This window comes from Lethenteron reissneri, chromosome 65, assembly GCF_015708825.2.
Source record: "Lethenteron reissneri isolate LAM-NWPU_2019-01 chromosome 65, ASM1570882v1, whole genome shotgun sequence".
NCBI lineage: Eukaryota > Metazoa > Chordata > Hyperoartia > Petromyzontiformes > Petromyzontidae > Lethenteron > Lethenteron reissneri.
This window is the reverse complement of record NC_083843.1, coordinates 1,620,067-1,692,155: the sequence shown is the minus strand read 5'-3', so window position 1 is coordinate 1,692,155 and position 72,089 is coordinate 1,620,067. Positions and strand designations below refer to the sequence as shown.

The 72,089-nt window shown below is 49.0% G+C and overlaps 1 protein-coding gene and 2 pseudogenes across 1 annotated transcript; 2 read left to right on the top strand and 1 right to left on the bottom strand.

Moving 5' to 3' along the window:
• The first annotated feature begins 9,527 nt into the window (after positions 1 to 9,527).
• Positions 9,528 to 10,186, top strand: LOC133359435 (cytochrome c oxidase subunit 2-like; annotated as a pseudogene).
• Positions 10,187 to 10,202: 16 nt separating this feature from the next.
• On the top strand, positions 10,203 to 11,105 carry LOC133359434 (ATP synthase subunit a-like; annotated as a pseudogene).
• A 17,621-nt stretch (positions 11,106 to 28,726) lies between these two features.
• LOC133359408 (tripartite motif-containing protein 14-like) lies at positions 28,727 to 55,676 on the bottom strand. The gene is made up of 6 exons (XM_061577822.1): positions 54,530 to 55,676; positions 53,886 to 53,981; positions 31,310 to 31,543; positions 31,167 to 31,189; positions 30,794 to 30,897; positions 28,727 to 29,546 (listed from the first exon to the last, which is right to left on the bottom strand). Exons 1-6 carry the CDS (start codon positions 54,836 to 54,838, stop codon positions 28,984 to 28,986), a joined length of 1,329 nt encoding a protein of 442 aa, XP_061433806.1. The 5' UTR covers positions 54,839 to 55,676; the 3' UTR covers positions 28,727 to 28,983.
• Between the last annotated feature and the right edge of the window lie 16,413 nt (positions 55,677 to 72,089).

Below are 72,089 nucleotides of genomic sequence, written 5' to 3'. Positions count from 1 at the left end.
AAAGAGAATTATGGCCACATCGCTCAGAGGTTTGAGTGCTGACCTGATTTCGAATCCAGGACCTTAGCAGTGCCAGCTCATCAATCAAACCTCTGAGACACCTCCACACCTCCTCGACAAAATAATAATCAGAAGACATGGAACAATCCACTGCTGGATGGTCTCTGCATGGTGCCATCATTTAATGTAAGTACTTTTGCGGTTCTTTGGCGAATCTGTTGAGCCTGCACTAAATCCGTGCCTAAGAATAAACGATAGTGAACTTAGTAGTAGGTTTTTACCCTTTAAACTGGTACAAAACTGACACCTTTATACAAGGCATCATGTTTGCAATAACCACAACACAAGCAGTAAAAATGCAAACAAAAAGAAACAACTCTGATAATGGTAATGATATGTACTGCCCTTGAAGTTGATTGGTCCACACCCGAGACAGCTTTTCTTAGAGCCTAGTCTCCATTGGTGTTGGACCAGATGACGCCAAAAGGCGTACAACTCATAAACAGCGCACTATCAGAGTATTTAGAGCTCGGGGTAAGCATGTACACAATGAGACCTCCTTTACCAGTGGCAAAATATAGTAGTAGGTTTTTACCCTTTAAACTGGTACAAAACTGACACCTTTATACAAGGCATCATGTTTGCAATAACCACAACACAAGCAGTCAAAATGCAAGCAAAAAGAAACAACAAATTTCACCTATCTGTTAGAGTTTTTAACAGACAACGAGACAAGAAGTCACAGCTTCTCGAGACGATGGCCTTCCTCAAGAGATGCCGTGATAACAAGGTAAAACCCATTGCTTTCACACTCACATCTGCTGTTGTGTCCTGACCGAACTCTAAACAGATTTTATTTAAAGCTAGCCTATCACTAATCTCGGAGAGAATAAGGTTACTCCGATTTAGACAAGACTCTCTTAAAAACACATTTAATGTTAACACAAAAAATGTCCCCTTCTGATTGGAACCACGTTGACAACATGACTTCTGCTTCTGCTGACTCAATGTCAGCCAAATGCAAAGCTAACCTGATTTCTAAATTAAACCTCTTATCTAAGAAGAAACCAGAGCCACACATCACAAACCTGGATGTCAACAAGACCGTTATGAATCAGAGTAACATCCCAATTTCTGACAATCTGAAAACGGTACTGGCCAAAGGACAAAATTTTGCTGTCACACCTAAATATATAGCAGTAGATAATGTGATTTCTCAGGTTGATGTAGCCCTCAGAGACATAGGACACATCCATGCGGATGTAGCATGAGCTGAAATAGCCACTATTCTTAAGAATGCTAAGAAACCCACTAGCAACATTAGCAAAAACGAATGCTCTGAACTCGCGAACCTAAAAAAGAGAGATGATATAGTCATCCTCTCGGTAGACAAGGGCAATGCCACGGTCATCGTGGATAATGAATCATACAACAACAAAATCCTGGACCTACACAATGATGGGAGTTACTCCAAAATTAAATGCGATCCTACTAACAGCCTAACGACAAAAACTAACAAGATCATCACGAGTTCGACGTCCCTAATCGAACCAACCAAACGTCCCTCTCTAAAACCCTCGGCGGCAAGACCTCCCAGACTCTATGGTCTTCCCAAGATCCATAAAGAAGGCACCCCGCTACGACCCATCATGTCGACGATCAACTCTCCTACCTACAAACTAGCAACATTTTCTATCAGACACTCTGCTTCCCTTCACAGGCAAGACCTCTTCGGCAGTACTCAACTCAACCCAATTGGTTTCTACGGTCAAGGACATGGTACTATCTCCTGATGATATCCTCGTCAGTTTTGATGTAGTATCTCTGTTTACCAAAGTCCCAGTGCCTGACACCCTAACACTAATTGAGGACTTGGTCCAACATGGATTGAATTCGGATGTACCTGTGCTGGTTAGGCATTGCCTCACCAACACTTATTTTACCTAGAATGGAACCTTCTACAAACAGAATGAGGGTACCCCTATGGGCTCCCCCTTGTCACCAGTGATAGCCAATATGTTCATGGAAAAGTTTGAATCAGACGCCATCCAGACATCCACCCTGCGTCCTACCCTGTGGAAGACGTATGTGGATGACACTTTCGTCATTTGGCCACATGGCCTCCCAGCATTGAACCACTTCTTGGACCACATCAATTCCAGACACCCATCCATCAGATTCATCATGGAAGTGGAGAAAGAGTCTATAAACTACCATTCTTAGATATTCTGTTTGAGAGGAGACCTGACGGATCCTTGGGACATTCTGTCTACAGAAAAGCCACCCACACAGATTCCTACTTGAAACCTGATTCCCACCACCACCCATCTCAAAATATGTATCTCATCAAAACGCTATACCACAGAGCTCATGGCATTTCTGACCAACACCACCTGGCCAGTGAATTAAGACATGTACATCGGGCTCTCAGGATGAACGGATACTCTGACCTACCATCCGCCAAGCTGTTTCTCCCACCATACAGAAACAGCCACTTGAAACTCCGATCAAAACTATCACGTTGCCATACATAGCAGGCGTGACCAAAACGATCTCCAAAATTCTAAACAAACATAAGATCCAAGTCCGATTCAGTACAGTACATAAAATCTGTGATCTAATTCCATCTGTGAAGGATGTCATCCCTGCCTTGCAATACCCTGGAGTCTATAAACTGAGTTGCAGCTGTGGTGATTGTTACATTGGTGAAACGAAACGTCATGTCTCTGATCGTGCCCGCGAGCACAAGTCAGATCTGAAACATGGCAAAATTGAGTCTTCCGCCGTTGCCGATCATTGCTACAACGCTGTGGGCTCTCATGATATTGTTTTCTCTGAGACCAAGGTGATCTGCAAACCCTCTGGCTACCATCAAAGGCTTGTACACGAAGCCATTCAGATATACAAACATAGACATAACTTCAACCGTGATGATGGGTACAAACTGAGTAATCATTGGAAAGATGTTATTAACCATGTAAAAAAGATTTAACTACACATATTTGTACCATCTTATTTGACAGGTACTTTTCTACTTTACTGAGTGTTGACATCCCCAGCGTTTAACAGTACTGCTTTTTTGTATTTGGGTTCTCAACCAACACCGGTTTAGGTCGAGGTACACCGATTGTTTTCTTGCACAGGTCGACGTTGACCAATTTCTCTTGGAGCTCCGTTTTCTTGCACAGGTCGACGTTGACCAATTTCTCTTGTAGCCCCGCCCACCACCTCCACGTTCCATTCCCTGATTACCACATTCAGATAAGCCCCTGCCCCCTTAACTTGTATTTTAGGGCTGGTCTTTTGGAATTTTCCTCACTTGATGCAGTAATTGTAGCTGTGACAGTCCCACCTGATGACGGAGACTTGTGTTGCCTCCGAAACGTCGTGATTTATTATTTTATTTTATTTTCATTATTACTTTTATTAACTTTTAATTGTATTTTTTACCTACGTGACTTTACCGGAAAAAAAAAAACTAAGAGTATCTACGTATCTCTTCCACAGGGAAGGACGTAGGGTGGATGTCAGGATGGCATCTGTTTCAAATTTCTCCATGAAAACATTTGCTTCCACCGGCGATAAGGGAGAATCCATAGGGGTACCTTCATTTTGTTTGTAGAATGTACCAATCCAGATGAAGTAAGTGTTGGTAAGGCAGTGCCTCACCAACAGTTGGTACATCAGGATTCAGTCCCTGTTGGACCAAGTCTTGAATGATTGCTATGGTGTCAGGTACAGGTACCTTGGTGAACAGAGAGACTACATCGAAGCTGACAAGCAAATCATCTGGAGACAGTGAAATGTCCTTGATTAGAGAAACCAAGTGAGCTGAGTTAAGTACTGCTGAGGTGGTCTTGCCCGTGAATGGAAGCAGGGTCTTAGACAAAAATCGGGCCAGATTGTAGGTAGGTGAGTGGATGGTAGAACCGATCGGACAGAGTGGAGTACCGTGTTTATGGATTTTTGGAAGGCCATAAAATATGGGTGGTCTCGTAGCTGAAGGTTTTAGAGAGAGCAGCTTGGTCGGTCCGATTAGAGAAGTCTAATTAGTGATAATATTGTTTTTTTTTTTAGCCAGGCGGTTGGTAGGATCTTTGTTGATTTTGGTATAACTGCCATAATTAAGAAGGTCCTGGATTTTGTTGTTGTATGTGGTTTTATCCCTGATGACCGTGGTATTGCCCTTGTCGGCTGAAAGGATGACAATGTCATCTCTTTTTTTCAATTGAGCGAGTTCAGAGCGCTCGTCCCTGCTGATGTTACTAATGGGTTTCTTAGCGTTTTTGAGGATGGCGGCGATTTCAGATTTTGCCACGTCTGCTGGAATGTGACCTAAACCTTTGAGGGCTACGTCAACCTGGGCAATGATATCATCCACTGGGATGTGTTTGGGGGTGACTGCAAAGTTCAGCCCTCTAGCTCGTACCGATTTTAGTCTATCAGAAATTGGGCTGTTACTCTGATTGATGACAATCTTGTTAACATCTAACTTTTTAATGTGTGGATCTGGCTTCTTTGTTGACAGGATGTTGAACTTAGCAATCATGTTAACTTTACATTTACTCTTTGGTTCTTTCGGTCAAGTCACGTAGAAATAACATAAATTAAATAATAGAATACGACGTTTTGATTGCAACACAAGCATTCGTCATCAGGTAGACCTAAATTTGAGCGAGAGACAAAACACAGACAGTGAGACACACAGACAGACACACAAGCAGAACGTGACAACACAGAGACACAAAGAGAGAGAGAGACACACAACATAGACACACATAGACCCAATGCCTCTGTGTCATCGCCTTAAATAGAGAGAGGGGGGGATAGAGAGAGAGGTGGGTCTGCTGGAGCAGATACATTAGCATGTCAATGAGAGAGCTGTGCGAAAATCCACCCCGCGGCGGCAGGGGGACAGAAAGACCCAGCAAGTATGGTAAAAACATTTTTTTAGAGAGAGTTGTATGGAAATACACCCCATAGCGGCTGGGGGAGAGAAAGAGCCAATGGACCTATGAGAGCCTGGTAAATTTTAGATAGAGAAATCGGCAGTTTGAGAAAACATGCTTCGCAAATTTTTGGAAATGTAATGCAATGCAACGCAGAGTCGACTAACACACAAACTGCCCATCACTCTCCCCATCCTTCAAGAGAAAAGTCGTAACATGATAAGCGTACCGGAAGGTGCGCTTGGAAAAAGAATACAGCTTAAGAGTTAAGCATTTCCCTTACACGAAAATCGTATTGTGCGATTCAATATCTTCTGACTACTGATCTAAATATAGTTATCTAACAACTCTTAATCTCTGATTATTAAACAATCAAATCTTATCGCAAACCATTACCCCATTTCTAGTATAAGTGATAGGATTAAAAAAAAAACATAATAGTACCGCAAGGGAATATTGAAAAATACATGAAATAGCTCGATCAAGCAAAACCTAAGTAAATATAAAAAAATATTGTACCTTTTGCATCATGGCTTAGAAAATAGACCCGAATATATTGCTGCCATCCAGAAACTAGACGAACTACCCCGGGATTACCTATGAGGGTTAATCTGTATCTGTGGCAAAATATTGGAAAGAATCCTGGTCAGAGGTAAAAAGCCTACCGAGCCTAGTGATAGCTGGTTACTTAAGAAATAAGTTTAAGCTTAATCTTAATTTATAGATGAGCAGCAAAACTACTGGATAATTTAAACACCCTACCCCTCTATATTTAAAGTTGTATTCACTAGAGGTACAGCCCCAGTGAACAGAGATATACCTCCTATTAATTGAATAATATCCCAATTTATAAACTTTAGTAGGCCTAAAAGCAGCCATCAAAAAGAAAAGCGTTACAGCTTAAGTTTATTAGATTACAAATACCATAATATATAAAGACACCATAACCACTATTAACTAACCACGGAACAAAAGTAACATCCACGACGACAAAAATACAAATTTCTTAGCCTAGAGTAACAGCTCTAAGCACTAGTTAAACTAATGTTAATAGACCCAACATCACTTGCTGCTTAACGAAAGAAGTTACCCCAGGGATAACAGCGCAATCCTTTCCACGAGCCCGAATCAACTGAAGAGTTTACGACCTCGATGTTGGATCGGGGCACCCCAATGGCACAACAGCTATTTTGTTTGTTCAACAATTAAAGCCCCACGTGATCTGAGTTCAGACCGGAGTAATCCAGGTCAGTTTCTATCTATGTTTGCTGCTTCCTCAGTACGAAAGGACCAGTGAAGCAAGGGTCTATGCACTTGGAATGGGTTCAACTGAGTCGCAGCCGTAGACTTGGAGGCAACACATTTATTAAGTTCCAACACACGGGGCAACTTTCCCGTTAACAGAATAACAACCTCTGGTGGTGACCACCATGCTTACTACACTAGTTACAACGTAACTGCTATTATGAACCAGGACCAACAGCTTCGGCCCAGGTCCATGTGTTGGAGACTCATTGAACGGAGAATGTAGACGAAGGGGTTCTTCCAGGATGAACAACAACCCTGGTTCCTCTCGGGACCCAACTTATATTCTCTGTGGCGTGGCCGGCTCTGCCCTTGGCCATGTCCACCTTCCAGAATCCTCGGGAAGGATATGGGTCCTAATCACGTGACCCCCCCTAGCCCCCTCTTGGGCCCCCTTTGTCAACTTAACCGGTCACATGTCCTCCTGGGTCAACCCGAGTGCCATGGCATCACATAACTTCATCCTTCGGCCGGCACCCACACATCCTGTCCTGTAGGGTCGGCACTGCACGTAAAGCATGGTGCCATCTAGAGTTATTATTTAGCACTTACATGGTCCCACTAGGGCCGGTACTACACCCACACCATTGTGGTATCCGCGATGTCGCTACACCGCAAGCCATGCCCCTCTAGGGCCGGCACTGCACCCAGCATGTTTACATCCAGCGATGTCACTACAGCACCTGCCCTCCCCCTTCGTAAACCTCGGCCATTCCGGCTGTCAACTCCCCCTCAACAAAACAAACAAAATCCCCTTAGTGTGCCTCAACAAATAAATACCCCATCCCATATGTATAATATTTACGATATATGTAGTGACGAATGGGGAAAGGGCACAAAGGTACAGAATCAACAGTAGGCAAAACACAACGGAAGAGAGAAGAGAAGAGAGAGAAGAGAGGATAAGGAGAAAATATAAAACACGCGGTATCACACTAAACCTCGAGACTCCCTCCAGCACCAGCATCTCCCACCCTCACCGTGTAACAACACCCGCAAGCAAAATAAAGGCCAGGTTCAGCCAATGTCCAATACGACATGTTGAGTGCGACAACCAACTGACGGTGTGGGAGTGTGTGTGTGTGTATAGGGCTCACGAAAACTGAACAGGCTTGGATCGATTCCTTGTGGTCGGGCCCCCAGGCGAGGTGGGTGTAATCTCCCTGGGGGTCCCGGAGGGAATTTGAAAATGTCCCATCGAAGAGCAGTCGGCCGGGCAGATGGGCCCTCCACTCCCGAAGCTTCCGGAGACGGCGCAGGCGGCTCGGGGAAAGTTAAACGCGCAGAACCTGAGGATGGGATCACATAACTTCCCTGAGGACCAACCTCAGTGGGAACACTCCTCAGCTTGCCTGACACACCCGACACTCGGCCCCTGTGTAGTGGAGATGGGATGAATTCACGTGGCGCGATGAAAGATTTTAGGTGAGAGGGATGTACACACCAACTCTGTCGACCCCAGCGAATTTGAACACACTGGGGCCGAATGGCCCGAATCTGAAAACTGGCCCCCTCCAAGGTTTACACAATTTGGGTGATGAACCCACCGGTACCTCGGGACAGTGCAGCCAGGCTTTGTCACCTGGAGCCCACTTATGTGTGCAAAGACGGAGACCCCTCAGCCGCTCATTTGCCAATTGTCCTGACTTGGAATTTCCCCTGAAAGCCTCGCATGCCTCCGAAAGCCTCTGAAGGCGCATGGACTCCTAAATTTTTGATTTAGCCTTGTTTGGCTCGGCTCATAATTGGACATCAATTGGGGGGTCATTGTTCTCTCCCGTACATAAAAAAATGGCGAGTAGCTGGGGCTTGAGCAAGAATAGTAGGAACCGCTTTAAGCATCCTAATTCGAACAGAATTAAGCCAACCAGGTACTTTACTCGGGGACAATCAAATTATAATGTTATCGTAACTGCCCATGCTTTTGTCGTAATTTTTTTAATAGTTATACCAATTATAATCGGATGTTTTGGTAACTGACTTGTACCACTAATACTCGGTGCCCCTGACATAGCCTTCCCTCGCATAAACAATATAAGCTTTTGACTACTTCCACCTTCACTACTTCTACGTTTAGCCTCCGTAGGAATTGAAGCAGGGGTAGGAAGAGGATGAACCGTCTACCCCCTCTAGTGGGGAACTTAGCTTACACAGGGGCTTCTGTTAACTTAACAATCTTCTCCCTACATCTCGCCGGAGTTTCATCAATTCTTGGGGCAGTCAACTTTATTACAACTATCTTCAACATAAAGCCCCCAACCATGACACAGTATCAAACTATTTTATTTGTCTGATTTGTTTTAATTACTGCGGTTCTCCTTCTCTCTCTACCTATACTTGCAGCTGCTATCACAGTAATTTAATTTCGGCCTTCTTCGACCTTGCAGGGGGAGGAGACCCAATTTTCTACCAACACCTCTTTTGATTCTTTGGACACCCTGAAGCTGCTTATTACGCTGGAACAAAAATAACGATTAGGATATATAGGAATAGTCTGAGCAATAATGGCCATCGGACTACTAGGGTTTATTGTCTGAGCCCACTATATATTCACAGTAGGAATATTCACGTTGACACCCGAGCTTATTTTACATCAGCCACGATAATCATCGCTATCCCAACAGGGGTCAAGTCTTTAGCTGACTAGCCACTCTTCATGGAGGTAAAATCAAATGACAAACTTCTACATTATGAGCCTTTGGCTATATTTTCTTATTCACCGTCGGAGCGCTGATAAGAATTATGTTATCTACTTCACCACTAGACATTAATCTACGTGATACTTATTATGTAGTAGCCCACTTACATTGTGTTCTATCCATAGGAGCTGTTTTCGCAATTATAGCCAGTTTCATTCACTGGAAACTTGAGCAAAAGCACACTTTGGGATTAAATTCCTTGGTGTTAATGTTACATTTGTCCCTCAATATTTCCTAGGCTTAGCTGGCATACCACAACGTTATTCAGATGACCCATATGCCTACACTACATGAAACATCGTATCTACAATCGAGTCAACAATCTCACTCTCTCTGCTAAACGTAAAGCTAACACTACAAATCTTCACACCAACCTTGAATGACTTCATGGCTGCCCGCCCCCTTATGACACTTACAAAGAACCATCTTTTGTTTAAGCCCACTACAAGAAACGAGGGATTCGAACCCCCCCTATGCTGGTTTCAAGCCAGGTGCATAACCATATCTGCCACTTTCTTAAGATACTAGTCAAAAAATTACACTACCTTGTCAAGGATCCTCAAGTATCTTGCTTATGGCACAACAAGCTCAAATAGGACTTCAAGATGCAGCCTCCGCAATTATAGAGGAACGTATTAACTTCCACGACCACACTCTAACAATTGTTGTATTAATTAGTACCCTGATTCTCTACCTCATTGTCGCAATAGTCGCTACCAAATTCACAAATTAACACACTCTTGACTCTCAAGAAGTAGAAATAGTATGAACAGTGATACAAGCCATTATTCTCATCATAATTGCCTTCCTTACGCATTCTTTACCTTACTGACGAAATTAATAACCCTCATTTAACTATTAAAGCAGTAGGACACCAATGATACTGAATCTATGAATATACTGACAACTACCAAATAGAATTTGACTCTAACATACCCAACAAATGAACTTGAACCTGGTGGAATCCGACTCTTAGACATTGACCATCGTATTGTAGTACCCATAGAATCTCCGATTCGCATGTTAATTACATCAGAAGATGTTATTCATTCTCGAACTATTCCAGCTTTAGGTACTAAAGTAGATGTGGTCCCAGGGCGTCTAAATCAATCGACATTTATTACAACTCGACCAGGACTATTTTTTGGCCAATGCTCAGACATCTGTGGTGCAAATCACAGTTTTATGCCAATTGCACTAGAAGCCATCCTTCTTTCAAATTTAGAAAGTTGAGCCTTTTAAGCTGAAGATGGGTGGATCTCTCCTCCCTTAGTGATATGCCACAACTCAATCTTACCCCTTGATTCTATATACTCACAGTATCATGACTAATTATACTATTTTTTATTATGACAACTATCTTGTCTTATCAAACACAAAACACTATCTCTGCTCAACAGGCAACTAAACCTAAACAACCCACCTGAATTTGACCATAACATTAACAATTGTTTACCAATTTACTTCCCTGACATACTCAGGCTACCCTTAGCTTGACTAGCTGTTTTAGTTCTTAGTTTAGAGCTAATCACATAAACATCAAAATGTATTAAACCTCGTTATAGCACACTACTTATACCTCTCCTAGCAACTACTACCAAACAGCTATTTCTTCCAATCAGCCCACAAGGCCATACATTAGCCTTAATCTGTTTAGCCTTTATGATATTTATTCTAATAATTAATCATGTAATTATTACCATACACCTATACACCCACTACCCAACTATCAATAAATATAGGATTAGCAGGCACCCCATGACTAGCCACTGTCCGTCTTGGCATACAAAAAAAAACACAAGACCTGGCTCACTTATTACCGGAAGGCACCCTAATTGCACTTATTCCTATACTAATCATCATTGAAACTATTAGCCTTTTTATCCGACCCATTGCACTTGGTGTCCGACTAACTGCTAATTTAACAGCAGGGCATCTACTCCAACTTATTTCTACTGAAACCTTTGTAATAACCTCTTATATTTCAATTACAGTAATTACCTCATTACTCCTCCTCCTACTAACTGTTCTGGAATTATCTCTTGCTATGATTCAGGCATATGTCTTTATTCTTATTCTAACCCTCTACCTCCAAAAAAAGTATATGTCCCACCAAGTGCATGCATACCACATGGTAGACCCAAACCCCTGACCCCTAACCAGTGCTGGTGCCATACTATTAATAACCTCCGGCCTGGCCATATGATTTCATAAGAAATATTCTACCCTGATAACATTTCACCTAATCCTAATATTCCTTACAATATACCAATGATGACGAGACATTGTTCGGGAAGGTACCTTTCTTGGTCATCATACTTTCCCAGTTCAACAAGGCCTCCGCTATGGAATAATCTTATTTATTATTTAATAAGTTTTCTTTTTCGCAGACTTCTTCTGGGCTTTCTATCATGCCAGCTTCGCACCAACCCTAGAACTTGGCATAACATGACCTCCCACAGGAATTAACCCACTAAACCCGTTTGAAGTTCCACTATTAAATATTACTGTTTTACTTTCCTCAGGAGTCTCAGTAACCTGGGCCCACCACAGTATTACTGAAAAAATCGAACAGAAGCAACTCAAGCTTTAGCTCTAACTGTTTTACTTGGACTTTATTTTACTGCTCTTCAAGCTATAGAGTACTATGAAGCCCCATTCACACTAGCAGATGTTGTATACGACTCAACCTTATTTGTCGCAACAGGCTTCCATGGACTCCATGTAATTATTGGTTCCTTATTCTTACTCACCTGCTTAGTATGACAAATACAACATTTTACCTCCAAACATCACTTCGGCTTCGAAGACACTGCTTGATATTGGCACTTTGTCGACGTTGTCTGACTGTTCTTATATATCTCAATCTACTGATGATGATCTTAATCCAACCTGCCTTTTTAATACACTTAATCTAGTTAGTTTCCAACCAACCAAACCTGGTACAAACCCAAGAAAATGCAAATGAACTCCCTCATAATTATAATAATTCTAGCTTTAACTCTCTTGTCTATCTTAACTACCCTAGCATTTTGACTACCAGTCATAAAACCTGACAGTGAAAAACTCTCCCCTTATGAATGTGGCTTTGTCCCACAAGGATCTGCCCGCTTACCATTCTCTCTTCGATTCTTATTAGTAGCCATTCTATTCTTACTTTTCGACTTAGAAATTGCCCACCTTCTCCCATCCCCATAAGCAACTAACGTTACCAACCCAGAATTATCCCTTATTTGAGCTTCTTTGTTTATTGTCCTTCTTACACTAGGCCTAATTTATGAATGACTTCAATGAGGCCTTGACTGAGCAGAATAATTCATTGGGGTTTAGTCTAACTAAGACAATTTATTTCGGCTCAATAAATCTCAAACTTTCAGGAACACCTTCTCTCACATGCCTCTAACATTAATGTTTGCCTCTTTCTTCCTAGCCTTATTAGGGCTATCCTACAACGAAAACACATTCTTTCAGTTCTGCTTATCTTAGAAAGTATAGCCCTAGCTCTATATCTCGACAGCCCTATGAGCCTTCAACCTTTTCAGCCTGCGAAGCAGGCATACGATTCAAACTTAATTTGAAGCTTTCGTGACTGCAGGAATTACTTTTTGGGGTGGATTTCTACACAACTCTCTCTAAAATTTACCAGTTTTGACCAGACTTGCTGGGTCTTTCTCTCCCCCTCCCGCCGCGGGGTGGATTTCCACACAGCTCTCTCATTGACACGCTAATTTCTCTGCTCCAGCAGACCCACCTCTCTCTCTGCCCCCCCCCCTCTCTCTCTATTTAAGGTCACGACACAGAGGCATTGGGTCTCTGCGTGTCTATGTTGTGTCTATCTCTATGTGTCTCTGTGTTGTCTCTCTCTGCTTGTGTGTCTGTCTGTGTGTCTCCGTGTCTGTGTTTTGTCTCTCTCTCAAATTTAGTTCTACCTGATGACGATTGCTTGTGTTGCAATCGAAATGTCATATTTAATTTAATTTATTTTCTTTCTGCGTGGCTTTACCGAAAGAACCAAAGAGGCATAGGATTCATACTTTTTGGTCTTTTCGGTAAAGTCATGTAGGTAAAAATTATAAAATAAATTCAAAATAAAAACAAATAAATTAAATCACAACGTTTCGGGCGCAACACAAGCGTCCTTCTTCAGGTGGGGACAACGTAGCGAAAGCACAAACGATTAAGTGTGTCTCAGAGGTGGCTGTGACGAGGGATTATATAGTCGCGGGGCATGGAGGGAGGGGCGGGGCCATGGTGAGTGTGGGGGCGGGGTGTGGGCTGGGAGGCAAAGTTGTGAACATTGGGGGTGCGCTGGGAGGCAAACGATTGGAGCCAAAACTGAGGCTTTGTGATGTAGATGGCAGAAGTAGATAAGCAAGCTAGGATTAAGCCGTCTTTTGTTATGCTGCCGGGTGGGTAAAATAATTACGTGGAAATGAAATTACAGGACATTGTTAGACAACTATAGCTATTTTACCAGGTAAAGCCCACCGAGCTATGTATCGCTTTTTCAGAAGTAACCTGGTCACAAATGATAGCTCAATGAAGTGGCTCATCACGTGGAAATATATTGCAGCCAAATGCTTTAAACACACGTTGATTCTAAAGGAAATATATTGCAGCCAAATGCTTTAAAGACACGTTGATTCTAAAGGTGGAGAGAAAAACCGATGGACCAGAGGTCGCAAACGGTTTTGATTTCTTACCCACACCCGTACCCGCCCAGCCATTGCCTCCAGCAGGTACCCGTACCCGGTTACCTTCATGAAATCCTGTACCCGGCCAACTACCTGGCACACGATCGAGCTTAAGCAGTGTCTGGCAGTCAATAATGGCCAGAGTCCTTTTATTATCGACTATTTTGGGACGAATAGCTCTAGTACAGGTCCGGGTTGGACTGAATGACCATGAGATTGTCCAATGCCGACGGCGAAAGCATTGTGCGTCGCTTGGAGAAGGTGTTGCTGGCCGCGGAAAAGTTGCACTCAGCTATGGAGCTGGAAGCAGGAATGCAGAGCACCGACCATGCCACGCGAGCCATGATCGGTAGCTTAGCAGCAATCGTCGCGCGCAGAGACATACCGCGCGTTCGCCACCATGTCAAAATGCCGTCGTTCGTGTCGAGCCACTTCTTCTCCGCCTTGGACAGTTTGATTTCGCGGTAGGCAGCCAGCTCTCGATCGACCTCATCCTCCAGACGCAACGCAGCATCATGGGCTTGAGAGCCCCGGTCCTCTTCGTCAGACTCTGACGAAGAGGACCGGGGCACTCAGACTCTGACGAAGAGGAGTAACGACTAGAGCTCGCCGCTTGGGTCAGGTCGATAGTGCGTGAGGACCTAGGACGCTTTGCCGGACGCTCGTCCTCGTCGTCCGCGCGGTCAGCTTGTGATTTCCCGATAAAAATCATCATGGCTTTCAGCTGTTTGATCGCTGCTTGTTCTTGGGCAGGGGTGACGCCGAACTTGGCCAGGCGCTTTTGCAGGCCGGGGTCCAGGAGGACGGCGACAATGACCATGGGCTCCACAAAGTCCACTTGGCGTCCTGCGTCTGATTTAACAGCATATTGATGGCCGCAATGTCGTCCGAGTCGCTCTGCCGGACGACAAGATGCTGCGACAACACGTGCCTCTCGTAGACGACTGTGTGGATCGTGGGCGACTTGAACACCTCCAGCCTGAGCGTAACGGTTCTAGGAACTCCACCAGGTCCCTCAGGTTTTGCTTGTTGATGCAGCCAATCTTATAAAGCTGTTTTCGCTCACACAGCGTCGTCATTACCTCGTCGTACGACTCCAGGACGCTGTTCAGACAGGTCAGCAGTGAATTCCAACGCGTGGCGTTCTCCTGCTTCAAAAGTCTTGGTCAGCTTACACTGCAGGTTTGCCTGCTTGAAGTAGGCGACCAACGCCTTGCAGTCGTCGATGAGGTCGAATAGGTCCTTGGCACAGTCGTAGTTCCGGTAGAACGGCAGTGATTTAACCCCGTTGACGGTCTCCATGGTCTTAGACAGAACGGTGGTCAGCACGGTGGCCAGCTTATGGTCGGCGCACGGCCCCCAGCCGTAATACGAGCGAATGCCGTTCTCGGCGGACATGTTGGAGCCATTGTCTGAAATGACAAAACATTTCGCTGGGTCCAGGATCTGGTAGGATTCGAGACATTGAATCAGCGCTGCCTTGATCGCCACCACCGTGTGCCGTTCCGCATAGAACACTTTGCATTGCAGCGTCCGGGCGTGCAGCAGGAACGAGTCGTCGATGTAGTGGACAGTGACGGACATGAAGCATCGCTTCTTCAGCATGTCCATCCACAGGTTGGTCGTGGCCGCCACGTGCAGGCCGTTGTCGACATGGGTCTGAACGATCTGGCGAATCGCAGCACGAACGCGCTCAGCTCCTTGCTCCACATGATTCTTGACTGTGTTCGGAACAGGCAGCAGGTCATCCAAATCCGGAGGGCGCATCAGGCTGACGCCAATGTCGATCAGGTCGGCAACGAGTTCGCGGAAGCCAGCATCCTCGACAACGCTGAATGGTTGAGTGTCCTTGGCGCAGAAGAACGCGAGGGACCTCTTGAATTTGTCCTTGTCTCCTAGGCGGGCATGTGTCTTGTGCAGGAAGGGACGGAGAGAACCCGCTTGACCGACTGCACTTGATGACGTTTCCGACTTGCACGTGTGCTTCTTGAGTGTTGTTGTTCCACTGCTTGTCTGGTACGCGTAGACCACCAGACAATCAAGACAGGCAGTGGAGCTGTTGTGTTCGCGTCGGTCAGCCGAATGAAAGTTAACTTCTTCCAAACATCCGACGACGACTTGCCCGAGGTTGTCTCAAGGCGGAACCTGCATAGACTGGAGTCGATGCCCTACGCCTTCTTCTTCCTGATGGCCTTCTGGAGACTGTTCTTGACCAACTCCAACGACGTCCAGTCAATTGGATCGGCAATAGGGTCGATCAGCGAACGCGAAGAGGAGGATGAAGCCATGTTGCAGGCGCAGGTGGAAAAAAGACGTTGGGAAATGAGTGACAAACGGTTACTCACCAGTGACTCACGGCCTTCTCACTCATTGGTTGGGGTAAGTCACGTGCGGCTACCCGTACCCGGCCGCACCAGGGTCGCAAATGGGAACCCATACCCGGCCGGGTACGGGTAGCCGGGTATAGGGTAGGGTATGGGTATCGGGTACCCGGTTGCGACCTCTGCGGTGGACCCAGAGAGAGAGAGACGCAGACTCCACATATACAGTGTGTATCTCGGCCTCGCTGTGCGCTGCGTTGCACCGCTAGTCGAGTAGATAACCTTGCGTTCAATAAACCCTCGGAGCCAGGATGAACGTCCAACTCCAATCGTCATTTATTGATTGTTACAAGGTAAAACTGGTGAGAAAACACAGATACAGCATCTGTTATAATCCGAAAACACCAACACAATGAACACCACAGCATCAGAACATTGTCTTAGATAACAATAGATTCTGGACAGACCAGGCCCCTACATTACCACTGAACAGCTAGACAAGAGCACAAGCCAGTGCGTTGCATACAGGCACATTGTGTATTCATCCCACTGCACCCCAAATGTACAGCATTACACATAACACTAAACTGTGGATGAGATACGTCGTCATCTTTACTCTCAGGATCGCAACATAGGCACAAGTCTGACTCGACCTACTAAATCACAAGTAACATCCACAATAAGGAAAGTCGCAGGCTTCGTTACTAACTAGGCCTCGTATTTACGACAACAACTTAACGGCACCATAAAGGCATTTACATCACTATAACGGTCATTCCAACATTACAACAGCATTGCGAATATTATAGGAATATAAACAAACTTACAGACAATGCTTCTTTAGCTCCCACAATAGACAAGTGCGGCTGTGGTCTCACTAAGATGCGATACGTGCCGCCATCTTGAATTATCAGTAAGATGGCAGATGCCTGCGTGGTTTACTGAAAATCTAACATTGTCACTTCCTGGTCACGTGACCAAAATTAGCATAAAAAACAGGAACTTCCTGTGAACGTATGCTCCACATCTGCCGTGAGGCAAGACAGTGTGCATCAGGGTGGGGATCGAACACGCAATTTCCTTTATACAAGGCGAGGGAGATAACATCGTGCCACGTGATATCCAATCCATTGCTCTATCTTACGATAGACACTAACTGGTGCCCTTAGCTGTGGAAGGATGAGTTTATCTCTCGATGCTCATCTCCTGTGTAGTGACATAAGAAGGGAGGGGCTGCTGGGGGCTCTGGGACCCTGGGCGGGCCAGGCGCTTGGGCCCCTTGGCGCCAGGCGCTGAGTTCCCAGGCGGGTCAGACGCTGAAGCCTCTTGGCACCAGGCATTGGGTTCTCGGGCGGCCCAGGCGCTTAAGCCGCTTGGCGCCACCAACGGGGGGAGGGGGGGGGGGCTGTGTGTGCTCTGTGGGATATCTGGGGGTGCACACGGCCCCACCCCTCGTTGGGGACGAGGCATGAAAGGGGAGCTCCTTGGACGATCAGGGGCAGTTGTAGCTCAAGACCCAAGACCCAAGACCAGCCATCTCAGGACCCTGGGATGTTGTGAGAGCCAGTGGTGGGACTCTGGAACTCCCGGCTCTACGTCCTTGTGAGGGCGAGTTCCAGAGCGTAGCCAGAGTAGAGTATCTAGGCTGTGTACCTAGGCTGTGTACCTAGGCGGTAACAGAGTATCAGGACTGTTGGAGAGTTGGACTGTTGGAGAGTTGGACTGTTGGAGAGTTGGAGAGTTGGAGTGTTGGAGTGTTGGATTGTAATAAAGAAGTTACCTCTACAAGTGTCTCCGGAACCCGTTACACCTGTATGAGCCATGGTGGCTGAGCCTCACTATTGTATATTAACAACTAATTTCTTTATATGTTATTTAAAGAGTACATTTCTTCAGTACATTTTGTTCAATTTAAGTAAAATCCAAAGAGGTATGTTCATTAGCCGTGTACACTTTGAGGCTGCTGTTGGGCACCTAGAGCGCATGTTCACATTCCAGATAGTGTTTCGTGATGCCAATAACCATAGTGAAAGTATTTAAAGTTTCAATTTTATTTTATTCTTCACCCTTGCCCGAGATATGTTCTGACCCAGCGTCTCTCTGAGCCATACAGCGAGCAATCCGAACGAAGCCCATGGGACATGGCGAGCGCAACTCCCAGTGAGAGAGTGTGAATAGTGAGCTGAGCTGCTACATATGCCTGGGCACGTTCGTCTGTCCCTCCACGCTGAGATCATTCTGCCCTTCACAACTTGACGGGTTTTCCCTGCACATTGAGAATCAACAAAGATTTAGATGATTTAGCTTATTTTGGCTGCTATACATTTCCATGTGATGAGCCACTTTGTTGAGCTCTCATTTGTGGCCAGGTCGCTTCTAAAAAATAATCTACTATCTCAGTGGGGCTTTAACTGGTAGTATAAAAATGTGTTTGTTTTTTGTATATAAAAAAAAATGTTACCTGTCTTGGACTTTGCACTTCTGTCGTGTTTTGTATCGTGTTTGTTGTTGTAACGTTCTGACCCCGTGCCACCTACTGGACATCTGTAACAAAAGAGCTTAATAGCTCATCGGATTCCTCCTGCAATATAAATACAATATTTTGATTCTGAGGCACAGTGGTTCCAGGCGAAGCAGGCAACGTGACTCACGGCGGGTTTTGCAGCCAACAAATCTTCGCCGCCTTCCTCACAGAGGCGGAATCTGCTGCACCACACCGCGCACCAAACCACGAAAGCAAGTATAATTTTAACACATAGGCTTTTGCGACCAATATCATCCATAAGAGGATTTTGGGGTTATATCGTGTAAATATATGCCTCGTTAAAACCCACCACCACCCGACACAGCCAACTAGTAAGGGTTGTGCTGTACTAGTGACGAATTGGCATGTTCTGTTTACGTTGGCTGTGTCGGGTAGTGGCGAGTTTTAACGATACATTTATATATTTACGCGATCTAACCCAAAAAACTCTTATGGAAATATCGTTTTCTTCCCGCCGGTTGAGTGGTGACGTCATCGGCGCCTGAGTCTCTGGTCACGACGTCATCGGCACAGAGCACTGTGGTGCGTTGACGTCACTGCTGGTAATTCTAGCGCCCAAGCAATGAGTTTTTTTCTTTTCGCAGAAAACTTTTGGGTTACCCAGAATACTCTGCCCCCATTGGGTATGGGAGTTCGAAGGGAGCAGGTAAAGAGGACGTATTTGCCGTTGACCCAGAGGGCGGCTTTTTCTGCTTACGTTAATGGAGACAACGCTTGCAACTGCCTGATTTCCACAATTGGCGCTGTAATAGTGGTGAAAGCTGGCATAAAAAAAGCGAACATTTGGAAGTGGGCGTGTCTTTATCCATAAATGGTGTCATCCTTTCGGCGTTTAGGATAGCTAATTTGACAAACTTTAACATATAAACGGACATGATATTAACCCAAAAGCAAGTACTGAAATAAATAAATTAAACGTTTAAGAGCAAGCATGATTTAAACGTTAAAAATATATTTCAGTTTAAGAGCAAGAGAAGGGCATGGATCATTATTGGCTAAGACACCATTTTTTACTCCATATATGGGCAAAGATACGCCCACTTCCAAGTGTCTGCTTTTATTTCACGTCAGCTTTTACCACTCTATTACAGCACGGTTGACATTCGAAGTGGACTGCGACCTTCAAGAGAACGGCCGTCCCTGTGGTCGCCCCCTCCCCGTGATCAGACAAATGACTTGAGACGCTGGTGTATGGCAGCAAGAGCGATTCATTGGAATGTTGTCGCAAGCGTTCACGTAATTGGCACAGCGGTCCTTCGCTGAGAACACGTGGTTTTGTGATTGAATTAAACAATGAGGGGTGGGTGGGTGAGCGGGGAGGAGGGGTATGGGTGGGGGACTGGGCGAGAGGGTTTAGATTGCCTCGACCGAGCCATTGAGGTGTGATGTGGTGAAGTCACCGCGCCGAGAACATGCCGTGGTGACGTCGCTGCGCCGATAATACAGCAGCAGATAATTAGACAAACTCGGACAGTGTTAGATTGTTGTTTGTGCCTTTAGTTTTGTGCCTTTTGTAAATGTTTATTTTAAATCTGCATAGTAGTGGCTGTGTAGAAGATTTGGTCCTCATATTTAATTAACGAACAGCATTGTGGGATGTAAATAGCATGAATGACGCGATGTACAACTACGTTATTATGTACATTCTAAATCTTTATTTTATAATCAACAATACGAGCGTTATATTTATATATGCTTACGCGTACATTTGTACTTTTTAAAATAAATATTTTATTTCTCCCACATTTATTATGCCATCTTCTCGTATATATAAAAGTATCCGCACGCTCGCGCTTGTGGGAGATTTTACTCGGACGGTGGGCTTCACATAGAAACAAATTTGACAGGCAGCACGCCCTAAGCCCCGCGGTGGGAATAGGCTATTCCGTTTTCCCATCCGTAAACTTTAAAGTAGTATAATTAACACATTTGTGCCGTTTATAGTATTCATTATTTACTTATTGCGCGACATCAACCGTACCAAGTGACGACAATTGCGTGGGGGGGGGGGGGGCGGACCCTGCCAAGTGCTGCGCGTTCGCTCGACCTCACGGGGGACATTTCCTTTTACGCGTTTTACAGACAACACATTGACACATAATGCTGCGGATATTTCTTCACAGTGTAATGTCCTCTTCGCCCCCCCCCTAACACGATGCGTCCAGTTTATAGTACAGACTCCGTAGATAACCATATTTTAGTGCTTATGTAAAGGAGAGCCGACACAAGATTGCAGGGGGTTCGTCTTTTAATCATTTTCTCCCATCCACACCTGTCCCCAGCCGTCCCAATCTCGTTCCCGCCAAAAGACCCCTTCTTCCCGCCCGTTCTCCCCTTATATCTCCTCGATTACCCCTCCCAATAACCCGCCTATTGGTGGGAATCCATCCCCTGACACCCCTACACTTACATAGCATTATTCTTGCACGCGCGGGGGATGCTGGGGGGAGTAGCGGCCCAGCCCCTAGCCTGGCAATGTGCCAACTCCACCGCCTCGCCAATGTAGGCCAGGACGGGGGCTACGCATGGCACAAGACCTCAACATGGTTATGGTAAGCACAAAGTTCCTTGCTTCATACGCTAACAACTCAAGTCCATTGTTTACTCTTGTTCTGCCTCACGGCAGGAGTTTTGCCTCACGGCAGATGGGGGGGGGGGCGTATGTACACAGGAATTTCCTGTTTTTGATGCTGGTTTTGGTCACGTGACCAGGAAGTTGCGAATTAAGATTCCCGCTTAACCACGTGGGCGTCGGCCATTACGCACATAATTCAAGATGGCGGCACACATCGCGTCCCAGTGAAGCCAGACGCAGTTGTCCATCGTGGGACTTTGAGAAGCATTGTCTGTAAGTTTGTTTATGTTCTTATAATATTGGCAATGCTGTTGTAATGTTGGAATGACCGTTATAGTGATGTAAATGCATTTATGGTGCTGTTAAGTTGGTGTGGTAAATACGAGGCCTAGTTAACAACGAAGCCTGCAACTTTCCTTATTGTGGATGTTACTTGTGATTTAGTAGGTCGAGTCAGACTTGTGCCCAGGTGGCTATGTTGTGATCCTGAGAGCAAGGATGACGAAGTATCTCATCCACAGTTTAGTGTTATGTGTAATGCTGTACATTTGGGGTGCAGTGTGATGAATATACGATGTGCCTTTATGCCACGCAGCGGCTTGTGCTCTTGTGTAGTTGTACAGTGGTAGTGTGGTGGCCTGGTCCATCCAGGGTCTATTGCTGGGAAACATGTTATCTGAGACAATGTTCTGATGCTGTGGTGTTCATTGTGTTGGTGTTTCCGGGTTATAACAGATGCTGTATCTGTGTTTTCTCACCAGTTTTACCTCGTTAAACTCAATAAATGGCGTTTGGAGTCGGACGTTCATCCTGGCTCCGAGGGTTTATTAAACGCGAGGTTAACTAATCAGCTAGCGGTGCAACGCAGCGCACAGCGAGGCCGAGACAACTATTGTTAAACACATTAGTTCACAAACATTACAGTAATGTTTGTGTGCAGATCATTAATCACGTTCATTGCTTATTATTATTATTATTAAACAAATACGTTGCCAGATATTGTGTGCAGATAACAACTCAGGTTCATTGTTTACCATTATGAAACAAGTTGACAGATGTTACAATAATTATGTTTGTGTGCACAAAGTCTTTTTGGATTTTTACGTTGCTCAATTTTCTATTTTTTTGCTGCGCTTTTATGACGCTGCCACGGTCTACTGCCAGTCTGTGGTTTTTGATTATTTCTTCAATACATTTCTATTGTTTCCATCGCTCACGTCACGCTATTTCCTCATACGTAGTACTGCCATACTGATAGCTGTGCCATCATCGGGGATTGCTGTGCCCGTCGATGTGTGTGTCTTTGAGTCCATATGTGTGTGCGTGTAGAGCCATGCGTGTCTTTAACTCCATGTGTGTGTCTGTCTTTTTCGAATGGACCACGCCCCATGTGTGTGTGTACGTCAAAGTGTTTATGTGTGTGTGTCAGTCCAAGTGTGCGTGTCAATCCATTTGTGTGCATATCGGTCGCTGTTTGTGTGTGTAAGTCCATGTGTGTGTGTCTTCGTTCATATGTGTGTGTGTAGGTACATATGTGAGTTTACGTCAATGTGTGTGTGAGTCGGTGTGTGTGTGTGAGTCGCTGTATGTGTGTACCAGGGGCGGTTTCTTCATTAGGGCGATTGGGCGATGCACCACCAATGTCATTCAACCACAGAGTCACGCTAGCCGTCACTGCAGCCTCTGGTTATAGTCCAATCAGCGTCATGTCACGTTCTGTGGAGTACCGCCTCTTTTTGGGCGATTTCACTCCGGCTGAGAATCGCCCCGAGTGGCCCCATAGACTTACATTCAAAGATGTTTTTTTTCAACCGGGGGGCGCTGCAATGCATTCTCTATGGCTTCCGGGAGGGCTCGCCCTAACGTGCTTACGTCATCATACGTAAGCACGTTTCATCCAACAATATAATTTGTGGCCACCTAGTGGAATCTTTAATAAAAGAAACTTGAGTGGTTTGTTTTAATAGTGAGTATAGAAACAAACAAGATGTATTGTAAGAGTCACTTTATTTTTCATTAATATTAAAGAAGTAAAGTTGCCTTTACATGCTTAAGCTGTTAATTTATCCATTGCATGGGTGGACCTTATCCTTATCAATCATCCAGACATTTGCCCCCCCTGAGAGATTTTGCAGGAGCCGCCACTGGTGTATACATCCATATATGTGCGTGTAACTCCATGTGTGTATATCTCAAGTCGATGTCTATGTGTGATAGGCCACGTGTGTATGTGTGTGTATGGCAATGTGTGTGTCACTATGTATGTATGTATGTAAGTCCCTGTATGTGTGTACGTCGATATGTGTGTGTAACTCCATGTATGTGTATCTCAAGTGCATGTCTATGTATGTGTGTGTGAGTCCATGTGTGTGTGTGTTTGTAAGTCTATGTGTTTGTGTGTGTGAGTCGATATGTGTGTGTGTCTCAGTCCATGTGCTTGTGTGTTAGTCGCTGTGTGTGCATGCCTCCATGTTAGTCAGTGTAACTCCATTTCTTTGCGTGTCTGTAGGTCCATGTGTGCATCTTAGTCCATGCATGTGCTTTATTGACCTGCTCAAGGCCTATGATACCATCAGTAGGCCTGGCCTCTGGATTGCTCTTCGTGCTTTCCGAGTCCCTGACCCACTGATCATCATCCTTAAGGACCTTCATTATGGTGAGCGGCGCCGCGTCTAACTACGTGGCTGTGAGTCAGAGCCATTCTCTTTACACCTTGGGGTGCAACAGGGATGTCCTCTGGTTCCCACATTATTTTACATATATTTGGACCACGTAGTTCATCAAGCTTTCAATGCCTGTACCGGAAGAATTCCCATCTGCTACAGATACAATGGGAGGCTGAACGATGCCTGGGTGCGGTCAAGGGATGGCTCCATATTGCTCAACCACGTTATGTATGCCGATTATCTGCTAATTGCTGCTCACTCGGAGGAGGAGTTCGAGGTGCTGTTGCTGAACCTGGAGCTTGCCACCAACAGGTGGGGCCTTACCATCAGCCCCACCAAAACTACGCACCTGCCTGGCTATTTTGTACCATCGAACACTCCACCCCCACAACTCCCAATTGGTGATGGGGCAGTTGTGGGGACAGTGGAGAGTTTCTCATACCTTGCCAGTGTGCTAATGACCGGCTCCGGTTTAACAGCAAAGGTCTCACTCCGAATAAGTCGAGCTGCATTATCTTTTCATTGGCTGCATAACGCTGTGTGGAAGCTACCTGGTCTATCACTCTGTACGAAGCTTCAGGTCTTCTCAGCCACGGTCATTCCCTCCTTTCTCTACGCTTGTGAAACTTGGACCCCCCTAATGGAACATTTTCGCCGGTTAGAAACATTTAGGATGGCCTGCCTACGATCCATCCTGGGTTTAACCTGGCTGCATTGTGTGAGGAGCTCACAAATCCTTGAAAGATGTGGACAAAGTCCAATCGGTGACCTCCAGCAGGCAAGGCTGCGTTGCCTGAGTCATGTAGCCTGCATGGCCAGCCACCGCATGCCTAAACAACTTTTGTTCGGCCGGATCGAGGGGGCTAAACAGGCGTTGCACGGGCTGGAGAAGACATGGATTGATGTGGTACAGGAGGACTTGGAGCTGAGTCCACTTGCGGATGACTGCTACCAAGCCGTGTCAAGATCAGACTCTGTGGAGGAGGCTCCTGAAGGACGCTACTGGGCAGTTGGAGGCAGTCACCCTCCAACAACAACGGAGGGCGGAGGAGCGACGCTCACAACAATGAGCGGAGCGCCGGGTGGCTAAAGCACAGAAAGTTGCCACAGTAAGGGCCACAGGTGGTGCATCAGCCATTTGTCTCAGTCAGTCGACCTGTGCCATCTGGGTTTGCCCCGTGAACTCCTGTCTGCGGGCGTTCGACACTTCACGTGGCCTTAAGGTGCACATAGCCTGGCACAAGCATTGTCGTGATGTCACCACCACTTAGTGGCGAATGGCGGTTGTTGTTGTTCAGTCTATGTATGTATGTGTGAGTCCATTAGTGCGTGTAACTCTATGTGTGTGTCAGTCGATTTGCGTGTGCAACTACATGTGTGTCTGCCTTTTTCGCCCGGGCAACGCCGGGTACTAAACGCTAGTCAGTGTATAAAACATTCCAGTTCACCATTGCAAATCACTGCACCCCTACACTGTAATCACACTCCTCGGGCAGGGTGACCACATCCATGTTGGATTCACACACACACACACAGAGCAGTACCTATTTTTAGGTGTTTTCGGTAAAGTCACGTAGGTGTAATGCGGGCGCGGGCGACCTCCCGGTTGTGACGTCACGGAGAGGTGGAGTTAGGTGACGTGGGAGCAAGGTTAAGGTTCTTAAGGGATGAGACCGGAAGAGGAGGGGAGAGAGTGAGAGACTGGACAAGAGTAAGGCCACGTTGGGCGAAGCCAGGAAGAGTGGCACCGGCGGCCAGCGGTGGCCAGCTAAGGGAGCAGCCAGCGGAGCTGCGAGAGAAGACAGCAGTGTGGCTGCTGGAGAGAGGGTGGTTGAGGAGCTGCGGTGAACACAGCCGGCGAGGCTGTGTGTGAGAGGCTACGAGAGCGACGAGAAGAGAAACAGCAGCGAGTGCAGCCAGTGGGGGCTGCGTGAGGGTAACAGCGGCGAGGCTGCTGGAAGGTTACAAGAACAACGGGAGACCAACAGAGGAGCTGTTGGCGTGACGGGGTAAACAGCAGTATCAGTATCAGTGCGGAAGGCGTATAGAAGGACAGCCGTGTGGGTTGCGAGGAAGAACCGAATAAAGGACACCAAGCCAGATTTCGTGGTCGAGTCCTTTATTACATTGGTGTCGGAAGTGCAACGGCATGTCGAAACAAGTGAGAAAGAAAAATGTTCCAGCGCCAGCATCGGCTTCTTCGTCCGAAGACGACGACTTCCCTCCAAACATGGATCCTGCCGGGGTGGTGGAGGAGAGCCCTGCTGAAACGAGTGCGGGGACTGGGGTTGAAGATGTAGCCGCAGTGTCGGGGCCGCCGACAACATCAGACGCTGATCTGCGATGGCTGCAGGTGGCGGAGCAACTGGAGACGCTCAAGGACGTCCTGGGCCAATTGTGTCATCTCGTCACCCCAAGGACGGCGACGGAGAGGGCGGAGGGTGCTCCACAGGCCGCCACGGTATCTTCGCTCCCGGCGCCATTGGCCACGCGGCAGGAGGCCGCCATCTTGCGCGTTCCGCGGCGGGAAACCGCCATCTTGACCACGCCGCGGTTCGACGCCATTTTGAATTTGCCACCGGAGGAGCCATCGGCGGAGGGCGGAGTAAAGAGAAGTCGGAGTCGCCATCTCACCACGGTCAAAGAATTCGCCATTGGGGGCGACTGGAGCGCTTTCGCCTGCAGATTTTTGGCGGCGGTCCGTTCTGCGAGATGGACCGATGCTGAGGCCTTAGAAGTGTTGCCGACTCTTCTGGACGACGAATCTGTTCGATTTTTTCGTTCCATTAAGGCCGAAAAGAAGAAGACATTATTTGGAGTTTTTCAAGAAATGGCCGACGCCTACGAGCCTCCTGACGACGCGCATCGGCGATTTGCTCAACGACAACGAGCGCCCGAGGAATCGCCCGTGGCATACAGGGGTGCGGTGCTTGATTTGGCTATGGCCGCGTATCCAGAAACAACACCTGACCTGCTCGAGCCTCTCATCTTGGGCAAGATGCTCGAGCTGTCGCGGGATCTTGGGATTCCCATGCCGGTGTGTGGGCATGAGAAGCTCACTTCCCGGGCGGCGGCAAAATGTCTGGATGCACAATTCAACCTCCGACGGTGGAAACAAGTCGCGGCGTGGACAGGGGGGCCCGTCGCAGAGGGTGGCGCTCTGGGTTGGGACCCTACGAAGTCGGTATACGTGCCGGATGGGGGGGGCCCTCAGGAGCTGACGGCCGCCTCTGGGCCATGGTCAGGCCGCGGTGGGCCGGCCTCTCGCGTTGCACCACCGGTACGGGGCCGGCGGGATGCAAGGCCTGCGCTTCGGCGCAACGACGCCGATTGTTTCCGCTGCGGACGGAAGGGCCACTACGCGAAGGACTGCTGGGCCCGCATCCCGGGTCCGCCGCAACAGGAGGCCTCATCAACGGCCAAGCCGACCAAGGAACCACCGAACCAGGCAGGCCGGCCTTGACACCAGAGGGGACGAGGCGCCCTGCTCGGAGGGTGCCTGCCAGATCTGCGGGAACTTCGAGCCCTGCAGCCCTTCCGACCCCGCTGCAGACACATCCGCGGGACACGCCCGAGACTGATCCTTCAGGGACACGGGACGTTGGTGGACTTCCAACAGCGACAGGGGGATTTCACCCTGTCACTCCTCAAACTCCATCACGTTCCCGTTCCGCGGATGGGCCGCCGACCGTCCGGGATGGGCCGGCGACCCGCACACGTTCTAAATCCCTTGTGTTTCGTTGATTGTTACGTTGCGTTATTGCTCTTACTGTGTATTTATTGCCTGCTTCTGCTACGTTACTTGCTTATTGAGTTGTGTTGATTGTTCTTACTGTTATATTGCATGCTTGGTGTCCTTTGGTGTGTTAGGGTCGGTTTCGCCCGCATTACTGTTGGTGTTGTTCAGCCGAGGTCGGCTGGGTTTTTTTCCACGGGGGAGGGTGGTGTAATGCGGGCGCGGGCGACCTCCCGGATGTGACGTCACGGAGAGGTGGAGTTAGGTGACGTGGGAGCAAGGTTAAGGTTCTTAAGGGATGAGACCGGAAGAGGAGGGGAGAGAGTGAGAGACTGGACAAGAGTAAGGCCACGTTGGGCGAAGCCAGGAAGAGTGGCACCGGCGGCCAGCGGTGGCCAGCTAAGGGAGCAGCCAGCGGAGCTGCGAGAGAAGACAGCAGTGTGGCTGCTGGAGAGAGGGTGGTTGAGGAGCTGCGGTGAACACAGCCGGCGAGGCTGTGTGTGAGAGGCTACGAGAGCGACGAGAAGAGAAACAGCAGCGAGTGCAGCCAGTGGGGGCTGCGTGAGGGTAACAGCGGCGAGGCTGCTGGAAGGTTACGAGAACAACGGGAGACCAACAGAGGAGCTGTTGGCGTGACGGGGTAAACAGCAGTATCAGTATCAGTGCGGAAGGCGTATAGAAGGACAGCCGTGTGGGTTGCGAGGAAGAACCGAATAAAGGACACCAAGCCAGATTTCGTGGTCGAGTCCTTTATTACATAGGTAAAACATCAAAATTAATAAAAATAATAAAATAAAATAAAGATCACGACGTTTCGGAGGCAACACAAGTCTCCGTCATCAGGTGGGACAGTCACAGCCAGATCAGCTGCATCAAGTGAGGCAATGATTCAAGATGTAATCCCTTAAAAGCGAGTTGAGGGGGGAGGAGAGGGGGGGGGGGGGCTCATCAGAATGTGGTAGCCAATGAATGGAAAGTATCGGGAGAGAGGGGCCAAAAAAAGGGTGGGCCCCTCTCTCCCGATACTTTCCATTCATTGGCTACCACATTCTGATGAGCCCCCCCCCTCTCCTCCCCCCTCAACTCGCTTTTAAGGGATTACATCTTGAATCATTGCCTCACTTGATGCAGCTGATCTGGCTGTGACTGTCCCACCTGATGACGGAGACTTGTGTTGCCTCCGAAACGTCGTGATCTTTATTTTATTTTATTATTTTTATTAATTTTGATGTTTTACCTACGTGACTTTACCGAAAACACCTAAGAATATGATTCCTTGCAGTCACGAAAGCTTCAAGTCTAGAAGTACCTATTTTATCACCCCCCTAGAAAGGATGTGAGGATTTTTTACGCTCAGCCCCCATTCTAATGGAGAGCCGCGCACTCATAACCACCAACTAGTAACAGGCGTAACACTGCACGTAACGGTGACGACAGTGGCGAGTGCCGTGCATTCTGGTGTCTGCTCTCTACGATGTTCACGTTCACCTCTCTCAGGAAGCACCACTCAGATCCACAATCCTCACCGAGTCACCAACGTTACCGTACAACAACCCATCCACGTACAGCCCAGGATATAGGGGCTGAGCGAAGGTTTGGTGAAAAGAGTGCAAGAGCACCATGGAGTTGGCGCTGTAAAAAGACAGGAGCCCCACGTCCCAGTCCAGATGAACCCCGACTCTCCGTAGAGGCTCTGGCACCGACAGTGAGGTCTCTACCCCGCCATGCAGCACTGAGAAGCTGTTGCCATATTTCTGTAGACACCAGGAGACGTCACTCCCTCCCAGGCGGCACTCAGCACCACGCCCTCTCCGTGGGATCGTCGCATACGCGACTCCAATCCTACACAACCACCCCGAATTCCCCACGTCCACCTCCCAATAGTGCTGACCCGACGAGAAGCTCTCAGAGCACAGGGCTTGGTCCCAGTAATTAAACCGGTGTGGGTGATGGAGGCGACCCTGGGGGACATCGTTCAGCGTCACCGTCCTGAGATCTGAGGAAATCTGGAGGAGGTCGTAGGCTGAGTTTGTGTCCAGAGTCGGTGAGCATCCATCTGTGGTGACAACAGCAACGACGCTCGCACCGTGGTTACAGCAACGTGTGCGCAGTGGCAGTCCAAGCATTACAGGTAGCGTGTACACACACACACTGCGTGTTGTGTTATCATTCATGTTATTGTAGTGATACTACAATACATAATACATTGACGCGTAACAAACGCACAATGATTATAATGTGTATGACATGATACCAGTATGTGTATACAAATACTAACGAATACTAGTATATGTACACAAATACTCACGAATACTAGTAGGCATACACAGATACTAACGAATGCTCGTACATATTTACAAACACTAACACTCGTATGTGTTCACAAATACTAACAAATACTAGAATATGTATACAAATACTAAAGCATATTAGTGCGTGTATATACATACTAATGGATACTAGTATGTGTACACAAAAACTAACGAATACTAATATGTATACACAATACTAAGGAATGCTAGTATGTGTACTAATAATACTAATCTCACCATGAATGTGTGGGCAGTAGTATTGCACATTCGTGATGATGTCTACACCAGGATGTTAATGTCACTATTGTAGCGTTTCTTTATAAACACGACCCGTGTACAATAGTCTCCACAGCCTCGCACAGTCACATCCACGCCCTGACATTTTCTCACTCCACTGATGGATGAGGGCCTCCACACACCGTGCGGGTCATGGGGGTTATTTGACTGTTGTCAGTGGGCTTTGGTAAAGGTGGGGATCATATATGTAGAAGCATATAGGTACAGTACAATAATGGTGTATGCTGCACTGCCCTCTGCTGGTGTGATGTGTAAACATTTGCTATGTGCCGTGCCGGCCTTCATAAGTGCTTGCTACTCGCTCACACCACTTGCCCCAACAGTCTGTTGAGGCTCTAGGGGGATATTTGTCTGTCCATCTGTATATCGTATTTGGACTGCCTGTCTTCAGAGGTGAGGTCGTGGGTACGTTCCCAATCCTGACGCCTGCTGTATATTTGGAGTTTTCGTCTCTCTCTCTTCGTGGTCGCGTGGATTTTCCCCCAGGTCCTTCAGATTTCTCCTCCACATTTAGATATAACATAATGCGTTCAGAGTATTTTGCTGCTACTATACATGTCTAAGCTTATTCTGAAAAAGTAACTAATAGTTCAGTGGGCCTTATCTGTTGCAACAAAAAAGTTGATGAAGGTGGGGAGCACAGAAGTGCAGTGCAACATAGCAGTACACACGGGTGCAAGACTGAGGAACTCACAGACGAGAGGCAGGAATCTGTTAACGACTCTTTCAAGGGAGCTGATCGTGGTGGCGTCCAGTGAAGTTGGAGGTGGAGGTGCGGATTCCGTTGGGATCTCTCTCCTAGGACAACCACCAACAGCATCACACACATCCTCGTTTATCCACATAATCGGAACACTCAGCATCCATAGCACAGACAGTCCATGTCTGACACACAGTACATGACTCACACACAGCCAGCGACTCACACACAGCCAGCGACTCACACACAGGCAGCGTCTGACACACAGCCAGTGTCTCACACACAGCCAGTGTCTCACACACAGCCCATGTCACACACACACAGCCCCGTGTTAAGGGTTTAACCGTGAGATGTCAATGATCTATACCTGCACATCGTCTCCAGGTGTCCCTGTGGAAGAGAGGGAAGAGATCACGGGTGAAGTCTCTACCTTTGGACCACGAGTCCCTCTGCTACTGCCCGCTCTGTTATTCTGAACACCCGCGCCATCTCCACAGAGGCGCTTCCCACCTGCAGGAAGGTGAGCGAGTCCTTCTCAAGCTGCAGAGTGCCCAGGCGAGTGGCCGCTGCCTGGAGCTCGGCGATCTCCCCCTTGTGACGAGCGATGTTCTCTTCGATCCGGGACAGCAGCTCGCGCTCCTTCACGCCCACACGACGTAGAGCCTCCCTCTCGTCCTCGTCCAGAGCCTTCCTTAGGCGGGCGAACTTGCTTGTGATGCAACCCCTGATTCCAGCCACCGATTTCTGCAGAGACACATAGCTCCCTGAGCCACTCCATATGTGAGTGTGGTTGCCGTGGTGGCTAGGAGATGTTATCTCCCTCACTTGGTATACAGGAGGTCGTGGGATTGATCCTGACCCTGACGCCTGTATATTTGGAGTTCGTGTGTTTACTCTGTTATTCGTGTGGATTTCTCTCTGGGTCCGCCGGGTCTTCCCTCCACCTTTAGAATCAACGAGAGTATTTGGCTGCTATCAATTTCCACTTGAGCCATTTCGTTGAGCTATCGTTTCTGAAAGAGAGGTCGCTTCTAAAAAACGGCTATATGGCTCAGTGGTAAAATAAATAAAAAAAGTTTAATCTCTGGGTCTTTATCTATATGTATCCCTATGCATTTATGTGGATCTCTAGGTATTTATATGGGTCTCTGTATCTCTATGTGTCGCGATATGCCTCCATGTATCCATATTGGTCTCTGTCTCACTATTGGTCTTGTATCAATATGGGTCTTTATTATCTATATGGGTCTCTCTGAGTCTCTATCGTTCTGGTACTATACATGTCCACGTGATGATGGTATCAGCCACTTGGTTGAGATATCATTTGCCAGGTCGCTTCTGAAAAAGAGCTAACAGGTCAGGAGGCCTTACCTGGTAAAAACATAAAATAATAGTCCCTCGTCGTGAATCATGCCCCAGTTACGAGAGGCCCATGGGGCTGAGGGCAAGAGGGGTGCCCATAGAGAGTGCTGGATCGTGGATGTTGAGAGTCGGGCACTTGGAGTCTGGTGGGGGCCCCTCGTGGGTCCGACGATATGTGGCTAGATGTTAACTACCTCGTCTGGTATGCAGGAGGACGTGGTTCGATCTCGTCCCTGACGATACCTGTTGAATATTTGGAGTTTGAATTTCTCGGTCTCTGTCTCTCCCCGTGGTCGTGTGTATTTTTCTCCGGGTCCTCCGGATTTTGCCTCCACATTTAGAATCAACATCATGCATTCAGAGTATTTGGCTGCAATACATTTCCACATCATGATAAGCCACTTTGTTGAGCTGCTATGATGTCTGATAGACAGGTCGCTTCTGAAAAAACACGCTCCTTCGGAGTGGGCAGGTAGGAACTTGGTTGGACAGCGCGGCGTTCGGGGGTGGGGGGCAGTTGGATGAGTGAGCATGTTGACCCTTCCCCCCCACCCTCCCCCGACATCATCAACCAATCGCGGCTTAGCTTGGTGTTCAGTGAAAAGGTGCATGGGTGGGCGGAATTCCGGATATGCATGACAGAGAGACACATAATCCCTGGTGGACAGTCTGGAACGTGTTGTTCCTACCTGTATAACACTCTAGATAACTAAGACTCACACACATACACTCACTATCACACTCTGAGACACACACACACTCACTCTCAGATACACACACACACACTCACATCTCACACTCTCAGACTCACACACACATACACTCACTCTCAGACTCACACACACACTCACTCTCACACTTTCAGACTCTCTCACACACACACTCACTCTCACACTCTCAGACTCACACACACTCACTCTTACACTCTCAGACTCACACACACATACACTCACTCTGACACTCTCAGACTCACACACAAATACACTCACTCTCAGACTTACACACACACTCACTCTCACACTCTCAGAGTCACACACGCATACACTCAACCTCACACTCTCACACTCTCAGACTCTCACACACACACTCACTCTCACACTCTCAGACTCACACACACTCACACTCTCAGACTCACACACATACACTCACTCTCAGACTCAGACACACCCTCTCACACTCTCAGACTCACACACACACTGACTATCACACTCTCAGACTCACACACACACTCAATGTCACACTCTCAGACGCACACACACATTCACTCTCACACTCTCAGACTCACACACACATGCACTCACTCTCAGACTCACGCACACACACTCACTCACTCGCACACTCTCAGACTCACACACACACTCACTCTCACACTCACACACACACACTGACTCTCAGACTCACACACACACACACTCACTTTCAGACTCCCACACACACTCACGCTCACACACACACACACACACTTTCAGACTCACACACACACTCTCATAGTCTCAGACTCGCACACACACACTCTCTCAGACTCTTAGACTCGCACACACACACACTCACTCTCACACTCTCAGACTCACACACACACTCACTCTCAGACTCGCACACACACATACTCACTCTCACACACACACTCAAACTTTCAGACTCACACACACACTCTCAGACTCACACACACATACACTCCCTCTCACACTCTCAGACTCACACACACACTGACTATCACACTCTCAGACTCAAACACACACTCAATGTCACACTCTCAGACGCACACACACATTCACTCTCACACTCTCAGACTCACACACACATGCACTCACTCTCAGACTCACGCACACACACTCACTCTCACACTTTCAGACTCACACACACACTCACTCTCACACACTCACACTCTCACACTCACACACACTCACACTCTCAGACTCACACACACACACACTCACTCTCAGACTCACACACACACACACTCACTCGCACACTCTCAGACTCACACACACACTCACTCTCACACACACACACTCACTCTCACACTCTCAGACTCACACACACACACTCACTTTCAGACTCGCACACACACTCACGCTCACACACACACACACACTTTCAGACTCACACACACACTCTCATAGTCTCAGACTCGCACACACACACACTCTCAGACTCTTAGACTCGCACACACACACACTCACTCTCACACTCTCAGACTCACACACACACTCACTCTCACACTCTCAGACTCGCACACACACATACTCACTCTCACACACACACTCACACTGTCAGACTCACACACACACTCTCAGACTCACACACACATGCACTCACTCTCAGACTCACGCACACACACTCACGCTCACACTTTTAGACTCACACACACACACTCACTCTCACACACTCACACTCTCAGACTCACACAGACTCACACTCTCAGACTCACACATACTCACTCTCACACTCTCAGACTCACAAACACACACTCACTCTCACACTCTCAGACTCACACACACACACACTCACTCTCAGACTCGCACACACACATTCACGCTCACACACACACTCTCAGACTCACACACATATACACGCACTCTCAGCCTCAAACACACACCCTCACACTCTCAGACTCGCACACACACTGACTATCACACTCTCAGACTAACACACACACACTCAATGTCACACTCTCAGACTCACACACACACACTCACCCTCACACTCTCAGACTCACACACACATGTACTCACTCTCAGACTCACGCACACACACTCACTCTCACACTTTTAGACTCACACACACACTCACTCTCACACTCTCAGAATCACACACACACTCACTCTCTAAGACACACACTCACTCTCACACTCTCAGACTCACACACACACACTCTCAGACTCTTAGACTCACACACACACAAACTCTCAGACTCTCAGACTCACACACTCACTCTCACACTCTCAGACTCGCGCACATACACTCACTCTCACACTCTCAGACTCTCACACACATACACTCACTCTCACACTCTCAGACTCACACACACACTCACTCTCACACTCTCAGACTCGCACACACACACACTCACTCTCAGACTCACACACTCACCCTCACACTCTCAGACTCACACACACACACTCTCACTCTCATACTCACACACACACTCACGCTTACACTCTCAGACTCACAGGACACACTAACGCTCACACTCTCAGACTCACACACACACACTCACCCTCACACTCTCAGACTCACACACGCACTCACACTCTCAGACTCACACACACACTCACTCTCACACTCTCAGACTCACACACATACACTCACTCTCACACTCTCAGACTCACCCACACACACGCTCACACTCTCAGACTCACACACACACTCTCAGACTCACACACACATACACTCACACACACACTCTTAGATTCACACACACATACACTCACTCTCACACTCTCTGACTCACACACACTCTCACACTCTCAGACTCTCAGACTCACACACACACACTCTCAGACTCACACACACATACACACCCTCACAATCTCAGACTCACACACACACACTCACTCTCACACTCTCAGACTCACATACACACACACTCACTCTCACACTCTTAGACTCCCACACACATACACTCACACTCACACTCTTAGACTCACACACACATACACTTACTCTCACACTCTCATACTCACACACACACTCACCCTCACACTCTCAGAGTCACACACACTCACTCATTCTCACACTCTTAGACTCACACACACATACACTCACTCTCACACTCTTAGACTCACACACACATACACTCACTCTCACACTCTCAGACTGATAAACACACTCACCCTCACACTCTCAGACGCACACACACACACTCACTCTCACACTCTTAGACTCACACACACATACACTCACTCTCACACTCTTAGACTCACACACACATACACTCACTCTCACACTCTCAGACTCACACACACACTCACCCTCACACTCTCAGACTCACACACACACACTCACTCTCACACTCTTAGACTCACACACACATACACTCACTCTCACACTCTTAGACTCACACAAACATACACTCACTCTCACACTCTCAGACTCATACACACACTCACCCTCACACTCTCAGACTCACACACACACACTCACTCTCACACTCTTAGACTCACACAGACATACACTCACTCTCACACTCTTAGACTCACACACACATACACTCACCCTCACACTCTCAGACTCACACACACTCTCACTCTCATACTCACACACACACTCACACTCTCAGACTCACACACACACACTCACCCTCACACTCTCAGACTCACACACGCACTCACACTCTCAGACTCACACACACACACTCACTCTCACACTCTCAGACTCACACACATACACTCACTCTCACACTCTCAGACTCACACACACACACGCTCACACTCTGAGACTCACACACACACTCTCAGACTCACACACACATACACTCACACACACACTCTCAGACTCACACACACATACACTCACTCTCACACTCTCTGACTCACACACACACACACTCTCACACTCTCAGACTCTCAGACTCACACACACACACTCTCAGACTCACACACACATACACTCACACACACACTCTCAGACTCACACACACATACACTCACTCTCACACTCTCAAACTCACACACACACACACACTCTCACACTCTCAAACTCACACACACATACACTCACTCTCACACACATACACTCACTCTCTCACTCTCATACTCACACACACACTCACCCTCACACTCTCAGACTCACACACACACTCACTCTCACACTTTCAGACTCACATACACACACACTCACTCTCACACTCTTAGACTCACACACACAGACACTCACACTTACACTCTTAGACTCACACACACATACACTTACTCTCACACTCTCATACTCACACACACACTCACCCTCACACACTCACTCTCAGACTCACACACACAATCACGCTCACACTCTCAGACTCGCACACACACACACTCACTCTCACACACACTCACACTATCAGACTCACACACACCCTCTCAGACTCACACACACACTCTCAGATTCACACACACATACACTCACGCTCACACTCTCAGACTCACACACACACACTCACACTCTCAGACTCACACACACACACTCACTATAATATTCTCAGACACACAAACACACTCATGCTCACACTCTCACTCACACACACACACACTCACTCTCACACTCTCAGACTCACACACACTCACTCTCACACTCTCAGACACACACACATACACTCACACTCACACTCTCACACACACATACACTCACTCTCACACTCTCAGACTCTCACACACACACTCACTAACACACTCTCAGACTCACACACACACTCACTCTCACACTCTCAGACTCACACACACACACTCACTCTCTCAGACTCACACACACACTCACACTCTCAGACTCACACACATATACACGCACTCTCAGCCTCAAACACACACCCTCACACTCTCAGACTCGCACACACACTGACTATCACACTCTCAGACTCACACACACACACTCAATGTCACACTTTCAGACTCACACACACACACACACACTCACCCTCACACTCTCAGACTCACACACACACTCACTCTCACACTCTCAGAATCACACACACACACTCACTCTCTCAGACACACACTCACTCTCACACTCTCAGACTCACACACACACACACTCTCAGACTCTCAGACTCACACACTCACTCTCACACTCTCAGACTCGCACACATACACTCACTCTCACACTCTCAGACTCTCACACACATACACTCACTCTCACACTCTCAGACTCGCACACACACACGCTCACTCTCAGACTCACACACTCACCCTCACACTCTCAGACTCACACACACACACACTCTCACTCTCATACTCACACACTCACGCTTACACTCTCAGACTCACACACACACACTCACGCTCACACTCTCAGACTCACACACACACACACTCACTCTCACACTCTCAGACTCACACACATACACTCACTCTCACACTCTCAGACTCACACACACACACGCTCACACTCTCAGACTCACACACACACACGCTCACACTCTCATACTCACACACACACTCTCAGACTCACACACACATACACTCACACACACACTCTCAGACTCACACACACATACACTCACTCTCACACTCTCTGACTCACACACACTCTCACACTCTCAGACTCTCAGACTCACACACACACACTCTCAGACTCACACACACATACACTCACCCTAACACTCTCAGACTCACACACACACTCTCACACTCTCATACTCACACACACACTCACCCTCAAACTCTCAGACTCACACACACACACTCACTCTCACACTCTTAGACTCACACACACATACACTCACTCTCACACTCTTAGACTCACACACACATACACTCACTCTCAGACTCATACACACACTCACCCTCACACTCTCAGACTCACACACACACACTCACTCGCACACTCTTAGACTCACACACACATACACTCACTCTCACACTCTTAGACTCACACACACATACACTCACTCTCAGACTCACACACACACTCACCCTCACACTCTCAGACTCACACACACACACTCACTCTCACACTCTTAGACTCACACACACATACACTCACTCTCACACTCTTAGACTCACACACACATACACTCACTCTCACACTCTTAGACTCACACACACATACACTCACTCTCACACTCTTAGACTCACACACACATACACTCACACTCTCAGACTCACACACACACTCACCCTCACACTCTCAGACTCACACACACACACTCTCACACTCTTAGACACACACATACACTCACTCTCACACTCTTAAACTCACACACACATACACTCACTCTCACACTCTCAGACTCACACACACACTCACCCTCACACTCTCAGACTCTCACACACACTCTCTCTCACACTCTCAGACTTACACACACACTCACTCTCACACTCTCAGACTCGCACACACATACACTCACTCTCACACACACACACTCACTCTCACACTTTCAGACTCACACACACATACTCGCACACTCTCAGACTCACACACACACTCACTCTCACACTCACACACACACACTGACTCTCAGACTCACACACACACACACTCACTTTCAGACTCCCACACACACTCACGCTCACACACACACACACACACTTTCAGACTCACACACACACTCTCATAGTCTCAGACTCGCACACACACACTCTCTCAGACTCTTAGACTCGCACACACACACACTCACTCTCACACTCTCAGACTCACACACACACTCACTCTCAGACTCGCACACACACATACTCACTCTCACACACACACTCACACTTTCAGACTCACACACACACTCTCAGACTCACACACACATACACTCCCTCTCACACTCTCAGACTCACACACACACTGACTATCACACTCTCAGACTCAAACACACACTCAATGTCACACTCTCAGACGCACACACACATTCACTCTCACACTCTCAGACTCACACACACATGCACTCACTCTCAGACTCACGCACACACACTCACTCTCACACTTTCAGACTCACACACACACTCACTCTCACACACTCACACTCTCACACTCACACACACTCACACTCTCAGACTCACACACACACACACTCACTCTCAGACTCACACACACACTCACTCGCACACTCTCAGACTCACACACACACTCACTCTCACACACACACACTCACTCTCACACTCTCAGACTCACACACACACACTCACTTTCAGACTCGCACACACACTCACGCTCACACACACACACACACTTTCAGACTCACACACACACTCTCATAGTCTCAGACTCGCACACACACACACTCTCAGACTCTTAGACTCGCACACACACACACTCACTCTCACACTCTCAGACTCACACACACACTCACTCTCACACTCTCAGACTCGCACACACACATACTCACTCTCACACACACACTCACACTATCAGACTCACACACACACTCTCAGACTCACACACACATGCACTCACTCTCAGACTCACGCACACACACTCACGCTCACACTTTTAGACTCACACACACACACTCACTCTCACACACTCACACTCTCAGACTCACACAGACTCACACTCTCAGACTCACACATACTCACTCTCACACTCTCAGACTCACAAACACACACTCACTCTCACACTCTCAGACTCACACACACACACACTCACTCTCAGACTCGCACACACACATTCACGCTCACACACACACTCTCAGACTCACACACATATACACGCACTCTCAGCCTCAAACACACACCCTCACACTCTCAGACTCGCACACACACTGACTATCACACTCTCAGACTAACACACACACACTCAATGTGACACTCTCAGACTCACACACACACACTCACCCTCACACTCTCAGACTCACACACACATGTACTCACTCTCAGACTCACGCACACACACTCACTCTCACACTTTTAGACTCACACACACACTCACTCTCACACTCTCAGAATCACACACACACTCACTCTCTCAGACACACACTCACTCTCACACTCTCAGACTCACACACACACACTCTCACACTCTCAGACTCTTAGACTCACACACACACAAACTCTCAGACTCTCAGACTCACACACTCACTCTCACACTCTCAGACTCGCGCACATACACTCACTCTCACACTCTCAGACTCTCACACACATACACTCACTCTCACACTCTCAGACTCACACACACACTCACTCTCACACTCTCAGACTCGCACACACACACACTCACTCTCAGACTCACACACTCACCCTCACACTCTCAGACTCACACACACACACTCTCACTCTCATACTCACACACACACTCACGCTTACACTCTCAGACTCACAGGACACACTAACGCTCACACTCTCACACTCACACACACACACTCACCCTCACACTCTCAGACTCACACACGCACTCACACTCTCAGACTCACACACACACTCACTCTCACACTCTCAGACTCACACACATACACTCACTCTCACACTCTCAGACTCACCCACACACACGCTCACACTCTCAGACTCACACACACACTCTCAGACTCACACACACATACACTCACACACACACTCTTAGATTCACACACACATACACTCACTATCACACTCTCTGACTCACACACACTCTCACACTCTCAGATTCTCAGACTCACACACACACACTCTCAGACTCACACACACATACACACCCTCACAATCTCAGACTCACACACACACACTCACTCTCACACTCTCAGACTCACATACACATACACTCACTCTCACACTCTTAGACTCCCACACACATACACTCACTCTCTCACTCTCATACTCACACACACACTCACCCTAACACTCTCAGACTCACACACACGCTCACACTCTCAGACTCACACACACACACACACTCACTCTCACACTCTCAGACTCACATACACACACACTCACTCTCACACTCTTAGACTCCCACACACATACACTCACACTCACACTCTTAGACTCACACACACATACACTTACTCTCACACTCTCAGACTCACACACACTCACTCATTCTCACACTCTTAGACTCACACACACATACACTCACTCTCACACTCTTAGACTCACACACACATACACTCACTCTCACACTCTCAGACTGATAAACACACTCACCCTCACACTCTCAGACGCACACACACACACTCACTCTCACACTCTTAGACTCACACACACATACACTCACTCTCACACTCTTAGACTCACACACACATACACTCACTCTCACACTCTCAGACTCACACACACACTCACCCTCACACTCTCAGACTCACACACACACACTCACTCTCACACTCTTAGACTCACACACACATACACTCACTCTCACACTCTTAGACTCACACAAACATACACTCACTCTCACACTCTCAGACTCATACACACACTCACCCTCACACTCTCAGACTCACACACACACACTCACTTTCACACTCTTAGACTCACACAGACATACACTCACTCTCACACTCTTAGACTCACACACACATACACTCACCCTCACACTCTCAGACTCACACACACTCTCACTCTCATACTCACACACACACTCACACTCTCAGACTCACACACACTCACCCTCACACTCTCAGACTCACACACGCACTCACACTCTCAGACTCACACACACACACTCACTCTCACACTCTCAGACTCACACACATACACTCACCCTCACACTCTCAGACTCACACACACACACGCTCACACTCTGAGACTCACACACACACTCTCAGACTCACACACACATACACTCACACACACACTCTCAGACTCACACACACATACACTCACTCTCACACTCTCTGACTCACACACACACACACTCTCACACTCTCAGACTCTCAGACTCACACACACACACTCTCAGACTCACACACACATACACTCACACACACACTCTCAGACTCACACACACATACACTCACTCTCACACTCTCAAACTCACACACACACACACACACTCTCACACTCTCAAACTCACACACACATACACTCACTCTCACACACATACACTCACTCTCTGACTCTCATACTCACACACACACTCACCCTCACACTCTCAGACTCACACACACACTCACTCTCACACTTTCAGACTCACATACACACACACTCACTCTCACACTCTTAGACTCACACACACATACACTCACACTTACACTCTTAGACTCACACACACATACACTCACTCTCACACTCTCAGACTGATAAACACACTCACCCTCACACTCTCAGACGCACACACACACACTCACTCTCACACTCTTAGACTCACACACACATACACTCACTCTCACACTCTTAGACTCACACACACATACACTCACTCTCACACTCTCAGACTCACACACACACTCACCCTCACACTCTCAGACTCACACACACACACTCACTCTCACACTCTTAGACTCACACACACATACACTCACTCTCACACTCTTAGACTCACACAAACATACACTCACTCTCACACTCTCAGACTCATACACACACTCACCCTCACACTCTCAGACTCACACACACACACTCACTTTCACACTCTTAGACTCACACAGACATACACTCACTCTCACACTCTTAGACTCACACACACATACACTCACCCTCACACTCTCAGACTCACACACACTCTCACTCTCATACTCACACACACACTCACACTCTCAGACTCACACACACTCACCCTCACACTCTCAGACTCACACACGCACTCACACTCTCAGACTCACACACACACACTCACTCTCACACTCTCAGACTCACACACATACACTCACCCTCACACTCTCAGACTCACACACACACACGCTCACACTCTGAGACTCACACACACACTCTCAGACTCACACACACATACACTCACACACACACTCTCAGACTCACACACACATACACTCACTCTCACACTCTCTGACTCACACACACACACACTCTCACACTCTCAGACTCTCAGACTCACACACACACACACTCTCAGACTCACACACACATACACTCACACACACACTCTCAGACTCACACACACATACACTCACTCTCACACTCTCAAACTCACACACACACACACACACTCTCACACTCTCAAACTCACACACACATACACTCACTCTCACACACATACACTCACTCTCTGACTCTCATACTCACACACACACTCACCCTCACACTCTCAGACTCACACACACACTCACTCTCACACTTTCAGACTCACATACACACACACTCACTCTCACACTCTTAGACTCACACACACATACACTCACACTTACACTCTTAGACTCACACACACATACACTTACTCTCACACTCTCATACTCACACACACACTCACCCTCACACACTCACTCTCAGACTCACACACACAATCACGCTCACACTCTCAGACTCGCACACACACACACTCACTCTCACACACACTCACACTATCAGACTCACACACACCCTCTCAGACTCACACACACACTCTCAGATTCACACACACATACACTCACGCTCACACTCTCAGACTCACACACACACACTCACACTCTCAGACTCACACACACACACTCACTATAATATTCTCAGACACACAAACACACCCATGCTCACACTCTCACTCACACACACACACACTCACTCTCACACTCTCAGACTCACACACACTCACTCTCACACTCTCAGACACACACACATACACTCACACTCACACTCTCAGACTCACACACACATACACTCACTCTCACACTCTCAGACTCTCACACACACACTCACTAACACACTCTCAGACTCACACACACACTCACTCTCAAACTCTCAGACTCACACACACACACTCACTCTCTCAGACTCACACACACACTCACACTCTCAGACTCACACACATATACACGCACTCTCAGCCTCAAACACACACCCTCACACTCTCAGACTCGCACACACACTGACTATCACACTCTCAGACTCACACACACACACTCAATGTCACACTCTCAGACTCACACACACACTCACCCTCACACTCTCAGACTCACACACACATGTGAAGTGTTGTTGAAGACGCGTGGACAACGGGGTAAGGCACACGTATTTATTTACACAAAGGGCTTACAGTACTAGAGGGATGTATCGGCCCCCTCACCCGTACAACTGGGAATTCACCCCTAGCTAGCCTTCCTAGCTGAGTCCTCCGCTAACGGGCTAGGGGAGGCTGTCTGGCCCGACACTGGTTAGTCGGGCTACGGTACCCGGAATCCCAGAGGTCTGACTCTGGTTCCGGGACCACGCCACTGGCTCCAGCCTGCACTGCCCTTACAAGGGCGGCGTCCCAGGGGGAGTCCAGGGCCTATCTGGCTGGTCTTCTCTCTTCTCTTAACTACTCTAAGACTGAGCCCCGAGCTCTCTGGCTCAACCCTTTTTATACCCCGTTAGAGGATCGAAACCCCCCTCACGCCGTCCAGTACGGACGTCGTTGCGGGCACCACCCCGTGTGCTCACGGAGACCCCGCCCACTGTGTCTGTTTTCCATTAGCCCCTATGTAAACAGCCCTACACAAACAGACCCTCTGTAACAGCCCTACATCACCCCCCCCTGTACAGCTCGCAGCCGTCCCGGCTGCAACAACTTTCAATAAAGGTTATTCAACCCCTGGATCCCCGCGTGTGCCTTAAAAAAAAACGTTTTTAACGCTAACTTGAAGGAACCAACAGTAACAACAACAACAACGACAATGACAACAACAAAACCCTCAACCCTGAAAGGGAACAATCCGACGCACCCCCCCCCGAATAAATACGGATACCGTAAGAACGAGCTATATACAATATGTAGCGAAGCCACAATGCACACCAATGGGCAGGGGACACCCCCCCCCCCACACAACACACAATGAACACAACATATATACAAATCTTGCGGTTCCTCAACAGTCTGCGCATTTTCGCGCGTGTCCTTGCGGTTTCACAACAGTTTGCGCATTTTTGCGCGTGTCCTTGCGGCGGGCCCCTCACACGGGGGAACCCCGGGTGGCGGACCGTCAGGTGGCAATCGTCCGTCCGGGAGCGGGGCCTCCTCTGATGCCTCGTGACTGTTGGTATCCCCAGAAGGGGTGGTCGGGCGTGAGCCCGTCAGTCTCGATGCACCTGGAGGTGGCACGGCCGGCAAGGCATTAGGTGAGCGCGGTGGGGACGGACCTAGTGAGTCGGTCGACCCCCCACACGTCTGGCCACGCATGTGTGAAGTGGGTTTGTGTGCCGCGACGAAAGGTTTCAACCGAGAGGGGTGCACGAACCATCGCCGCTTCCCCCAACGAATGCGCACGCACTGTGGTCGCAGGACCTCGACCACTTCCACAGGCCCCCGCCACGGTCGCGCCAGCTTTGGGGAGGTAGCCAGGGGTACTTGGGGACAGTGCAACCATGCCCTGTCCCCCGGTTTCCACTGTATGACATGCGCTCGACCCAACCTGAGGCGCTCGTTCGCCTTTTGACGGAGGTCCGAGTTTAACCTCGCAGCATCCCGTGCCTCTGTTAACTTAGCCAAATTAAATTTGACGTGGTCAGCCAATTTTGTTTTACCTTGCTGGTCGGGGATCTGCAGCTGGGCGCGAACAGGCGGGTCGGGTTCGCGACCGTACATAAGGTAAAAGGGGGAAAACCCCGTAGCCGCATGGGGTGCCATCCGATATGCCGCCAAGACCCCCTGAATATGCAGGTCCCAATCAGTCTGGGAATCTGAGACCTGCTGTGCCATCATTGACGAAATGGTGCGATGCAGGCGCTCGACCATTCCGTCAGTCTGTGGGTGATACGGGGAGGTCCGAATTTTCTTTGTGCCTAAGAGGTCACAGACTTGTTTAAGTAATTTGCTGGAAAAATTTTTACCCTGGTCGGTCAGCAGCCGTTCCGGGGCACCTTTGTCCAGGACGTATCCCTGAACAAAGGCGTCCACGATGGCTGCTGCCGACTGGTTGGCAAGGGGCCAGGCCATGGGCCAGCGCGTAAAATACTCGACACCTGTCAGCAAATACTTATTGCCCCTGGGGGTGGCGGGAAATGGGCCCAAGATGTCCAGCGCGACCAGCTCATTTATCCTGGACACCTTGATCGATTGTAAAGGCGGGTTAGACTCCCGCGCCGGCGGTTTCCGCTGCGCACACCGCGGGCATGAACTCAGAAGATCCCCCACATCCTTTGTCATACCAGGCCAAAAAAAATCTAGCTGTATTAGTGCGAGGGTCTTTAGAGTCCCCAGGTGTAACAGGCGCTCATGCGCGGCCCACACCACTTTGCCTCGCAACTCCGAAGGGACGACCAGCCGATGTCGCTGTGATTTTGCGTCCCAGTGCATGAGCAGACCCTGTACCATTTCCCATGCACCCGAATCACCTTTCACCCGGCCAGCACCCCCGACGCGACGACGCCACCCGAGGAGGGAGGTGTCCTCCATTTGGAGGCGCCCCCACTCAGTGACGGGCAACCCCAACAGGGAATCCCTTCCCTGTTGTTCGATAGAATTATCAGCCAGTGGCTCGTCATCGTCGGTGGCTGCCAGGATCGGGACCGATGCGTCCCCTGAAGGTCTGCAACGTCCCGACCCCAGGAGGCATGCACATTCCGAGGCGGTTGGCATGCGTGACAGAGCGTCCGCGTTGGTATGGCGAACGCCCTTACGGTAAGTGGTCTCAAAATCAAAATCCTGGAGAACCTCCAACCATCGAGACAACTGTCCCGATGGTTGTTGAACTCGCAGGGCATACTGTAGTGCCGCATGATCTGTGCGGACGGTGAAATGCCGACCGTACAGATATGGGCGGTATTGTTGGATGAAAAAAACAATTGCCAACAGTTCTCTACGGGTAACACAATATCTCTGCTCCGCAGGAGACAACACCCGACTACCGTATGCGACCACCCGTTCAACGCCATCAACCACCTGGGAAAGCACACCCCCAATACCCGTGTTGCTCGCATCGGTGTCGAGCAAAAAGGGTTTCGAAAAATCAGGGTAGATCAAGGGAGGGGCTTTCACCAGGGCGTCCCGAAGGGAGCGGAACGCAGCCTCCTCCTGTTGACCCCAGTGGAAACGAACCCCTTTAGATGTTAGAGCGTGCAGGGGTTTTGCAATTGTTGCAAAATCAGCAACAAACCGTCGATAATACGACGCGAACCCAATAAAACTCCTGACCTCTCCCACTGTAGTGGGAGTCGGCCAGGAGCTGACACACTGCGTTTTGGCGGGATCGGTAGCAATACCCGAGCGTCCCACGATGTGCCCCAAATAACGCACCGAATCACGCAACAAATGGCATTTTTGGGGCTTAAATTTCAAATTAGCAGCCCGCATCTTTAGGAAAACTGCCCGCAACCTCTGGAGATGGTCATCAAAAGTTTTACTAAAGACGATAACGTCATCCAAATAAATGAGGCACGACTCCCATTGCAGTCCAGCCAAAACCAATTCCATCAAACGCTGGAAAGTTGCCGGCGCTGAGTGCAAGCCCATCGGCAACCTGTTGAATTGAAACAAGCCGTGCGGTGTACGAAAAGCAGTTTTAGGCTTAGACTCATCATCCAGAGGAAGCTGCCAGAATCCCGAAAGTAAATCGAGTGTGGAAAAGAATCGCGCTCCCGCCAAAGCGTCAAGCGATTCATCCATCCGAGGGAGCGGGTATGCGTCGGCAACCGAAATTTTATTAAGACGCCGGAAGTCAACGCAAAACCGCAACGAACCGTCCTGCTTTTTAACCAGGACGATCGGCGCTCCCCAAGGGCTGGTGGAAGGAGAAATGATGTCCGCGGCTAACATGTCATCAACAGCCGATTTGACATGTTCCTTTTCGGCGGGACTCAACCGAAACGGATTTTGGCGAATTGGCGCGCTGTCACCCGTGTCAATATGGTGACGCAGCAAGTGAGTGCAGCCCAAATCATATTTATCTCGACTAAAAACGTCGGAAAATTCTCGCAATAGCGTTTTAAGTTGTTGACGCTCTGAATCGGACAGGTCCGTCGATCCCGCACAAAGCGCCTCGAGCCACCCTTCATCGCTGTCCGAACGCGGTCGCGACGCAGGGACAGTGTTGACGGAATTTACGGCGGGCTCCTCACACGGCACCGGCGTTGCGTGAGCAAGCACGGTCCCCTGTGGGAGCACCACCGTCTGCGAGCCCACGTTTAGGACCGCGATGAAGGGTTCACTATCCCCTCTCACTATGGTCTGGGCCGGTAGTAAATCAGGCCCACTAACCCCGGCCCTAGACGGTCCCAACAGTACCCCTTGCGCCCCGGCACCCTTAACGAGGGGCCGCCGAAGCTTCAAGGGCACCAACATTTGCGTTCCCGGAGGAACGCGTACCGTTCTCTCCACGAACGCCGGCACCGTCGCGAACGCCGTCCGAGTCGCAACTGGTGATGGCAGGAACGCCATGCGTCTGCCCGATGGAAGCTCTATGCACCCCTGGTCGATCAAAATTACAATCGGCATTTTGGCCAGGAAGTCCGTCCCCAGCAGGCACGGAACCGCCAGCGAGGACGAAACAAAAATCGGCCCAGACAATTTAATTTCCCCAATACAAATTTGGGCACGAATTTGTCCGATGATGCCAAGTGAGCCCCCGTTAGCCGCATAGAATGGTACGTTAACAGGCATCAAAGGACGGCCCCGGACAGGGAGAATATTGTAAATTAATTCCGAAATAATAGTCGCCGATGCCCCCGTATCGACCAGGATGCGCACTTCCACCCCGTCGATATATCCTACAACGGCCGACGACCCCGACGATGCGGCAACCACACGATCGGCCAGCACGGACCACTGGCCGGGTTCGATATGGGTACCCGGAGTGGTGCGTGATGGTGCGATGGTGCGTGATACCGGCCCCCCTCTCGTCGCAGTGTTTGAGTGCGTGACGGGTGTGTGTGTGGGCCAAACGTGTGGGGTGCCGCGACTCGCCGGTTTTTGACGGTGGAGCTTGGGATGAGGCCCGTCGTCCCGGTGAGGTGTCGTCCCGCGCTGACGAGGAGAGCGGCACCCCGAGGCGACGTGGCCCCGGACGCCGCAGTTATAACACCGCGGGAGCGATGTCGGAGGTGACGAGTGGTCGGAACGGCCTGACCCGTCCTGGCCCGGCCGTGCACTCGTCGCCTGTTGCCGTCGGTGGTCGACGGCGTAGAGTTCCTCCGTCGGAAGGGTGGCTGCAGCCACCGCACGCCCCGCCGATGCCCTGCTGGCTTTGCGTCGAAGCGACAGGAGGTTTGCGTGGAGGAGCCGCGCCGCCTGGAGCGATGTTATTTCCGCGTCCTCCTGTGCGACGACAGCGATGTCTAGATCGTCGGCCAGGAGGAGTATCTTCTCCGTTACCATAGCGTCGATGCCGTCGTCATCCATCCGGGGGAAGGCCGACTTGGCCATCGCCAGGAGGCTCGTTCGGTACGCTAGGGGCGACTCCTTCTCTCCCCGCTTGCGGTCGTAGAACTCTTGTCTGCATTCCGCCGACGGTCCGTAGACCCCTCCCAGCAGCTGCAGCGCCATCGGTAACGTGGAGCGCCTTTCCTTGGGTGCCGATGTTAGGGCGGCAAGCGCGTCGCCGTCCAGGAGCGCCGGCAGGGCGCTGAGAGCTTCTTCGTCCGTCCATTTAGCCATCTCCTGGTGGGCGAGGAAGCGTCTTTGAAAGCCGCTCCAGTCGCCCTCTGCGCCCACGAATTCTTTAAGCGGGGGCAGCCTTTGGTGTAGCGCAGCGGCTGCCGTGGAGTCCCGTGGACTGCTGCCTCCCCGACTCGGCTGCGTCTCGGCGCGAATGGCAGATGGCATCGCCTGTCGCAGCTTTGATGACGCGCCCTCCTCCGTCGTTGATGCAGCAGCCCCAGCGCGGCCGATGTCGGACCCCAGGTTGAGGTTGGCCACGCCCCTAGCGGTCGCTGCGTCGATGGCGGGAATTTCAAAATTTAAATCTTCAGAAATGGCGGGAAGACGCTCCCCACGCCGGTTCCTCTCGCCCCGCGGTGGACCACCAGCCGCCAGCCGTGTGATGTCCCCCAGCGCAGCGGCAGCGGCGTAGAGCAGTTCCGCCAGCCTCTCATGAGCCAGCCTCAGGTCGTCTCCCCGCTGCTCCTCTTCATGGCGATGCTCCGGTAAGCCCGCATCCGGCCCCGGCTGCACGTCGTCTAGTAGAGCCATCTCGGGCTCGGCAATTTCGGCGGCGTCCTCCGCCCGCTGTTCCCTGGCTCGAGCTGTTTGGCGCGTGTCCATGTTCTTGGTACTTCTGACGCCAGATGAAGTGTTGTTGAAGACGCGTGGACAACGGGGTAAGGCACACGTATTTATTTACACAAAGGGCTTACAGTACTAGAGGGATGTATCGGCCCCCTCACCCGTACAACTGGGAATTCACCCCTAGCTAGCCTTCCTAGCTGAGTCCTCCGCTAACGGGCTAGGGGAGGCTGTCTGGCCCGACACTGGTTAGTCGGGCTACGGTACCCGGAATCCCAGAGGTCTGACTCTGGTTCCGGGACCACGCCACTGGCTCCAGCCTGCACTGCCCTTACAAGGGCGGCGTCCCAGGGGGAGTCCAGGGCCTATCTGGCTGGTCTTCTCTCTTCTCTTAACTACTCTAAGACTGAGCCCCGAGCTCTCTGGCTCAACCCTTTTTATACCCCGTTAGAGGATCGAAACCCCCCTCACGCCGTCCAGTACGGACGTCGTTGCGGGCACCACCCCGTGTGCTCACGGAGACCCCGCCCACTGTGTCTGTTTTCCATTAGCCCCTATGTAAACAGCCCTACACAAACAGACCCTCTGTAACAGCCCTACACATGTACTCACTCTCAGACTCACGCACACACACTCACTCTCACACTTTTAGACTCACACACACACTCACTCTCACACTCTCAGAATCACACACACACACTCACTCTCTCAGACACACACTCACTCTCACACTCTCAGACTCACACACACACACACTCTCAGACTCTCAGACTCACACACTCACTCTCACACTCTCAGACTCGCACACATACACTCACTCTCACACTCTCAGACTCTCAAACACATACACTCACTCTCACACTCTCAGACTCGCACACACACACGCTCACTCTCAGACTCACACACTCACCCTCACACTCTCAGACTCACACACACACACTCTCACTCTCATACTCACACACTCACGCTTACACTCTCAGACTCACACACACACACTCACGCTCACACTCTCAGACTCACACACACACACACACTCACTCTCACACTCTCAGACTCACACACATACACTCACTCTCACACTCTCAGACTCACACACACACACGCTCACACTCTCAGACTCACACACACACACGCTCACACTCTCACACTCACACACACACTCTCAGACTCACACACACATACACTCACACACACACTCTCAGACTCACACACACATACACTCACTCTCACACTCTCTGACTCACACACACACTCACACTCTCACACTCTCAGACTCACACACACACACTCTCAGACTCACACACACATACACTCACCCTAACACTCTCAGACTCACACACACACTCTCACACTCTCATACTCACACACACACTCACCCTCAAACTCTCAGACTCACACACACACACTCACTCTCACACTCTTAGACTCACACACACATACACTCACTCTCAGACTCATACACACACTCACCCTCACACTCTCAGACTCACACACACACACTCACTCGCACACTCTTAGACTCACACACACATACACTCACTCTCACACTCTTAGACTCACACACACATACACTCACTCTCAGACTCACACACACACTCACCCTCACACTCTCAGACTCACACACACACACTCACTCTCACACTCTTAGACTCACACACACATACACTCACTCTCACACTCTTAGACTCACACACACATACACTCACTCTCACACTCTTAGACTCACACACACATACACTCACTCTCACACTCTTAGACTCACACACACATACACTCACACTCTCAGACTCACACACACACTCACCCTCACACTCTCAGACTCACACACACACACTCTCACACTCTTAGACACACACATACACTCACTCTCACACTCTTAGACTCACACACACATACACTCACTCTCACACTCTCAGACTCACACACACACTCACCCTCACACTCTCAGACTCTCACACACACTCTCTCTCACACTCTCAGACTTACACACACACTCACTCTCACACTCTCAGACTCGCACACACATACACTCACTCTCACACACACACACTCACTCTCACACTTTCAGACTCACACACACATACTCTCACACTGTCAGACTCACACACACACTCAGCGCGGCGTTCAGGGGGGGGGGGCAGTTGGATGAGTGGGCGTGTTTACCTTCCCCCCACCCTCCCCGACATCCTCAACCCCCTTAACTATTGGCCCCTCCCCCTTGCTTAGGCACCTCCCCTTTCCCCCCTCCCTCAGGCCCCTCTGCTGACCCCCCCTCTTTTAGGCCCCTCCCCTGACCACCCCCCCCATATCCTTAGGCCCCTCCCCTGGCCCCCCTTCCCTTAGGCCCCTCTCCGTACCCGGCAGTAGGTCTCCACCAATCAAAGAGGTGTTTGTATTATATATTTATTTATGCTCGACAGTCAGACAGACAGATAAAAAATCCCTGGTGGGCAGTGTGGAACATTGTTCCTACCTTTATAACGACACAGCTCAGTAGGGCCTTACCAGGTAAAAAAAAAAATTATAGCTTAAATTTACTCCTGGGATGCGGTTAGGGATGGCGCGCGGTGCAGCTATGCGGTGTTCGTGCCTCTGCGTTTGTGCCGGTGCACGACCTCCCATGCAGCAGAACAGCTGCACTACAGTTCTACCCCGAGAATCCGTGCACTCTCTATGTGTTTTTTTTTGCCACAGGAGTAGAACTCGCAGTGCCGAGTTATCTGACGTCAAGACAGGCTTACTGATGCGGTTATCGAATGCGGTGAACATAGTTAACTTTGAGTTTGAAAGTGAATGCTATAGTTACGAGGCTTCAAAGTGATTGCGCTGCAAGAAATTCGCTTGAATTAATTATGACCTCCACGACTTCCGCACTGGGTGGAGGTCACGGAGCCACACCCAGACATGGTACCTTCGCCTTCCTGTGAGCGGTATACATCCGCTTCAAGTACTTTTCCGTCTCATTTATCTTCTCCTCCACTGCTCGTGTCTCCTCTCCTACGTACATCTGTAATCAGAGACGAGACGTCACCACAGGGAGACTCCAGTCCCCTGAGCCACCCTTCACACCGCCCTACCCTCCACACCGATCCCTCCACAGTGTAGGCCCTCATCTCCATGCTGCCCCTGCATGGTGATTGAGACGGGGGGGGGGGATGGGGAGTGGAAAAACGGATACCTCGTTACAGCAGCAGCCGGTGGGAACCGTACTGGCTTAGTGTCTGCACCGACTTGGACCCAAGAGCCCATGTGCCCACAGCTGTCTAGTCTAGAAGATAAATCTAATAGAATTGTCAGGTGGCTGTGATATCGGTTCCCAATCTCTGTCCACATTAATCTTTTATATGGCAATTATATTTAGTGAGAGCCTAACATACAATAAAGTCTGAGTTTGTTTCCTGAAACGCCAACCAAGAGTGTAGCTACATATGCAAATAGACAGAGATTCATACGAGAGAGCATGAACACACCATTGTTTTTTCCTTCAGATGTTGTGCAGCCTAGTGACAAAAAATGGTCCGATCATGTTGCGGTGTCTCACTTTGAGGGCCTCACCTTCCGTTTCTCGTGCTCGTCCTTCAGTGTGGTGACATCATGTCCTTTGTGTTCACCTGCGATGTTGCAAGATGAGCAGACCAAGCTGCTGTCTACTGTGCAGTAGAATTTCAACTCCTCACTGTGCTCAGGGCATATTCGCTCGTCCAAGCTTCCAGTGGGATCCACAACGGCGTGGTCTTTCAATCTTGAATTATCCAAGTGAGGCTTGAAATGGGAAAAACAGTAGGACATCTCACATCTCAGGCAGGTCTTCATTGCAGGAGTCTGGCCGTCACTGCAGATGTCACACACGACGGTCATGGCCATTTTGTCTCCAACTCTGAGCTGCTCCGCCAGGTTGGTGAGTGCCACGTTCTTCCTCAGCTGGGGTCATGCAGAGAAGGCCACTCGGTACTGCGGACAGCTGCTCGCCGTTTCCCAGGCTGCCTCCAGGCACCGGAGGCAGAACGAGTGCAGCTCAGCATTTAGGGGCAGACGAACGTGCCCCGGCAGATGGAGCAGCACAAATCACCGTCCACACTCTCACTGGGAGTCGCGCTGGCCATGAATCATGACTTCACTTGGATTGTTCGCTGTGTGGTTCAGAGAGACGTTGGACCAGGACCTCCCTTTATAGCGACGGTGAAGAAGGAAGTTAAAACCTTAAGCTATTTTAATTGTCGTCATTTACATCACGAGACACTGCCTGGAATTTGAACTCCTGGCCTTGGTGCACAAACACCAGCCTCAAGATTTACACGGATACCGTACCCATCTCCATAGATCTAAATCAGAGCTTTGTTGTCCATATACATCAGAGAGAAGACTCAATTTTGATGTTTCTGATATGAGGTGAGTAAAGAGAGATAAACTCATTCTTCCACAGCATAGGGCATGCTGTCTGTACCGTTAGCACTAAACTCCTAATCCAGCAGAGACCCGAGTTCGATTCCCACTCACGGCTACCACCAACACCAGCAGTTACCTGAACCAGTCCTGGGCCTCATCCCCAAGGTCAACTCATTGCTTGTGTTGCGATCAAAATTTCGTAGTTTTTTGTTATTTTTGTTATTTTCTTTGAACCTATCTATGTGACTTTACCGAAAGACCCAAGAATACGTACGTGTACTATTGATATGTATAGGTAAGTTGCTCCAGAAGTTGTTTCACCTGCAAGTTGTTAATGGTAGATAAAGGATGCCGTGGACTTTACACCTGAGTTGGACTCTAAACCTGACCTGCACTGAACTAAACACGTGGCCTGGATGTATTTGATTATCTTACGAACTGGCATAAGTGTGGCCATGGTGTGCGAAGTCGTAATAAAACCTTCCTCGAAAAGTTTACCCATGCGAGGTAAGAGGATCGCATAATACCCATGTCTCATGGAACATCTCCACTACCAGGCAACATTGCCACATTTGCAAAGATGCTATTGACACGTGGTCAATGTAATTATCAAATATTTGACCAATCATGCTGTTTCTATTCTATGTTTGAATAGTGTATATGTCTCTTACCTATAATTCTTAAATATGTTATTGTTAGTTTAAATGTTCGGTTAAAACATTTCGTTTGATTGGTCCACACCCGAGACAGCTGATGCCTTGTATAAAGGTGTCAGTTTTTGTACCAGTTAAAAGGGTAAAAACCTATTACTATATTTTTCCACTGGTAAAGGAGGTCTCATAGTGTAAATGCTTACCCCGAGCTCTCAATACTCTGATAGTGCGCTGTTTATGAGTTGTACGCCTTTTGGCGTCATCTGGTCTAACACCAATGGAGATTAGGCTCTAAGAAAAGCTGTCTCGGGTGTGGACCAATCAACTTCAAGGACAGTGCATATCATTATCAGAGTTATTTCTTTTTGTTTGGATTTTGACTGCTTGTGTTGTGGTTATTTCAAACATGATGCCTTGTATAAAGGTGTCAGTTTTTGTACCAGTTGAAAGGGTAAAAACCTATTACTATATTTTGCCACTGGTAAAGGAGGTCTCATAGTATATTTTTACTCCTCGGTTTAAATATATACAGATATTAGTTGGGTTGGTTCTGTTGATTTATAACCGAGTGTGGTTTTCTGTAATGCAGGGGGTTTTTTTTGTTAGATTGTGTAAATATAAATGTGTCGGTAAATCCACCACCACCCAACACAGACAATTAGTAAGGTTTGGCACGTAAACAGAACATTCCAATTCGTTACTAGTCTAGTCGTTTAACGTGCACCAAGGGAGTTAATTGTAAACACGTGCGGGCTGGGAACAGTGGGGTCGTATCGGGACATGCTGGTGTTGCTGGGGGACAACGGGGGAGACGGAGACGGCCCGTTAGGCAATTATGGATGCAGAGCAGTGATTGGCCGGTTGTTGTTGTCAGGGACAAGGTAGCGCCTTTAAGTCTGGGAATGGGGACAGGTGGCAGCAGGGGCTGGGGGCGCGGGGCATTGGGGAGGACGCCAGTTAATTAATTGGAAATTAATAGGGACGGGGATAAATACGGGAGGGTCAGAGAGAGACAGGGAGATGTGCTGGGAGCTGGACGGAGACGGTCGGAGCAGAAGATACAAGAAGAAGTATAGGATAGCAGTGGAGTAGCAGAAGAAGTACAGAGTAGCAGTGGAGTAGAAGAAGAAGTATAGGGTAGCAGTAGAGACGGAGATGAGGAAGGTACGAGAGGTAGAATAGGGTAGCGGTGGAGCAAGGGAAGAGGAGGTGACGAGAGGATGGATAGGCTAGCAGTGGAACGGGAATGAGAGAGACAGTCGGAGTGAGATGAAGAAGCCGAGAGAGAGAGACAGTCAGAGTGAGATGGAGAAGCCGAGAGAGAGCGACGGCTGGAGTGGGACGGAGAAGCAGAGAGGGGAGTCGGGAGAGACGGAGAGAGAGGGAGGAATGGAGCGAGCGAGGCCGGTGAAGCGCGGCAAGCGAGCGGAGAACGCGCTGGACAATGGTGGCGAAATGTGCTGAGTTGGATAAAATAAAGTGACGACAGAAAAGGAAGAAGTTTTCCGCGTAAAGTTCAGCACTACACTAGTACAGCACACTGGTGTGTTGGAGAGTAAATCGACAACATTTACAATCTGTCACCTGATGTTGCTGGTTGTAATTACTGGTGAAAGTCGTACTCAGATTGTAAAAGTTGTGGATTTACTCTCCAACACACCAGTGTGCTGTACTAGTGTAGTGTTAATACTTACACCCAAAGGATCACAGGTTATTGTTAAAGGTAACGCAAGGAAAGAGAAGGCTGGGCGAGAGAGGGAACGCCCATGAGGGGAGTGGTATCATCACTGGATGATGTGGGGCAATCAGGGCGCTTCCTGGTGGGATTTGGAGTGGTCGCACGCAGCGTGAGCTCATGTGGGAAATAAAGAGGAGTGTGTCAATCTCAACCTTCGTTGGGTGGACTTATTACAACTGGTGGTAGCGGTGAGATCATGAAGACGCCTCGATGCGGTAACCGAAATAATCCCGACCGAGATGCCAGCAAAGAGAGCGAAGAATGCGCCTCCACTCCCAACAGCCCAAATAGCCATCATCCGGAGATGGAGTCGGGATGGCTCCTCAAACCATAAGGAGATGGTGAAAGGCAAGGAGTGACTAATCTGAGAGCTCTCCACCCCACGAGAAAAGGAGGCCCTTTACAGACCGAGTTGATCAACTCACAGAGGCGGTAATGCTTCTCCTGCAACAGTTGCCAGAAGACAAGATGGCGGCTCGTCCGGCGGTAGCCCGCTTGGTGCCCAAAGCGGCTTCTTCTTCTCCTTCAGTTCCAGCAGGAAACCCAGAAGTGGGGACAGCATGAGGAACAGCGATGGTCGCCACCCACAATGGAGAGTGGGAGACATCGGCGTCAGGGACAGAGGAGCCAGTGCTGTTGATGGGTAAGAGCCAGACACCACGATTGACGGGATCCAACTTCCCCGGGCTGGTGAGCCCATCGGAGGCTGTGAAATAGGCTGAAAAATGTAAGGACGGAAAAAATCAGCCTCCAGGGGGAGCAGAATCAAATTTGGTGGGAACAACACCGAGGGCTGCCATCGGAATTGAAATGGCGTGAAACATGCCAGACCCAGCAGTAATGGCCACCACGAACGCTAGCAGCAGAGTGTGGGAACCATGCAGAGAAGCACAAGAACAATGGTCCAAAGTACGTGCAGCAGCCACAGAACAGGGCACATGAATTTATAATCAGGGGAATAGGAGCAACGGTGAGCAGAGGGCACTGATCGACCATATAGGTTGGGCAACGTGGAGAAGGAGGGGACTGGAGAGCATTTGTTTGCCGATTCGAGGTGGCCTACATGTACCTAGAATGGACAGAACCTTAACCTCTGAAGGTTTTCCCCACGACACTTAGCAAGGACACTTTAATCGTGATTTGAAGTTTTCATGACTGCAGGAATCCATACTCTTTGGTTCTTTCGGTAAAGTCACGCAGGTAGAAAAATTAAACAAAATAAAAATAATATATCACGACATTTCAATCGCAACACAAGCGGTCGTCCTCAGGCGGAAAAAATAATCCAGCAGTAGAACTGCTGAACCAGCGAGAAAGCTGTTACAACAAGGTTATATATGTGGCAGTGGGCAAGCAAGCAGGGTCTGAGCTGGAAAGCAATTCCATCCATGGACGCAAGCACGTCAGTTGTTTTAAGTCAGTTGTGATTTGATCCCATCTGTAAAGGATGTGATTCCTGACATGCAATACCCTGGTGTCTACAAACTGAGTTGTGGTTGTGGCAGCAGTTACATTGGGGAAACGAAACGGCATGTCTCGGACCGCGTTCGTGAACACAAGGCAGATCTGAAACATGATAGGACCAATACCTCTGCCGTTGCTGATCATTGTTTTAACGCTGTGGGCTCACACGAAATTGATCTTTCCAAGACGAAGGTACTCTGCAAACCCACCAGCTACCTTCAGAGATATGTTCATGAAGCCATCCAGATATATAAACACAGACACAACTTCAACCGAGAAGATGGGTACAAACTGAGCAATCATTGGAAGGACGTTATTAATCAGGTAAAATTTTAACTCACTGTGATGTTTCCATCCTACCTGCCAATGTCAGCTGTTATTTCCGACTCTCTGTGTCTCTCTCTCTCTGTGCCTCTCTCTTACATCTCTCACATGTACTTTGGATTGCACTCTCATGCTCGCATGTCCTTTGGATTGTACTCTCATGGTGCTAATCTCTCATTAACACTGCTGTTGTGCGCATATGCGGGGATGATACTCTTAAGCAGCGACAGAAGCTCATTCATGCTAATCTCCTTCCCTAATCTCTCTCTCCCTAATCTCCCCCATTAACACAACCGACGTGCTTGCGTCCGTCGATGGAATTCCTTTCCAGCTCAGGCCCCGCTTGCTTGCCCATCGCCACATATATAACATTGTTGTAACAGCTCTCTCGCTGGTTCAGCAGTTCCACTGCTGGATTATTTTTTGCGTCTGAGGACGACCGCTTGTGTTGTGATCGAAACGTCGTGATATATTATTTTTATATTGTCTTATTTTTCTACCGTCCGTGACTTTACCGAAAGAACCAAAGAGTAAGGCCACTTTAGTTATACATTATTCCATTCAGGCAGAGAAAAATATGATCCTGCAAGCTGCTTATCGAGAGATGGCAGGGATTTTAACCCGCTCTTTTATTGACGTAGCTTTTACGTATTTTCATCTTATCTTATCTTAACATTATTTATATAGCGCCTTAACCAAGGGGCTTTACAGAGAACAATGGTACATATGAATGCAATGGTGGACATGAGGTGAATAACATAGAGGAGAGAAAGCAATGGGCGAATCTGTGATGTGCGAATTTGGTCAAAGCCACATTTATGACAGTAAATGATGATGCATGGATTGAAGGAATGGGGAATGAGTGATAGTCACGTCATGAGAATATGAAGAGGCCCATCGCAGCTCCCAGGCCACGCGGTGTTCCCAGCCTCCAGTGAGAAGGTGGTGAGGTTTAGCCGCCCACGATTTATCTTCCTGTAGTGTACACAATACTGGACACGTATACATGTACAGCACTCTATACACTACATTTTTTTAATTAATTCTATGCGTTTGCCATACAATACGTATTTAACACTCGAAAAAAGTAATCATATTTACATTCAAATCATTTGTATTTTATTTTTTGGGTTGGTCCCATGATACGACAATAGAGGGTGTCGTATTATTATGACCCGTAATCCAACCCCGAAGTTTCCCAGTGCCTTTAGGTTGGCGAATCGCGGATTTGCTGACAGCAGATATTTTAAGAACATAATCCCAGCGATTGGCAAGAGTTTGCTGTTCATGATGTCGCCACTTGTGTAAGCAATTACTCTGGGTACAACGGTCAACGTTCCTCCCTGATAAAACAAAAATAGGAAATTGGTTGAGTTCATCAGTGTTGTACATCTATAGTGCTGAACTTTACGCAGACAACTTCTTTCTCTTAGGTTTTTTCGGTAAAGTCACGTTGGTGAAAATAATAATAATAAAAATAATAATAGAAATAAAATAATAAATCACGACGTTTCGGAGGCAACACAAGTCTACGTCATCAGGTGGGACCGTCACAGCTAAATTTACTGTATCGTGAAGACGAGACAGTGGTTCTTAATAAACACTGGTCTAGGTGGTGATCAAATATCTACCAGTATGAAAAATAATAGGTTTTATCCTTTCTGTTAATACAACGGTAGGTATTAAGATATTCAAACACCAAATAGATACCTTTTGCAAGGAATCAAGTCCGCATTAACCACACGTATCTGTGAAAAAACATGGAAACAAACATACTCTAATAAAATGTATGCATTGTCTTTGAAACAAATTTGCCTACACCAGCGACAACCTTCTTCATGGCCTCGTTTCACCAGTCATACCACTTTGTGTGTGAAACCAACGTGGATGTATTCACCCTGCCAGAGGATTGTGATTTTCGTGTAAGGCTGCAATGTTTATCAATGGTGAACTGGGATGTGTTTATATGCTGGCGGTGTCATGAATTGTGGGAGAGATACAATAATAACAAATATTTTAAAAGTATCAATCTACACGTTCGAAAATTGCATTTTATCGTTGATTCTACAATAAAAATACGGAATATAATTAATAATTATTTTATATTGCGTCAATCATGCTCATTGCATCCCAGAACGCTGTACATTTGTAGTGGGTATAATTGGAGACAGAAACTTCTGTTGGAGGCAACACGTTTATTTAACAATAGCCCGAACATAAAGGGGTAACTGCCCCTTCCACCAGATAACATGAGGAGATATATTCTCCGGGCTAGCTAGTCTGATCACACGAGGTGGCTATCGCGGACTGGACCCCAGTTCAGGTCCGGGTCCCGTAGTTGGAGCTCCTCTTCCAGGTGACGACGTGGAGATCTTCAGTCGGACAACGGCCCCGATGCCGCTCAGGGCTCCTGCTTATATCCCCAGTCCCTGGGGCTCGCTCCGCCCTTCCACGCCCACCTTCTCGAAGCCTCGAGAATGACCTGTCCCTGGACACATGGTCCCCCCCCAGCCCCCTCTATGGGGGCCCCGGGTTGGTTCCTCCGGTCACCAGACCTCCGGGTTCAACCATAGTCCTTGGCCCCCCTCTGAACCCCGTACCGTACTTGGCAATCTCGCCCCCTATCCTCTGGGGGCTGGCACTACACCCAGGGACGTGCAGTGACATCCAGAAATAGCACTATACATTAATTAAATTACGACCACATTTTAAATACAACCACTACCAAATAAATTTTAATATAAAAATGAATAAACAACTAAATAAATTACACCAAACAAAAGGCAGAAACCAAAAAAAATCGAACAATTTCCGATGATCTATGAAGCTCTTTTTCACAGACGGTCCAGTAGGGGCATGGGGGTCAGAACAACAGACAATACACAAACACGATAAGAGTAAAAAGTATATTAAAGGTAACAAATCACTTTAAAAAATAAACGAATCAAACGAAGCTATTTTGTACATCAACAGGTAAAGCCCACTGAACTATTATCTTATTCTGCAGAAGCAACCTGTCCACAAATAATTGCTCACCAAATTGGCTTATCGTTTGGAAACTTATAGCAGCAATATACATTAAATAATCTCAATGTGGAGGGAAAAATCGGAGGACCGAGAGAAATAAATCCATGCGACAATGGGAGAGAAACATTGAAATTCCATATATATATGCCAGGCATCAGGGTCGGGACCGAACCCCCAACCTCCTGCATACCAGTTAAGATAGCTGCCATCGCACCACTGTGGCGCCCATTAAATAAGTAAATGAAGCATATAAGTTATATACTCTTTGGTTCTTTCGGTAAAGTCACGTCGGTAGAAATACAATAAAATAAAACAAATCACGACGTCTCGATCGCAGCACAAGCAATCCTCATCAGGTGGACAACCACAGCAAGAAAATGCTGAAGTCGGCGGGAGAGATGCCGTGGCAAGAGGTTGTATAGGTGTAATAAAGGTCGTGGAAGCAACTTCTGAAATCAGGTTCTTTATTTCTCTTTCGTTCACAGCTCTCTTCATATAACTCAACTACTGTCTTACTCCTTCACGCTATTGACAGACAGCGTGAGAGGGAGGGAGAGAGAGAGACTCTTGCTGTCACGTGGCAGGCCTGGACAAACCGCTCCAGCGTGGCCTCCTCCTTTGTTCATTCCAGATCTGACCACGTGTTGCCCGTCTCCGCCCCTTTTAATACCTGGGTCACGTGGTACCTTTCCACCAGTCCTGGGTAACTTCCATGGAATTTTCCAGATTGCATCCTATGATCCCAGGGCCATGCCCTTAACTCGTCCCCCCATTGGCTGTGGCTAAAACCAGCAGATCCAATCATCTCCTTCCAGGTGTCACCTTCCCATTACGTCAGGGCCACGCCCCTAGACCTCTCCCCATTGGTTATGGGCCTGGACCGGTAGAGCAAATCATCATAACGAGGTGTGATCAATCAACCTCCCGGATATACCATCACATTACATCACCCCCCCCCCCCCCCCCCCCCCCCCGGTGTAAAAAGTCAGCCGTCTCAGCTGGGAAAAAGGGTGACGGCCAGATTCCTGTGAAAAACGTTTTAGGGCGTCCATGACGCATAACAAGGTAAGGGGAGTAGGGCGCCAACAACGCGCATTGGAATTAAAACATCACAGACATGAAAAACCGACATACATTAGGGCGCCCCTGTAGCGCAGTAACAACAGGGCGACAGACAGCAATGACAACGGTGTTAGCGAAATGGGAGAGACTTTGACCGCGTACGCGACGCCGGTCCCTCTCCTCCCCTTGAGTGTGGTTGCCTCGCTGCGGAGAATAAGAATTTTCGGTGTCCCCTGTGGCCAGGACAGACCCCGCTGGAGGTGGGACGTCCGGGGCCTCGTTGTTCTTCAGAACCTGTGCGTCTGCGGGGGTAGAAGACAGCCCCGCTGGGGATCAATTGCTGAGGCAGGTGGCACATTCGGCACGTCAGACCCCGGCAGGTCAACAAGTGGAGATAAAGGGCCAGTGCGCGGATCAACATAGGGTTTGAGCCGTGACGAGTGAACATACCAATGACGTTGACCGTACTGGATGCGAACACTCTGGGGATTCCGAATGTCCACCAACCTCACAGGCCCCCGCCAAGGCCTGTGCAATTTAGGGGACGTACCCACCAGCACCTGAGGGCAATGGAGCCATGCCACATCGCCCACCGACCAAGGCATGTCACCTCATGATCAACGCGCATACCTCTCGTTCCGTGCCTGCGTACGGGCCGTCGCACACCTGGCGGCCTCTCGCGCCTCCGTAACCCGTTGAAGCGAGTCCCGCACGTGGTCAGGCAAGGAAGGGGACGGTTCTTTTCCCGCCGCACCAAGTTGCACATCAATCGGGGGTACATTCTCCCGGTAATACATAAGAAAAAATGGCGAATACCCTGTGGACGCGTGCGGGACCATGCGGTACGCCGCCAGGATGCCAGGTATGTGCAAGTCCCAATCGGCCTGCTTTTCACTCACCGTGTGACAGAGCATGGCCGAAAGGGTGCGGTTAAATCGTTCCACCATACCATCCGTCTGCGGATGGTAAGGGGAAGTGCGGATTTTCTTTGTACCCAAGGCAGAGCACACGTCTCTGAGCAATTTAGAGGAAAAGTTACGTCCTTGATCCGTGAGCAGCCCCTCAGGCGCTCCCTTATCCATCACGTAACCATTCAAGAAAGGCTCGGTGATAGATGAGGCCGTTTGGTCGGGTAGAGGCCAGGCCATAGGCCAACGAGAAAAATATTCGACCCCGACCATAAGGTATTTATTGCACCTAGCCGATGGAGGGAACGGGCCGAGGATATCCAGAGCAACCAGCTCATTAATACGGGATACCTCGATTGATCGCAAGGGCGGGACATACTTTTGATGTGGCGGTTTCCGCCTCGCACAATCATGGCATGACTGGATAAAGCTGGTGACATCCGCTGTCATGCCTGGCCAAAAGAAATCTTGCTGCATCGCGGCCAATGTCTTCTGCACGCCAAGATGCATCAGTTTGTCGGCGTGCAGCGCGCGGATGAGATCATGGCAAAGGGACGACGGCACAACCAGGCGTGAACGGTCCGACAACCCATCCATACACATTAGCAATCCTGCCTGGCCCTGAAACAACTGCCACTTCCATCCCGTCAAATAAGATCTCGGTTTCCCGACCAAATCCCGCAGTGGAGCCAAAGAGGCATCAGCCTTTTGCTCGTGTAGCCACACCGAGTGCGGAAAATGCAGCGTACCGTCGGCCCCAACGGGTATATCCCAGCCTTCATCCTTTGACATCGCCTCCATGACTGGACAGGGCAGGGTAGGCAGCGCTGCACAGCGGTGCGTACCCATCAGACAGGCACAGGGAGGGGTCGAGGGCAACCTAGAGAAAGCATCCGCATTGCCATGGCGAGTACCCTTGTGGTACGTGATCTCGAAGGAACACTCCTGCAGCAATTCCAACCACCGAGCCAGTTGACCGGACGGTTGTTCCAATTTCAATGAATACTGCAAGGCAGCATGGTCAGTGCGCACGAGGAATTTTCTTCCATACAGGTACGGCCGGTACTGGCGAACAAAATGGACGATCGCCAGCAATTCCCGTCGCGTCACACAATAGCGCGTCTCGGCAGGAGACAGAACCCTGCTGCTGTATGCCACCACTCGCTCGACCCCGTCTTTCTGTTGCGACAAAACGGCCCCTATGCCGATGTCGCTAGCATCCGTGTCAAGGATGAATGGCTGGGAAAAATCTGGGTGGTCGAGTGTCGGAGCGGTGGCCAGGTGATCCCGGAGAGACTGAAAAGCGCGCTCTTCTTCCAGGCCCCATTTAAATCTCTGATTCTTTCCTGTCAGAACATACAGAGGATTAGCCAGTGTCGCGAAATTCTTAACAAATCGGCGATAGTAGGATGCGAACCCTTTTGAACCGCCGTACGTCGCCCACTGAAGTGGGCGTGGACCACTCCTGGACACAAGACGTATTCTGAGAGTCCGTGGTCACACCGTCAGAGCTGATGATGTGTCCAAGGTAACGGACAGAACGTTGCAACAGATGGCACTTCTTTGGTTTAAATTTGAGATCAGCCGATCGCATCCTCTGAAAGACAGCCTCCAGCCGTTGGAGGTGTTCTTCGAAGGTGCGACTGAATACAATGATATCATCCAAATATATGAGGCACGTTTCCCACTGCAGCCCCGTTAGCACCAGTTCCATCAGACGTTGGAACGTCGCCGGTGCTGCATTCAAGCCCATGGGTAGGCGATTAAACTCAAAGAGGCCCTGCGGTTTGCGGAACGCCGTCTTCGGTCTGGATGCGTTATCGAGGGGAAGCTGCCAAAAACCCGACAACAGGTCTAGGGTTGAGAAAAAATTTGACCCCGACAAGGCGTCCAACGAGTCGTCCATCTGTGGCAGGGGGTATGCGTCCGCCATGGATATCTTATTCAATCGGCGGAAGTCAACACAAAACCTCGTCCTGCCATCCTTTTTTTTAACCACCGGCGCGCCCCAAGCACTGTTGGACGGTGAAATGATATCGGCCGCCAACATGTCGTCCACCGCGCCATGCACGTGTTCCCTTTCTGCCGGGTTCATGCGATGAGGGTGCATACAAATCGGTCCTGCCGCACCGGTGTTGATATGGTGCGACAAGAGCGAGGTATGGCCCAAATCAAAATCGTTTCTACTGAAAACATCAGCGTATTCCGACAATAGTGAATGCAAGGCAATCCGCTGCGTGGCTGACAAGGACGTATTTTCACAGAACAATTCAGCGATCCATCGATCGTCCGAACAATTGGGCTGTGCCATGCCAGCAGCCATTTTTCTGGGTTGGTCGCCCTCAAAGCTGGTGAAATCGGTAGTGGCGTGAGCCAATACCGAACCAGCCAGAATGAGCACCCGGTCCGGGCCCCCATTCAACACCTGTATGAACGGGGCCTGCCCAGGCCGAACAATAGTTTGAGCCGCCACAAGAGAAAACGATTTAGCCACGGAGTTTGACGGGGACAACAACACACCTGCCGCTCTGTCCACGGCCTCCAACTGCTTCCGGTAACGTAGCGGGATAAGCATTTGTGTACCCGAGGGTATTTCTACCGTGACAGCAACAATCGCGTTAACAGTGTTTCCTGGGGGCGACCGGCCCAACAGGGACGGCAAGAAAGACATTCTACGGCCCCCTGGCATTTCTAAACAACCTTTATCGACGAGGATTTTAACGGGCATCCGACGAAGGAAATTGGTGCCCAATAAGCATGGAATGGCCAACGAACGCGAGATCAGAACTGGTCCCGATGTGGTGATATTTCCTATACCAATGCGTACATCTACTCGTCCCAAAATACCCATGCTACCCCCATTCGCAGCAACGCATGCATCATTTGCCGGTCGGATCCGCGATGTAGGGATGGACAGGAGATAAAAAATTACATCAGAAATGATGGTTGCAGATGCGCCGGTATCAACCAAAATACGGACATCGACCCCTTCAATAGTACCTCGTACCGTCGAGGACCCCGACGCGGCTGCCACCACCCTTCGAGCCAATTTTTTCCATTGTGTAACCGAGTGCGGCATCGACCCAGGTGGACCACAATTACCCTCAGGAGTACAAACATGGGTGCGAGTGGATGCGTGAGGTGTCAGGACCTGCCGGGTGTCCGATGTGTGCCGACTTGCCCGAGGGTGCCATGGATCCGCGTCCGATGGAGGAAATGGAAGGCGGCCCGACGGCAGCTGAGGAGGTTGGAGTCGGCACCGACAATCACGAGCGAAATGGCCCCATCGGCCACACTTGAAACATGTGGCAGCTGCCCGGCGGTCGGTCGCCCCGGTCCCCGCTCGTGGACGTCAGGCCCCGTCGCGTTGCTCATGCAGCCGGCGTTTTGGGACCCAGCGAGGAGCGTCGGCAATCACCTCGTCGTCGCTGGAGTTGTTAGGGTTGTGGACGACACGACGTGGAGTCCATCCCAACGGTGGCCCGTCTATCTCTGGATCTCCCGTCCATGCCACCATCTGGTCCCAGCGTTTGAGGTTGAACTTGGCGTCCAAACAGCGCGCCGCCCATCGAGACGTCAGCGGCTCGTGGCCGCACACCGGCAACGATATGTTCAGTTCTTGTGATAACTCAATCATCCTAGAAAGGGTGAGAGGATCCAGGAGATCGGCAAAGGATTCGGGGTAGGCGGCCATAGCGAGCACCAACAGCGCCCCACGGTACGCCAAGGGCGATTCTTCCGCTCCTCGACGCTGCTGCATGAATTTCCTAGTAGCCGCCATTGGTGGCTCATAGAACTCCGCCATTTCCGTGAAGGCGTCACATAGCATTTTCTTCTTACTTGCCGGGATGGAGCGGAAGACGGCCAAGGAGACGTCATCCAACAGTGTGGGCAGAGCCTCCAGCGCTTCTGCCTCCGTCCATCGCACCGACCGGAAGGCTGACTCGAACCGCCACGTGAACGCGCTCCAGTTGCCCCCGGCGACGAACTCTTTAATTCGAGGAAGGCGATGGCCGCGGTGAATATCCGAGGCCTCGGGCGTGTCCGCTCCCACCACCCGCACAGCGCGCGGCTCCGAAAAGATGGCGTCCGGCGGCCGCGTGGCAGCAGCCCCGCCAAAGATGGCGGCCTATCCCTCCGCGGCTGGTGCAAAGGCGGACGGCGTTTCCCGCTGAAAATCTTGGTCGTCGGCCCTTGGGTGAGTTCCACGCAGCCGACCGAGGGCCGCAGATGACGCGACCGCCATTGCAAGATTCAGCAGGATCGCACGGAGCGACTCTATCTGCTTCACCACCCGCCGCCACCCTTCGTCCGCAGCTGGAGACGCCCCCTCGCTGGCCTGTCTTCGTTGCGCGGCGTCGGGGAGAGCGGCAGATGGCGGCAACGGTCCCGTTGCTCCCAGCAGCTCGTCCTCGTCCGCATCGTCATCTTCGTCCGATGGAGGATCCGGTGGGTTTCTTTTCTTGAGGTGCTTGGACATTTTCAATAGTGGTCCAAACGGTCTCAAGAAGTAATTCTGACACCAATGTAATAAAGGTCGTGGAAGCAACTTCTGGAATCAGGTTCTTTATTTCTCTTTCATTCACAGCTCTCTTCATATAACTCTACTACTGTCTTACTCTTTCACGCTGTTGACAAACAGCGTGAGAGGGAGGGAGAGAGAGAGAGGGAGAGACTCTTGCTGCCACGTGGCAGGCCTGGACCCCCGCTCCAGCGTGGCCTCCTCCTTCGTACGTTCCAGATCTGACCACGTGTTGCCCGTCTCCACCTCTTTTAATACCTGGGTCACGTGGTACCTTTCCACCAGTCCTGGGTAACCTCCATGGAATCTTCCAGATTGCATCCTACGATCCCAGGACCATGCCCTTAACTCGTTCCCCCATTGGCTGTGGCTAAAGCCAGCAGATCCAATCATCTCCTTACAGGTGTCACCTTCCCATTACGTCAGGGCCACGCCCCTAGACCTCTCCCCATTGGTTATGGGCCTGGACCGGTAGAGCCAATCATCATATCGAGGTGTGATCAATCAACCACCCGGATATACCCTCACATTACATAGGTAAGAAATGGGGGAGGAGGCAAAGGGGGAGAGAGAGAGAGGGGGGTGTGGGTTAGGGGGCTAGGGGGCGTGGGGGCGCGTGAGCACTAGGAGAAGAGGACTTGATTACACCACTCTTCGATTTACATTAACATGCTAATCTCTCACATTAACATAGCCACTTCAGTACCCTCGTCTAGGAGGCCGCTTTGGATTGCACCACTCTTCGATTTCACATTTACATGCTAATCTCTCACATTAACATAGCCACTTCCATGCACTCATCAAGGAGGTCGCTCTCCTATCTTACAGTTAAATGCTTATTTCTCATATTAACATCATGCTAATCTCTCACATTAACATAGCCACTTCTGTGCCCTCGTTGAGGAGGCCACTCTCCTATCTTACAGTTACATGCTAATTTCTCACATTAACATCACTAGCCCCGGCCACTTCTTCATGACCCTTGGGCTACACCCATTTCAAACCTTTTTAAAATAGTCTGCCTCAGCAGCAGACCATGCTTTCCCACCTGATGACGGACGCTTGTGTTGCGCCCGAAACGTGATTTATTTTGTTTTATACCTATGTGACTTGAGCGAAAGAATCAAAGAGTATGGATTCCTGCAGTCACGAAAGCTTCAAATAATAATCTCCTTATTGCTGGAAAAACGGGCCGTGCAGCTCGTTTTTAGGGCACGGGTTAGGACAGTGGAGGAGGGGGAAAAGTGCACGCGCTTCTTTTTTAAAAAGTGCAGAAAGACTGAAAGCACTATCCAGGAGCTGATCAGCCCAAGCCTGGGCAGACTGACGCAGACAGAGGGTATTGTTGAGGCTGCATGGGAATACTGTGCGGAACTGTATGGAAGTAAGACATCGGAGGCAGGAGCCCGAGACGTCTTCCTTGGGGAGGTTGAGCAGAAAATCAAGGCTCCTGAGGAGATAAATAAATGAATTCAGATGGAGGAGCTAGACGAGGCAGTAAGAGGTCTAAGTCGGCACAAGATGCCAGGGCAGGACAGAATACCAGCTGAATTTGACGACAAATTCTGGGACACCATCAAGCATGACTTGCAGTTGTATAGAGAGGTCTTGGCGGAGGGTCCAGTGCCAGAGCCCATGAGAGGAGGGGTAATATCCCTTATTTATAAGGGGAAGGGGGCCCGGAGCGACCTTTGGAGCTGGCGCCCAATCACCCTGTTAATACCTATAAATTAAACTTGAAACTTGAGGTCGAGGGGTGAGACAAGATTGCCCTATGTCGCCGGTATTTTTAAATCCTTTATATTAAGTTCACTTGCTTGCTTGCTTGCGTGCTTACGGCCGTGCAAATCTTTCAGTCGTTTTTTAACCCACTTCCCGTGATCCAATCGAGCTGACATTTTGCACACAGACTCGTTGTGCGTGACAATTTATTTTCTTGAAAAAATGTTTCCTAAATTTTCCACTTTTATTAAAAAAAAATTCACTAACACAATCATATATCTTAATTTTGGAGCTTTCGTGACTGCAGGAATTATTCTTTGGTTCTTTCGGTAAAGTCACGTATAAAGATAAAATAATAAATTAAATAATAGCATACGACGTTTCGATTGCAACACAAGCAATCATCATCAGGTATAATGAAATAGCGACACAAAATCTAACCAGAAAACCACAGACAGATATATAAGCAGACAGATTTCACCAAGATACACAGAGAGGGCAACACAGGTACAGAGAGGGGTGATCGTCTCTGTGGGGTGGCCTTAAATAGACAGAGGGGGGCAGAGGCAGAGAGAGGGAGGGGTTAGAGAAAAAATGTACATGTCAATGAGTACGAAGAGACGCGTAGTAAAGTACGTAGGCTTAGAGGGAGAAAGAACACACTAAATTAAACAACCTAGCAAAGTATCGAAATGTTATGTAAAACGACACAGAGAGTCGGTCAACACACAATTAACGCATAGCATCGTCGATTACGTATTTCAAAGATTGCTAAGTTAGAATTTAAGTGTGAAAATTCCAAAGAAAGACAAAACATAAAAATTAGAGGAACGGAGACACACAGACAGAGCAGAACACAAGAACGACAAAAAACGAGTGTAGACAGAAATGTCTACACTCGTTTATATATGGCCCGCACCCCAAAATGCCCAAGGGGCTGTAATTCGGACGAATACAGTCATCTTTTTGTGTGATGCCTCTTTGCGCTGGAGGTGTGGGAGCTATGCTAGCCTTTGCTAGCCTGGTTTTATCAAGTCAAGGTCACGATGCCAAATGTGATTTGGGGAATTTTTCGGCGAAAAGCAGGTAGGGCTTGGGCCCAGACATTGGCAGTTGTGGAGGCTATAAAAGAAGCCTTTTGGAAGGCGAGATGTTTGCTCCAAGGTTAGGGCTATCAGCAGCGTGAAGTAAATGTAACATAAGTTGAATAAAAGACGGATTCCAGAAGTCGTCTCAACGAGCTTTATTACAAAAGTACAGGAAATCCTTACCCAACGATGATTTATTGAACGTGTGTTTAAGGACAACA

Coding starts and splice junctions, on each gene's coding strand:
- LOC133359408 (XM_061577822.1), bottom strand. CDS start 54,838: ATGGCCATGACCGTCGTGTGTGACATCTGCAGTGACGGCCAGACTCCT. Junction 30,898..31,166: donor CACCTGGAGACGATGTGCAG/GTATAGATCATT, acceptor TGGTTGTCCTAG/GAGAGAGATCCCAACGGAAT. Junction 29,547..30,793: donor CAGATTCCTGCCTCTCGTCT/GTGAGTTCCTCA, acceptor TTGTCACCACAG/ATGGATGCTCACCGACTCTG.